The sequence below is a fragment of the Lissotriton vulgaris genome, chromosome 3_1, assembly GCF_964263255.1.
Source record: "Lissotriton vulgaris chromosome 3_1, aLisVul1.2, whole genome shotgun sequence".
In the NCBI taxonomy this organism is placed as follows: Eukaryota; Metazoa; Chordata; class Amphibia; order Caudata; family Salamandridae; genus Lissotriton; species Lissotriton vulgaris.
Window position 1 is genome coordinate 1,482,418,489 of NC_141689.1, and position 72,089 is coordinate 1,482,490,577.

Consider the following 72,089-nt stretch of genomic DNA (forward strand, 5'->3'; position numbering starts at 1 on the left):
ACGCACCCACTGCCACAAGAGGTGGGACGACATCTGCCGGCTGGCAAAGAACGTGGCAGAGATGACCTTGGGGCTCCTTCCATGCACTGGGCACTGAGCTGGATGCACGTCTGAAGGAGCATCGGCAGCAAGGCAGGGGTGAGTATTTGGGGAGGGTGACTTTGCCTGGGAGCGGATGCATGTATACAGGGCCTGTGGCAGCAGTAGCCTATGAGATGTTTGTGGGGTGGTGCAGTGCTGAGTCGTGTAAGTGGCTGCTGTGATGGGTGCTAGTGCCATGCATTAGCCCAAACTGGCCTTACAGAGGTGATCCTCCCTGCTGTGCATTCACATAGCAGTATGAGTTAAGATCTTCATGGTTATTCAGCATTGGGATAGTGTGGGCAATCTATTTGGGAGTGAACAGCAGTGTTCACAATCTGAGTGTGACTTCATCTATGTGTACATTGCATGCACCATGAATGTTGAGGCCTACACATCTGACAATAATGTGCCCCAGAGTACAACATGGTCCTTGGCATGGGCTATTTGCCATTGTGGACTGTCATGTTCTAATAGGTGTCTGTGTTCTCATATCCTGTTCGCCTCAAGGTCTGTCAGTTGCAATAAGTGGTGTGCCTACATCATGTCCCTAGGTATGGGCAGAGCAAGTTGTGTGCCTGGTAGACTTCATCCACGGGCAGGGTGTAGTGCAGTGTGGCCTTAACATGCCTCAGTTATGGCAGATAATCAGGGTTACAGGTAAGTATGGGCGAATTTTGCGAATTCGCGGTTCGCAAATTAGCACGAATTCGCAAATAAAATCAGCGAAATCGCAGATTTTGTTGCAATTGCACACTATACTCAACTGGAGTACTTTCTACTGGCTAATCAGTAAGTGCTACCTTGTTGGGTAAATGTATCGTGCTTTTCCTGCACTACAGCTGTGTAAAGGCCCTGAAGAGTTGTCTCCAGTGACCCTGTGTGTCTGTAACTGTGCCACCGCGCCCATAGGCGCCGAGGTCCCTCGAGTGAGCTGTCCATCACAGTGGAGGAAAGGGCGGGAAGAGGTTGCATAGCCTAGTGTGTGTGGTGCCGGGCTTCTGTGCGAGTTCACATGCCTCTTGTTTATAAAGGTCAGAGGCCGATCAGCGCAACAGATGAGGAGAAAGCAGTAAGTGCTACCTCGTAGGGTAAATGCATCATGCTTTTCCTGCACTACAGCTGTGTAAAGGCCCAGAAGAGTTGTCTCCAGTGACCCCGTGTAGCTGTAACTTTGCCACCGCGCCCATAGGCACCGAGGTCCCTCGAGTGAGCTGTCCATCACAGTGGGGGAAAGGGCGGGAAGAGGTTGCATAGCCTAGTGTGTGTGGTGCCGGGCTTCTGTGCGAGTTCACATGCCTCTTGTTTATAAAGGTCAGAGGCCGATCAGCGCAACAGATGAGGAGAAAGCAGTGAGTGCTACCTCGTTGGGTAAATGTATCGTGCTTTTCCTGCACTACAGCTGTGTAAAGGCCCAGAAGAGTTGTCTCCAGTGACCCCGTGTGTCTGTAACTTTGCCACTGCGCCCATAGGCGCCGAGGTCCCTCAAGTGAGCTGTCCATCACAGTGGGGGAAAGGGCGGGAAGAGGTTGCATAGCCTAGTGTGTGTGGTGCCAGGCTTCTGTGCGAGTTCACATGCCTCTTGTTTATAAAGGTCAGAGGCCGATCAGCGCAACAGATGAGGAGAAAGCAGTGAGTGAGTGAGCAGTGCTACCTCGTTGGGTAAATGTATCGTGCTTTTCCTGCACTACAGCTGTGTAAAGGCCCAGAAGAGTTGTCTCCAGTGACCCCGTGTGTCTGTAACTTTGCCACCGCGCCCATAGCACTTACAGGGTTACAGCAGGTGCCCAAGTTGAAGTTAATTTCTTTGTAATCCTTTTGTAAACGGTTACAAAGAAATTAGCTTCAACTTGGGCACCTGCTGTAACCCTGTAAGTGCTTCCTGAACAAAATTCGTCCCGCTCGCGGATTCGCTGATTTTGTCGTGATTTCGCGAGATTCACGGATCGCGAAATTGAGGAAAATCCCCAAATTCCGCGAGCGGAACGCATTTTCGGCCCATACTTAGTTACAGGCACTGTTGTGGTCTATGTAGTGAGTTGCTGCAATGTGATTGCAGAGTGTAATGGGCAACAGGTAGATTTGGCTATCTTTTTTTACTGCATCAATTGCATTGCTTTGTCCTGTTGATGACACTAACCGGACACTGCATCTCTCTGTCACGCAGATTCGCCAGTGGACACGGAGGGACAGGGCCCGGAGACCAGTGGTGGCTACACTAGCACTACAGCTGCACAGGAGCCCAGTGACACAGAGGTCACAAGCGCCTCAGAGTGGGACCAGAGTATGCAGGAGGAATCCCTGCCTGGGACCCAAAGTACATCATCTGATGCCAGCGGGGATGTATCCATATTGGAAGGCACAGGGAATGGGGACTCTGCGTCATCTTCTACCACACAGTGGCCAGTGCCCACCCTCCCATCCACTTCCTCTGGTGCTGCCCATGTCCGTGTCATTAAGAGGTGGCGAGTTACATTCACACCTTGCACCGCAGAGCCTGCACCTGTCCCCCCTGCTGCCCTCAGTGCTGAGTCTGTTGAGCTCCTGCGCCAGCTTTGTGTGGGCCAGTCAGCCCTGCTCAATGCCTTCAGTGACCATGACAAAAAATTAGGCCAGGTGGTCGCCTACATGGAGGGCATACACTCTGACGTGGGTGGGCTGCACCGTATTGTCCAGGCTTTATCATTCACAGTGACATCTGCCCTTCAACAGGCACATACTCCCATTCCTGCTCCAGTACCTTTGTCCACCCCCCAGTTAGTCGCCACATCTGATGATAGGGACCACAGTCCACATGCATCACAGTCACGATACAGCACGAGAAGCACCCAGCAGAAACAACCCCAGTGGGCCCACCCGCAGACACCATCCCCCAGAAGAGCAAAGCCAGCCCAGAATGCAAAGACAAGAGCCCCTCAGGGAAGAGCAAGGCTGAAAAAGCAAAGAAGCCGACATCAGGCTCACATGCCCCAGAGGCATCACCAGCGAAGGACTCTCCTGTCCCTAACATTTCACACAAAGCTAAGCGTGCAGTTTCTGTGCCCACTGAGGAGGTGTTGTATGGCAAGGGTACACCTAGGAAGTGCTCAGAGCCACATTCCCCCACTACATTGACTCCCATTCCAAGCCCAGTAAAGCAGGGGAAGGAGGGCACTGTAGGGGGGATACCTGGCAAACAGGGGAAGGAGGGCACTGTAGGGGGGCCAGCTGGCAAACAGGGTAAGGAGGGCCAGAGGCATAGCCAGACAAAACGTTCCGCAGGATCCAGCACATAACCATAGGGAGTGCCAGTGTCTGTGCCTGATGCAGCTCTGTTGGTGTGTGTGCCTGTTGTGTCATCACCAGTTCCCATTAACCCCAGTACAGGGAAGCCATTTCGAATTCCCTAGAAGTGGAAAGGCACCCCTTAAACCTCTCCCACCCACACTATGTCACAGGTCTGCATGACTCCACCTCCACGTTCCACTACACCACCTGGTCCAAACAGCCCTCCAGCTTGCAAAGCCACTGATAGCCTTCATCACCTGGGCCTCTCTCTCCCCAGTCAAGTGGTCCTGCTGTCCCCGACACACAGCCAGCTCCAGGTCCGCCTGACAGCCTATTGTGAATGTTAGTCCCCCTCACACATATAATACAAAAGGTTGGGGAAGGGTCCAAGGGGTGAGAATATTTAAAGACCACTCATAGCCTAAACCCCCAGTCTAGACAGTTTAACACGAAAGAAAGGCTAATGGGGTCTCTACAAAAGACTGATCTCAAAAAGTAGAAAAGAAGGATGCATAAGAGCTAGAAAAGAGTGTGCGGAACAATGGAAATGAATCCCATCAGCCCACCCATGTGGCGGAGCCTCATCATCTGGGATTGGTTGTGGGGTCCCGGTTCAGATAAGGAGACACACCTGATAAATAGTGTGTTTCAATCATCCAGGACCACCCAGGCGGATCCGACCTCCAATGTGCAGTGGGTAAGATGGTGTGAGGGCTCAAAGAAAAATAATTTGCAGTGTACCAAAAGATATGAGAAAAATAGTGAAGTAAAATTGACTACCATGTTCTAAGGAAACTTTATTGGGGAATGAACCATGGGGTCAAGATTAAAACTAAAGTGTAAGACAGTGCAATGTAATAAATGCCCTAAGAAGATGATAAAGTGGTCGACATGTTTCTGCTGTAATCAGGGGCAACTCCCCTGCTTAGCTTTCATCAGGACCAGATCTTAGTATTACACTACTGCAAAATGAAAAAGTGATTCAAACTTGAAACATCATCTATTAGGTACTAAGTGTTACCCGGTATTTAATCTGGCAAGAGTTCTGCAGGCAAAAATTACTTACAGTCCAATTGTGCCAAATATTCTCAAGGGATTCTTTCCCCAGTAATCTAGGGAGTAAGCCTCACCTCTCCTGGCACCGGCTCAGGGATGGGAGGCCCCGCTCTGTCCGTCGGTACCTCTGGCCTCGTCCTGAGGCTAGGGGGGAGGTCCCCCTCACACACCTGTCTCTGTCATTGGTGGGCTTGTTCTGCCCATTGCCACCACCCTGACTGTGTTGCTGCCCATTGAAGGGTAGAGTCATACACACTCCATGTGCAGATTCTCATGTACTCACTCTGCACTTTGCCATGCCCACTTGCCTTCCTGTTCTGCCCTTGCCTGTGCAGATTCTCATGTCCTGACTCTGCAGTTTGCCATGCCCAATGGCCTGGTCATTCACTGCTGTTCTGCCCTTGCCTGTGCAGATTCTCATGTACTCACTCTGCACTTTGCCATGCCCACTGGATTCCTGTTCTGCCCTTGCCTGTGCAGATTCTCATGTACTTGCTCTGCACTTTGCCATGCCCACTGGCCATGTCATGGACTGCTGTTCAGCCCTTGCCTATGCAGGTTCTCACGTCCTAACTTTGCACTTTGCCATGCCCACTGGCCTTGTCATTCACTGCTGTTCTCCCCTTGCCTGTGCAGATTCTCGTGTACTTGCTCTGCACCTTGCCATGCCCACTGGCCTTCCTGTTCTGCCCTATGCCTAGTCAGCCTCTCATGTACTTGCTGTGAACCCTGCCATGGACACTGGCCCTGTTGCTCTGCTGTGTTGGACTCTCCCATGTGCAGCCTCTCATATACATCTCTGTGCACCGTGCCATGGACACTTGCCCTGTTGCTCTGCTGTGTTGGACTCTACCCTGTGCAGTCTCTCATGTACTTGCTGTGTATTTCTCCCTGGACTCTGGCCCTGTTGCTCTGCTGTGTTGGACTCTCCCCTGTGCAGCTTCTCATGTACTTGGTGTGAATTTTGCCATGGACACTGGCCCTGTTGCTCTGCTGTGCTGGACTCTACCCCGTGCAGCCTCTCATGTACTTGCTGTGCACCCTGCCATGGACAAAGGCCCTGTTGCTCTGCTGTGTTGGACTCTCCCCTGTGCGGCCTCTCATGTACTTGCTGTGCACCCTGCCATGGACACTGGCCCTGTCGCTCTGCTGGGTTGGACTCTACCCTGTGCAGCCTCTCATGTACTTGCTGTGAATTTTGCCCTGGACATTGGCTTTGTTGCTCCTCTGTGTTGGACTCTCCCCTGTGCAGCCTCTCATGTACTTGCTGTGATTTTGCCACGGACACTGGCCCTGTTGCTCTGCTGTGATGGACTCTACCCTGTGCAGCCTCTCATGTACTTGCTGTGCACCCTGCCATGGCCACTGGCCCTGTTGCTCTGCTGTGTTGGACTCTACCCTGTGCAGCCTCTCATGTACTTGCTGTGAATTTCGCCCTTGACACAGGCCCTGTTGCTCTGCTGTGTTGGACTCTCCCCTGTGCAGCCTCTCATGTAATTGCTGTGAATTTTGCCATGGACACAGTCCCTGGTGCTCTACTGTGTTGGACTCTACCCTGTGCAGCCTCTCGTGTACTTGCTGTGCACCCTGCCATGCACACTGGCCCTGTTGCTCTGCTGTTTTGGACTCTACCCTATGCAGCCTCTCATGTATTTGCTGTGCACCCTGAACTGGCCACTGGCCTTCCTGTTTAGAGTTTGCATGTGCAGATTATCTTGCACATGCTTAGCATTTGGTGCCATGCTCTTCTCTACTGTTGTTCTACTGTCACATCTGTGCAATATGTGAATATGTTATGTTATGTTATTAGCACTTATAGAGCGCGCGATTACCCTTGGGTGTCCTGTGGCTAAGCATTGGCCTCCTGATACCAGCTGCGGTATCACTGTGAGAAAAGCCACGTCTTCAAGCTCTTCCAAAACATGAGGAGATTTAGAGCATTTTTAAGAACCAATGGAAGCTGAGTTACTCCTGTTGTCTGTTTTGTCAGTGTCCTTGCTGATTAAAGTTCTTTTGGTGTGTGCATTTGGTTGACTGTGCCCCATGCTTTATGTGTCACTTCAACATTGCCAAGCTCTTTACCCGCATCACATTTTTTAACAGGGGTGACAGGGACTTCAGTCCATTCAGACACTGATACTTATGTTATCTGTGGTGTCAATTTTACCTTTTATGCAGTTCTCTTTTTCGTGGTTTGCTATTGCTGGCTACATTTTTCACATGTCAGGTTGGGGGACACTGCCAGCACAGGCTGTGATACTGTGCACAGGTTGGCATGCAGGCTGGGCAATGACATCCTGTATGTGTGTTATTCCTTACTGTGGGCCTGATTCACAGAGTGAACTTAAGACTCAATCCTAAACTTACTACTGTTTTGGTATTCACATATTGCACTTACTACTTTTGGTATTCACAGAATGAACTTACTACTTTTGGCATTCACAGAAAGCACTTACTACATTTGGTATTCACAGAATGAACTTACTCATTTCGGTATTCACAGAAGTTAGGACTCCTAACTTTAGGACTCTTAAATGCCTTCTGTGAATACCGAAAGTCCTAAAATTACGATTTTTCTCAATTTAGTAGTAGTAAAGTTAGGACTACTAACTTTAGGACGCCTAAATGCCTTCTGTGAATACCGAAAGTCTTAAAATTACGATTTTTCTCAATTTAGTAGTAGTAAAGTTAGGACTACTAACTTTAGGACTCCTAAATGCCTTCTGTGAATACCGAAAGTCTTAAAATTAGGATTTTTCTCAATTTAGTAGTAGTAAAGTTAGGACTGCTAACTTTAGGACTCCTAAATGCCTTCTGTGAATACCGAAAGTCTTAAAATTAGGATTTTTCTCAATTTAGTAGTAGTAAAGTTAGGAGTCCTAACGTTACTACTACTAAATTGAGAAAGATCGTAATTTTAAGACTTTCGGTATTCACAGAAGGCATTTTGGAGTCCTAAAGTTAGTAGTCCTAACTTTACTACTACTAAATTGAGAAAAATCCTAATTTTAAGACTTTCGGTATTCACAGAAGGCATTTTGGAGTCCTAAAGTTAGTAGTCCTAAGTTTACTACTACTAAATTGAGAAAAATCATAATTTTAAGACTTTCGGTATTCACAGAAGGCATTTAGGAGTCCTAAAGTTAGTAGTCCTAACTTTACTACTGCTAAATTGAGAAAAATCCTAATTTTAAGACTTTCGGTATTCACAGAAGGCATTTAGGAGTCCTAAAGTTAGGAGTCCTAACTTCTGTGAATACCGAAATGAGTAAGTTCATTCTGTGAATACCAAAAGTAGTAAGTGCATTCTGTGAATGCCAAAAGTAGTAAGTTCATTCTGTGAATACCAAAAGTAGTAAGTGCAATCTGTGAATACCAAAACAGTAGTACGTTTAGGATTGAGTCTTAAGTTCATTCTGTGAATCGGGCCCACAGTGCCCAGCTGTGTATGTGTATGGTCATCTTGTTATGGCCCTTAATCCTGGTCCCATGGCCTACATGAGATGTGTGCTCCTGGGTAGTCAAGAGGTGTGCAGTGTGAATGGTGTGACTTTGTAGGGAGTGTGGATGTGTGTGTGCCCCTGGATTGTGAAAGACACACATGTGTCACCCAGGAGTTGTGTGCCTGTTGTTTGGATTGTTCAGCCCAGTGGATGTGGTTGTATGCACATGTGTGAGTTATCTGTTGTGCACTGTGCAGTGTGTTGGTGTGCCCGTGCTATTCTGTCTGACTCCTACTGTTGTTTTAGTCACTTGTGAGTGTGCAGAGTGTGTGACTTGCACATCAGTGTTGTGTTTGTTTGATCATCCATTTGTCTTGAGTCTGTTTGTGTAGACTGTGCAGCCCTGCTGTTTCAAACTGTTATTGTGGTTGTGTTTCTCATGCATTGCAGGCACATGGTGCCTTTTATCCTCCTGTATGGCATGGTGTGTGTGGTGTAATAACATCCCCCATGTGTGCCACTTATCCCTACCCATTGTGAGTCTGCACTCCCTCTATTTGTGTATGGTACACCCCTTACATGTCCACTACTGACATGCAAGACAGTTCACTTTGATGTCAGCTGTATCCTTGGTTTACATGTGTGTGTGCCTCCCCATCACTTCATTTGTGACACTGTGCTTTGTGGTGCAGTTCTTGGGCCAAGAGAAATGTCCCACTATGGACATTGCCCCAAAGGTTTATGTGTGATGTTCTTGTGCTATTTATCAGTCAGGATTGCTCATGTGCACTTCAGCTGTGTGTGCTGTCAAGTGCTCTGGTCAATATTATTTTGTCTTGTATCCCAGAGTGGTGCATCTGTTGTTGTTGTGTTGGATGTATGTGTGTTGGCTATGGTATTGCTTCACTTCCTAGGTGTGCTGTTGTGTTTGTGCTATGCTGATTTATGTTGTGTGTGTTGAGGTTGTGTCAGTCATGTCTGTGTGTGACTGTTATGCTTGGTGTGCACACACTGCTTGTTGTGCATAAAGTGCTGTGTGTATGTGGCCTTGGCATTGCCTGATGTGCATCCCCTGATGTTCTGCAGTGTTTGTTCAGTTTTTTTTCATGTGCATCTGTAGTTGGGTTGATGTGGCAGTGTTGTTCTGTGATGGTGCACTTCTTGTGTGATTTGTGGTATATTGTGTGTGTTTTGGTCCTGGGTGATGGGGTTGTAACTCCTGTTGTGTCTGTGCTCCCATTGCCTTTCCACAGTTTGGCCGACAGGGTATGTCTGTTTCTGATGGGGTTCTGTGTGCGTTTCTGTTGTGTTTTGTGTTTGTGTGTTGTTTTTAGGCAGACATCTGTTCTGGCATCCCTGTGTGTGTGTTATGTTTGTGGCTACACCCAGGGTGTGTGTTTGTTTGTGTGTGTATGTACTGGCAAGTATTGACAGCCTTCAGTGTGTGTGGCACTGGTGTTGTGTGCTGCTGTTGTGAGGCGGGGTATGTGTGTAAATTCCTCCGGGTGTTTGTTAGTAATGGAGTATATATATGGGAACTGTGTGTTGTGCTGCAAGTGTACTCCTGTGGGGTTGTTGTATACACGTGTGGCTGTTCCCAGTTACACTTCCCGGCCTTCCATCCTTCCTTGTGTCTTTGCTTGGCATGCCTTACTGTCACCCTGTGTTGTTGCACTGTGTTGGCTGTGGTTTGACTTCACTGACTTTAGCAGCCATGTGTGGTTTGATGGGCTGTGGGAGGTGTTCTGTGTTCCTGGTCTTGGATGAGATGTGCACATGCTTGTTGTGTGTCTCCATGGCCTTCCATTTGTGTACATCCCACTTTGGATTGCTGATTTGTTGTGCTCCGTTGCTGTGGACATTTTGGGTGTTTGTGTGTGAGTGTGTGGTATGTATGTGTGAGTATGCAGGCTGTGTGTCAATTTGTATGTTTGTTCCTTGTATGCGTTTCTTTGGTGCTTGTATTCATGTTTGTTTCCATGTGTGTGATGGTGGTATAGTGTGTGTGTTTCCTGGCACTATGCTGTGTGTTGTGTGTTCCTATGCAGCCACTCCTGCAGTGACTGTCTCCCTGGTTGTTTGTTGTGTGGTGCAGGATATGGATTGACCTGGCTTGTTGCTGTGCATGGGAGTGCACAGGATGGGCACCTGGCCTGTGCCTTCATGGGGTGTGTTGCTGTGTGGTGGGGGGAGGTGTGTCCCTGGGGTCTTTGTTCCCTGCCCATGCCTTGGACTGGCCATGCCTTCTGCATTATGTGCATTTATTCACTGCTGCGGTGACGTGACCGGGTCATTGCTGCAATTTCGCGGTGGATGTGTGTCCAGGATGCAGAGGGGTGACTTGGTGGCAAGTGGGTCATGTGTGGGAGCCCTTGTGGATGTGTTGTTGGCCCCAGCAGGCTGGACTCTGTGTCAGCCTGTGTGTTGTGTGCTGTATTTGTGTAGTTGCATACCTGCGGCGGCGTCCGCTGCGGCCCATGAGCTGGTAGTGATGTAGCAGGTACAGCACCGGGAACACTTGTAGAGCTGGGTCCATGTTGGTCCTGACCGGGTGGTGTGGACCGGGACTCTGGTATCGTGCTCTGCTGTCGAGTTTCCGCCGTCTCTGGTTGGACGTGTCTCCGCTGCGGTGCTTCTGCTTGTTTGAGGCATCGTAATTTGTGGAGCAGGGGGACGTCATTTCTCAGGGCGGTGAGTCTCCATTGGCTCCCACCACCGGGGTGGCGGGGCGCACTTTGATGGCGGAGCACTTCACACTGCGTCGGACTGGAATTGACCTATGTTTTGCAATACTAATATGGCGGACGTGTTTCCCGCTGCTCGTGGGTGGAAAAATGCGCTTTTCCTCCCTGCCAGCACCGCGGTGCTGCCACCGCCCGACATCCTAATGGGCCCCTTTGTTTGTAAATGTTTTGTGTTATATTGTACATATCTGGACTGCTGTTGTCATGTTATGGTATTTTATGTTATGTTAAGGTACGATAGGTTAGGTTATATTAGGTGGATTTGTAAGGCGCGCTTATCTCCAGGCACTGGAGTAAATGAGTACGTAATAGGGCTCCTAGCTAAGGAGTCAGATCTTTAGTTTCTTGTGGAACTTGAGTAGGGATAGGCACGAAGTGAATGGAATATTTCCTCTGCCTTAGAAATCGGTTAATGTTATTGCTATTATTGTAACAAACATCCTTCTGATTTGCTCAATCTATGATAGCACTAGTCATGGCCTTCTGATTTTGCAGTTTTTGCTTATTATCTATTCGTAACGTGTAAAAATGTGTGGTGTTTTTGTGGTGAGCCAGAGTCTTTCCTTTAGCCCTTCAAGATACTGTTGGTGTTTTTTGTGAATCTGAAAGTTAAAACTTAGAGACTTTTTGGTATCCTCACATGACTCTGTCATTAATAGAGAGATTTTCCCTGATTTTCTAGAGACACTGTCCATTTATTCAGTTGATTTCACTTTCCTGGATTGATCTCTGTTTGTTCCGTTTATGATCTTTGCAGTTTATTGGAACTTAGATTAATTCTGGTTTCTGACTATGTTGTCTGTATCAGAGCCTTCACAGCATTCCAACGTTTCTGTATTGTCTATTTCAATTTTGCCTCATAAACCCTTTAACTTTTCATTGATCTAGAGCTCCGTTATTGAGTAGTCCCCATTATTATTTTATCCTCTCAATCAATCAATCAATCAATGCATTTATATAGCGCGCTACTCACCCAGAGGGTCTCATGGCGCTTGGGGGGGGGGGGGTCTGCTACTGCTCGAACAGCCAGGTCTTGAGCTGCTTCCTGAAGGAGAGGTGGTCCTGGGTGAGGCGAAGGCGGGTGGGGAGGGAGTTCCATGTCTTGGCGGCCAGGTAGGAGAAGGACTTTCCTCCTGTGGTGGCTCTTCGGATGCGGGGGACGGCGGCGAGGGCGTGGCTGGTTGATCGAAGCTGGCGGGTCGGAGTGTAGAAGTTGAGTCGGTTGTTGAGGTATCCTGGGCCTTGGTTGTGCAGGGCTTTGTGTGCGTGGGTGAGAAGTCGGAACGTGATTCTCTTGTTGATCGGGAGCCAGTGCAGGTCTCTCAGGTGTTCGGAGATGTGGCTGTGTCGGGGGATGTCCAGGATGAGTCTTGCTGAGGCGTTCTGGATCCGCTGAAGTCTCTTCTGGAGTTTGCCAGTGGTTCCGGCGTAGAGGGAGTTGCCGTAGTCCAGTCGGCTGGTGACGAGGGCCTGGGTGACCGTCTTCCTAGTCTCAGTGGGGATCCACCAGTAGATCTTTCGTAGCATGCGCAGGGTGTTGAAGCATGACGAGGAGACGGCGTTGACTTGTCTGGTCATGGAGAGGGAGGAGTCCAGGATGAAGCCCAGGTTTCGTGCGTGGTCCGTTGGTTTGGGTGCGCTGCCCAGGGCAGGGGGCCACCAGGAATCGTCCCAGGCGGAGGGCGAAGATCCCAGGATGAGGACTTCCATATTGTCTGAGTTCAGTTTCAGGCGGCTGTTCATCATCCATTCGGCTACGTCTTTCATCCCTTAGTGTAGGTTGCCTCTGGCGGTGTCGGGGTCGTTGGTGAGGGAGAGGATCAGCTGGGTGTCGTCGGCGTAAGAGATGATGTTGAGGTTGTGCTGGCGTGCGATGGCCGCAAGGGGGCTCATGTAGATATTGAAGAGGGTGGGGCTGAGCGATGAACCCTGGGGGACTCCGCAGATGACTTTGGTGGCCTCTGATTTGAAAGGGGGAAGGCGGACTCTCTGTGTTCTTCCTGCGAGGAAGGAGGTGATCCATTCTAGTGCCTTCTCTTGGATTCCGACATTGCTGAGGCGCTGTACTAGGGTGCGGTGGCAGACAGTGTTGAATGCTGCTGAGAGGTCCAGGAGGATGAGGGCCGCTGTTTCCCCGTTGTCGAGCAGGGTTCGGATGTCGTCAGTGGCGGCAATGAGGGTGGTCTCGGTGCTGTGGTTGGCCCGGAAGCCAGACTGCGAGGGGTCGAGGGATCCATTTGTCTCGAGGAAGGCGGCCAGCTGCTTGTTGACGGTCTTCTCGATGACTTTGGCCGGAAACGGGAGAAGCGAGATGGGGCAGTCGTTTTTGAGTTCGGTGGGGTCCGCTGATGGTTTCTTCAGTAGAGCGCTGAGTTCGGCGTGCTTCCAGCTCTCCGGGAAGGTTGCGGTGGCGAAGGAGGTGTTGATGATGTCCCGTAGGTGGGGTGCGATGATGGAGTCGGCCTTGTTGAAGACGTGGTGAGGGCAGGGGTCGGTTGGAGATCCTCTGCTCTTTTGTTGGGCCTGATGTCAAGTCACCGAAGACCAGTTCACCTCTGCCCTCATCAGCAACCACGACTACGCCAGATGCAAACACTGCAGCACTCAATCTCCACCATTGGATGACGTACTGCGCCAACACACTTGCCACCCTCAAGAAAGCCTCTGGAAGACATATCAAGAAAGAAAGATGGTTTACCCCTGCACTCCAAGAATCCAGATGCTCCTGCAGACGACTTGAAAAGACATGGAGGAACAACAAAACCCAGGAAACGCACCTCCTACAAAGCAGCCACCACCGCACACCACTAACTCATCAAATCCACAAGGAAGAAATCCCTCCAAGACAGACTCCTCACGAACCCACACAACACAAAAGAGCTCTTCTCCACTGTTGGACTTGGCCCTTTTTCCCAGCATTTTTTTGCTTTTGTGGGAATAAACATGTCATGTTGATGTACTCGAAATTCAAATGTTAAATACTGCACAATGGTGTACGCAGGTTTATTTTGACCATTGTGTAAATGTTACTGTCAATATGGACGCTATTCCTGTCTGCCCATGTGCCGCCTGTCTGAGGTGAGTTGGCGGTCTAGCTGTCTGTTTCCCACCTCCAGCTTTCGGAGGGAAGCCTGGCAGACAGGGTGCGCTACACCTCCCCCTAAATCAGTTGGGACCGGTTTCCCAGGGAGCCTTCTGGAAGTTTCTAGCCCTTTCCGGTGGGTGGGGTGAGGGCTGTATAAATAACTGAGCTGGGATGCCATGTGCTCAGACTGAGTGTGGACCTGAATGAGAGGGTACACTCTGCCAGGAGGTACCGCCGCATGGGCCTGTGTGCTGGCCCCAGTGCCCAGCATTACCCTTCTGCTGTCCATAGGGCTAGTGAGAGCCCCCTTACTGGAGTGAAAACCGCTGACCCAGGAGGAGTGCCACTTTATGGGGGATGACTGTTCCTAAGAACTGCGGCCCTGTACTGATGAGTGCCCACTGACCGCTGATCTTGCTCAGTAGTACCTGATGCTCTCCTACCTAGCGCCTCGTGAGCGCTACAACTGTGCTCTGCCTACTGGCTAGCGCCTAGAGAAGAAGAGTGCTTTATCTTACTGCCCAGGAGGTGAGGAACTGACACCTGCAGCACTGTGCTGCGAGAGCGCTATCTTTCCATTGACTGTTCTTTACTGACTCCTCCCCAGAGCCTTGTGAGCTCTATATTCACATGACCAGTGGAGAAGGAGTATGGATCCTGCAGCACTGAGGCTGCGACGTGGGTGGGATCCCCGCTGGTCTTTCCTGCCTTACGCCTCGGGGGCGCTGAATTTAACGTGCTGCCACGTAGGACCGTTGTTCTACAAGTACGGCTGGAGCCTACCTCGCATTTGTGATCCTTCGCCGGAGCCCACCCAGTGTCATTGCGCTGTAGTGCCTAATTAGGAATAGCGGGAGCCTACCCCGCTTTCTACCAAGATGGGTGGGAGCCCACACAGCATGTCTGCTGCTTTTTGGCTGATTTAAACATAGCAGGTATCCACCCCGCATCTACACTTTATTTCTCACAGGGAGTGCCTATCCCGCGTGCCAGCCTAAGTAGAAACACAGCGGGTGCCCACCCCGCGGGTTTATTGCCAATGGAAGCGGGAGCCTACCCCGCGCTTTAAGACTGCCAGAAATCACAGTCGAGCCGTAACGAGAAAAACTGGCTATTTTAAACTACATAGGGAGCCCACCCAGCACTGCAGAGCTGCCAGAAATCACCGCGCAGGCCCGGGAGGATCAGGAGTCCCACACGGGCTTCCCCCAAGACGTCAGGGGAGAGGGGCTGGAATTGGCGCCGGCGGGAGCACCTAAAGGAAGTGCTGTGCAGCGACAGAGGAAACGGGAAGTGCGGAGCCTCGAGGGCTCCGCAACAAAGTCCTGGTTCCCAGGAGGGGGCCAGGGTGAAGCCCAGTGGAGTGAGACACGGCGGATGGCAAACGGGGTTCCCAAAGGTCAGTGAGAGCCCCGCGTGTGCCAATGAGGAGAGCCTTGGTCCGGCGGGAGCCCACCCCACCTGCGTGTTGCTGCGCCTGCAGCAAGAGATGTCTGAAGCCTGCTGACGGGAGGCCGCCAAGATGCCTGCAGCTCCGAGAGCCCGGTGAGTGGGTTATTGGGGGAGCCGGTGGCAGGGAGGGGGCAACGGGGCACATTATCGGTGCCCGCCCCCAGTGATCCTTCCAAAAGGACTGGAGTGGTTGCGTGGACTTCCCCATCTGCCCCGCTTAACAGTGGGCAGCTGCAACGATTTGGGAGCCTTACTTGAACCAGAGAGTCCCAGAGAGGGGCTCCATCTGGGCTCCCTATTGCACAGTAGTGCCAGTGTTCCTTTGGGCTACACAGCGGCGCCACCTTTCCGGGCCACTGCAACACTTGTGCCTTTGTGGTGACAACAGAGTCACGGAGGGGACTCCAACGATCCCAGAACTGAGTATTTTACACCACTGCCCCAACGGACACTGGGCAGTGGCAACGTGAGGTACATTTGTTTGCATAGCAAGGAGGGCACTACAAGGGGAAAGGTCTGCTGAGGGCCCTCCTGATGATGTCTTTATGCCCATAATGTTACCTAATGTTTTCCCCTCAGGGTTGCCATTCTGATGTCATGCCTAATGCTTCCTGCCAAGCTGTTTTATGCCGGATGTTATGCATAATGTAATGTTTATTCCCACAAGGATGTCTAATCTGATAATGCCTTCATGCAAACGTGGTTTATGCCTTCTGGGTTTATACCTAACGCTCACATGGATGGTTTTGTACATAATGTCCTTTTTATACTTATAAAGATGAGATTTATGCCTATACGTTGATCCCTGCTAAAAGGTGCTGAGGTTATGCATAAGATGGTTTATTCATCATGCTCATGCGTCTATTGAAATGCCTCGTGCGTTATGCCTAATGTCATAGGGTCATGCCTAATGTGTTCATGCCATGACGTTTTAGAGCTATGCTATTGCTGATGAGGCTTATCCCTAATGCATGTGTTTATAATGCTAATGGTTTCTTTTCCCCTAATGTGCACGTTTAATGTGATGTTCACAGGTCTAGGCCTACACGGTTGGTTTTATGCTTAGGCCTAATGGTTTCGTGCTAATGTGATTTCCGCTTGCATGTTTATGTTAATGCTAATGTGATTTATGCTAACTGCACGATCTTGCAAGAGGTTACTGGCTGATATACCCTTATTATTACCACTGGACTTTCATTTGTTCCTTACACTTACATTACTCCTGATTATATTGTGATGATGTTGGCAGCGGCCCGATTGGCCCGGCCTTGTAAATCACCCCATGTAAATGATTGCTTGGTGTCGGCTGGCACCGTGTTCATACCTGTGATAATATCCTAACTTGTTCTGCATAATACATATGCTGTTTTTTCATTAAACCTGGTGTGTAGTCACTTTTTGTATTGTGCCTGGTGTGTGGCCTGTGTGTGCTGCGCAGATGCTTTACACATTTACTCCAGAGTTTTGCCCTGCCACTCTGCACCACGCTACCCGGGTTCTAACATCCATCATCACGGAATGTGCCAAACCCTGCAGCGAAACAAACATTGGTCCCACCCTCCCAAGACCTCTGCAATAAACTCAACACCTATGTCCACAACAAGATTAAGATGATCTACAAAAACTTTGACAACCAATTTCACCTCACTCTTCCAGCTCCCCCCTCATGCAATGCCACCCAACAGACCTTGCTCAAATGTATCCCGCTCACGACAGGAAAAACCTTCAAGACCATGAAAATCATCCACTTTGGAGCACCCTCAGACCCCTGTCCCCACCACATCTTCCACAGAGCCATCTCTACCATTGCACACGAACTACGTCGAACTGCTCCTTCGAGACCGCCAGTTTACCCAATGACTGAAAACAAGCTGAAGTCAACCCACTTCTGAAGAAACCCTCTGCAGACCCGACAGACCTCAAGAACTTCAGGCCCATCTCCATTCTTCAATCCCAAGCCAAGGTCATCGAAAAGGTCATCAACATCCAGCAAGAAACTTCATCAAAGCTAACAATGTCCTGGACAGCTCCCAATCCGGATTCCAAAGCAACCACAGCACTGAGACCGCCCTATTCACCTCTGCCGATGATATCCTCTCCCTTCTCGACCAGGGCGAAATTGCAGCCATCATCCTCCTGGACCTATCAGCTCCATTCAACACCGTCTCCCACTCCACCCTAGTCACCAGACTCCACAACGCCAGCATCCACAGCATGGCCCTCGACAGTATATACTCCTTTCTCACCGGCAGAACTCAGCAGGTTAGACTTCCTCCCTACCTCTCGAAACTGACAGAGGCCAACTGTGTGGTGCTCCAGGGCCCCACCCTCAGCCCCATCCTCTTCAACATCTACATGGCCCCCCACGCAACCATCCCCAGGAACCACAGGCTCAACATTGTCTCTTACACCGACGACAGCCAGCTGATCCTCTCCATCACCAACAAACCCAACATCACCAAACACAACTTCCAAGAAGGGATGAAAGCCATCGCAACCTGGATGAAGAACAGCTGCCTGACACTCAACTCAGAAAAGACAGAATTCTTTATTCCTGGCTCCACCACCTCTGCATGGAACGACTCCCGGTGGCCCTCCACCATCGGAAATCCCTCTACACCGATGGACCATGCACAAAACCTCGGCATCATACTAGACTCATCACTCACAATGAATCATCAGATCAACTCCGTATCCTCGACCAGCTTCAACACTCTCTGCATGCTTCCAATGACTTTCAGCTGGATCCCGATTGAATCCAGAAAAACTGTCACTCATGCACTCATCAGCAGAAGACTGAACCACGGCAATGCTCTCTATGCCAGAATTAACAAGAAACTCCTTCACAAACTCCTAACTGTCCAGAAAGCCATAGCCAGACTGATCCTCGACATCACCCATCGCAGTCACATCACCCAAGACCTCTGCGATCTTCACTGGCTTCCAGTGGAAAGAAGAGTAACCTTCAATGTCCTTCCACGCTGCCAAAAGACACCTCCAATCAGCCCAGCTCTCTCTGGCCACCGCTTCACATAGCAACAAGACCAGAACGGGAGGAAAGTCGTTCTGTACCTTGCAGCCAAAGCCTGGAACACCCTCCTCCACTTCCTGCGAAAATCTCCCACATTGCCCCAGTTCAAGAAGGACCTCAAGACGTGACTCTTTGGATGACCCACACACTCAACGGAGCCGCAAAGCACTTTGAGGCCCTCATGGGTGAGTAGTTGCGCTTTACCAACCCTTATTGATTGATTGATTGATTGATTGATTAGAGGGTGGTGATGCTTCTTGCAAGATGAAGAGTGCCAGAGCTGAGCCAGTGGAGGTAGATTTTGGGGTTATTAAAATATTGGGGTTCAGTGAAATATTGGGGTTCAGCTCCCATACTAAAAAGCATCAAATTCATGGATTGTTTCATGGATGGGAGACGAATATAGTTGGCAGAAGCCCACAGCTATTAAGCAAGAAAAATAATTAATGGCAGTGGTAAGTCTGGTCAGCCAATATATTAAAGCCAACTAAAGCCAACTAGAAACAATATATATCAATATTAAATAGTCGCAGCTATAACGACATTGACTTACATACAACACAGTTAAAGAGAATAGATACTTGAGAGCAATGCATCATTAAAACAGACGATTATGAGTCATAGGAAGAGAAAGCTTGCAGTGGACAAATTATCTCAAAATAAGAGTGTGAGTATTCTAAGAGACAGAAAACAAATCTGTTGAACATAATCAATATTCTTTTGATCTATAATTTAGGATGGGTGATTACTGCAAACACATGGTTATAAAGCTAATATTTCATAACAAGCAACACATTCAGATCCTTCCAAAACAGCAGAAAGATGCCTGCAGGAGAATCTGTTGTGAACTGAAAACCAAAACAGGTCTTATTGTTTATGGCAGCTGGCTGTCTTGCTTTCTGGTTTCAATTCTGTTTATTTGGTAGACCTCTTATTTGAAGTGTTACCATCAGCATTAAATTACGTGGAAGAGAGGGGTTTGCTAGCTGAATTGTAGTCGATAATGTGTATGGCATATGGTATGTATCTATTGCTTTCAATTGGTAGATATTTTCCCAGATGAGGACCACAATAAATGCAATTCCACCAAGTTTCGGAAATTAGATTATTGGACACAACAGTATGGCCTGCTCCCCATGAGCTGTCTTGGCACCATACGCATAGATAGGCTTGTCTTTGCCATGCCAGTGGTGAACTGGCACAGTGCCTTCAACTAATGCAGTGACCACCTAACTCCTCATCATTAAGGACAAGTATCTCCAGTCCTAAACTTTTCACCTACAAATCAATGGTTTAAGGAGTGTTAGTCTAATTAGTTCAACGAAACAAGTGACTACAACACCAGAGTGACTTAGGCTATCATATAAAGGTCCAGGACTGTAATCAGTGTCCCTGATGACCTAGAGAGAGGGGATCACCATGGCAACAGCTGTGGTGATATAAGCTGGGAGCGGTTTTATGGCCTGAATGAGTTGCTGATGCTCTCTACAGGAGCATGTCTCTAGGTGTTATTAGAGTGAGGGAGTAGCAGCAAGCGGTGTTCAGTAAGATTAAAACACATTCAATAAGATAAACCTTTTATAATTAACAAATTAAACAGCAATGAACATCATGGAGATAAAAACTTGCTAATGAAGGTAAGTGTAACTAACATAAAGAACATTGAGACATATTAATGATTCAGTTTGCATCACTCTTGCACCATGCAATGTGGTGCGAGAGCGAATGCAACAAGTCAAATGTTTAAGGCCACTCAAAGCCACTTTGTGTTGCATTATTCTGCCCTTGGTAGGCCTTCCCATGGGCATTGCATGGGTGTTCCACACGCAACTCACATGTTTTTTTACGCATTCCCAGATTTACAAGAATTTGCTACGCTGCGCCACTCTTTCATAAATATGCCCCAGGGTATCTGTGACGCAAATCTTTTCAATACACTCTGCCCACAACAAAACGACCACCATTACAATTAATGCTCTGTTGACGCTACTGGCCTTTGGCAACAGGACCTGAGGAACCCAGACTGAGCATATATCCTCATTTGCCCCAAAAACCAAGGAAGCTACTAAAGTAGGAAAATAACTTAAATCGCTGGCAAGCATGTAAAAAAACCTTGATTGCCTTTCACTGTTTGGGCAGTAAGCAGATCAATTGATGTTGGGAGCATAATCAGGGCCAGTGGAATCATACAATTCCATGCCTGGAACATTTGCAGCATAGTTATGGATCTTTCCGTTTTTTATTTATTTAAATTTTCATTTTATATATAAAGTGCATAATTACCTTTATAGTTCTCCTGGTGCTAGAAAAATATGTGAACAGTCTAGCGGTGGGTTTACTGAGCGAATAATCAAGTTTTCAGTGATTTGTGGAATAAAAGATGACAAAACGGTATGAAGAAGTCACGGAAGAGTTACATTTCTTGGCAGGCAAGTATAAAACGATTGACTGTTTGACAAAATCTCTCGATTTTGGGAACTGCTAGGATTCTGGTAGAAGATCAGACAAGTCTATAGGACTGAAGGGAGCCTTGCACAAACTTTAATCCAAGATCCTGTATAGTTTTGTGACAAAACCATAGACTTTTCATAATCATCAGTTTAGCCTCAGTACGAGAGTGAAGCTTGACCAGATGATATGTTATCTTAGATGAGCTGAAGATAGATAAGGAGGTCAACAGGAAGACCAACACTTGTGTGTTACAGTAGTCCAGATGGGAACCTATCATAGCAAGAACTTCTGTGAAATGGCAAACATGAAGAGGAGGTAGGATGTTTACAACATTCTGAGGTAGATGAAACAAGTAGAAGTAATTGTACTCATTTGAAAGGCCAAAGTGAGAGAGTTTTCAGAAGAAAGCCATGTTGCATTCTACTGTCTCCCTCAGTGGAAAAAACTGTTTTAAGTCAAATACAAAGTGGGCAATTGCCCGCAATTGCCCGAGGTCCCCACCTTCAAGAGGACCATCGAGTAATGTGATAATTGTGTGCATTAACAGATATTTTATTTGACAGATGCAGTGAAGTAGTGTGGCTCACTGGTTAGAGGCGGCAGACCCGAGAGCAGAGGACGGCCCGGAGCCAGGGTTCGATTCCCGGCGCGGCAGGTTTCTGGACCAGGGTCAGCGGACTCGATAATTCTCTCGCCTCGGTGCCCACTCTGATCAGCGATCACACTCGGCAACTCTGGGCATTAGCTTGCCTCATCTTCACTAACGGCCCCACCAGACCGCCGGGGATGCCTGGTCTCACCCTGGAGATACCCATTAAGGGACCATCTCTCAGGGAAGCCAGGAAGGGTTTCGCAGCGGTTGAAGCGCCTTGGGACCCTCCGGGTAAGTAGTGCGCTATATAAATGCCTATACATTTACATACATTTACATTTACATTTACATTGCTGACATGCCCAGCCTTAACATTCCAATTCTCACCCATTATTGGCCATTAAATTCAATAATAATCGTTCAGTCTCCTTCTGTCCACCTTTCTTTCCTCCCACTCTCTGGACCTATCCCTCTCTCAATCTGTATATCAAAACATTTCTATGTACCTATCATTTTACTTTATTTTAGCTCTCCCTGTATATCACCTCTGTCTTCCTTATTGCTCCCTCAACATATCTTGGTCTTCCACAGCTCTCTGTTCCTCTCTTCCACGACCTCACCTTTTTGTTATCTCAATTCTCTTTCTACCCCATGCCTCACTCTGCACCTCACTTCCATATTCCCATGAGAAATCTCTGCTTTTCTCCTCCTTATACTTCGTATCTCTAGCAAACCATCTATTTACCTCACCTCTCTATCCCTCTCCATCTCTCTATACCCCACCTCGCTCTACCTCTCTGCCAGACCTCTCTCTATGCCACCTCTTCAACTCTATCTCACAAAAACACTTTACCACATTTCTCTCCCTACTGACCATCTCTCATTACCTTAACTCTCTCCTAAGCTCCTCCCTCTCCACCTAACCACGTAATTTACCTCAGCATTCATTCACAACCTCACCTATTCACATGTCTCCTCTTTCTTTCTACTTTTACCCCAGCTCAGCTCTCCCACTGCCCTTCCCTTTCATGCTTCCTCTCTTGCTCTTTCCTATCTATTTATGTCAATCTTTCATTACCCTTTCTCTCTCTCCTTCTGTCTCCTCTCTCTCTCTCTACACCCATTTCATTATCTCAGCTCAAGCTACCCACCTCACCTTTATTCATCTCTCTTCATACATCTCTCTACCCACCTCTCTGTCTATACCTTTTAACTCACTATCTACTTCTCATTCTCTATCTTCGTATCACCTATTTTTCTCACGCCTGTCTCTCAACTTCATCTCTTCAGCCCTTTGTTGCTATCTTCTTTTCTGCCTCACTACTTCTCCTTACCTGACCAGTCTTTCTATGCCTCCTCTTGTTTTACCGCACTCTGTACCACCACTTTCTCTACTAAGCATTTGGCAATACCTCTCTACGGGGCATCTTTTCAAGAACGCCATTAAAATTATCACCGGTTTAGCGGCAGAAACTGCTGCTAAAGCGGCGATAATAGGCTTGATAATATGCCCTGGAGAATTCCAATAGAAGCCCATGTTCACACCAGAACATAGACTTCTATTGGAATTCTCAAGGGCATATTATCAAGCCCATTATCGCCGCTTTAGCGGCAGTTTTCTGCCGCTAAACCGGTAATAATTTTTAACGCTGTTCTTGATAATATGCCCCAAAATTATCAGATTCCTTTTTGGCCAGAATTTGAGTTATAAATTGGATTTATATGTGTTCACAAATATCCGGCATTAAATCTGCAATTTAAAGTGCATTGTGTATATGTCTTCTTTTAATATCATGCACTAGTTCACAAAATATCCTCCAAGCCACTCCCACTGTGTTGTTCCTACAGAGGAAGGAAAATCTGTCTCGATACTGATTTCCACATAAAATGAATGCAAAAAAAATAGTTTTGTTCATAGTTGGTCCAAGTTTCATTTGGTATTGTTTAGCTGACATGTACTGGACAGCTTGTGCGTTCACCTGTTTCTAAAAGTTTAAAGGACAGTTCAATATTGTTTGTAATCACGAGGGCTTGAATTAAATAAACATGAGTAATACATACAAAGCAATATCGAACATGCTCCTCAAAAATATATCGTTTATGAGGTCCCACAAATCCTTAAAATGGGACTGATTGGGAATGGGACCAGGGTCGACCGGAGGGATGGTGAGCCTAGAGCCATGACAACCTCAGTCTAGACCAATTTCAGTTAAAAATAGAAATCATTCATGCAGAATGCAATGGTCTCTGCATGCGTCCAATTTTGATTTTTGGGGGATTTTCCACACCTGCCACATATTCCATCTGATGCATAATTTGCAGATTTAAACATAAACCTTTTCTAGCTCAATCAGACTGTTCTACTTAAAAATAGGCACAAGTCCAAAAAGATACCAGGTCTCCTTTCAGTTAAAGATTGATGTATTCAAGTGTGAAACTGGTACTAAGGAGGTAAAACCTTTGCCCATAAGGTAATAATAATTGTTAAAATAACAAAAAGGTGAATAATACTGCCACAGAGTTTGCCACATTATGCTGCATAATTTATATTTCACTATGCATAATATATTTTTCCTTGCCACATAATTTAGTTCTCCTTTGCTTTCAGAGGTACTGATTATAATATGTGTTCATCTAAGCAGGCAATATGCAATTCATTTTAGAATCTTATTAAGTAGGCTCAATATTGATTTAATATTTTTCTATACTGTTCTGTGAAGTTGCGAAAAGTTCTAAACCTTAAACCCACCTCCAGTCTAGGTAGTAAAAATCATACAAATGTTATTACTGCTTCAGGAGGGTTCCATAGCACTGAATCATTTGAAAGGGTGCTATCAATGCATGTGTCTTGTAGTGATCTGGTGGAGTCAAAGCACAACAATGCCTTGCAATGCTTTTCTCAGTATGTGCACTGCGGCACATGCACATAAATGTGTATTTGCCTGAGGAGGTTTTAGCACCCTTATATATTAAGAGATGCTAATTGGCAGTAGCGGCTGGTGTTGTGGTCGAGTGGGGGCAGGCGGTGGGGGGGATAAAGGGTAGGGGACACACAATACAAAAATAAATAAAAAAAGAACTTACCTGCAGCCGGCCGTGTCACACTCTTCTGCTCCTCTCCCTCAGGCACAATCTCCGAGACCCAACTACGGCCAATCCTGACGCTTCTCTCATGTCATGAGAGCAGCTTCAGGATTGGCCTGAGCGCTCTGAATTCGTACTCTCAGTTTGACCGAGAACCTGTGCCTGGTCTCTCTAACCCGGCAATGCAGCGCAATGTAGAGAGTGCTTCAGTGGAAATGACGGTTTTGCCGGCCTGAGGCGGCCGGCCATACCATTATGCGCACTGAAGTGCCCAACACTCCTCCTGCAGCCTGTAATCCCCCATGGCCTCGCCCCCAAAGATTTGGCAGGAAAGGAACGGTAAAACAATAATAAAACGTGTTTTATATCTTTTTATTTTTCCTTTCCTGATGATTTGAGGCAGCTGGCAGGGGGGATGATGGTGCTCCGCCATAGCGGAGGAGCCGAGGATGCAATCTACATATTGGGGCCTGATTAAAAAAGATAAACTCACACTTTTGTGTAAGTTTATGATTGTGCGCTATTAGCAAAGTTATTTTACTAGTAGTATCTTTACAACTGCGGAGTCTCCACACATAAAAATATAGAACAGTCCTTTTGGGTACGTTTACGACTGTTTGGTATTCACAAAGGTATTTTACTAGCAGTATGTTTATGACTGATGGAGTCCCTGAACATAAAAAGATAGGACTGACTATTCTATCTTTTTTAAGTGCGGAGACTCCACAGTCGTAAAGATGCTATCATTAAAATACATTTGCGAATAGCAAACAATCATACACCAACACAAAAGTGGAAATGTACCTTTGAGAATCAGGCCTTTAGTAGGCACAGGCACCTTTTGTTTGCACCAACGAGTTCCCTGCTCATAATGTATTCAATAGAGTCTATGACGTTTCAAAAACATGACAATCGTCATTCAATAGAGTTGGCTTCCAATAGTCCACCAAAAGGCAAAATTATATTGAAAATAAAACGAAATTTTTTGTAAACATTTTATTTGAACCTAAAACTGTACAATAAATCCAAAATAAATTGATGTTAATGTGACCTAAGCATAGAATAACTGCGTATTTCATTTTATTTAACCCTCCCCAGTCACATCATAAAAAGCAAAATGCATGAATTTACACAAATACACGACCGTTACTTATGAGGCCGCACTCAATCATAAGAGAAATTGAAATGGCCGCAGTTAGTGTTAAATGTATTTAGCCTATGGAACGTCTTTTCCATACAGACTTGGTTCACTCAGCCAGGTTTCAAATCAGGGGTTCTTTCTAGTTTTCAAAAGGCAAAGATCACCTTTTCTTTAACAATGATAAAGGCAGGAAAAACACATTTGTTTTCTAGGAAATGCTGAGGGAAAAAAATGTACACATAATTCTTAGACCAATATGCCGATACCTTTAGTAAATTATTCAGCTTCGGGAAAGGTATAACCTTCCACTGGCAGTGAAACCGGTATTTTGAAAAAGATGATGAATTTAATGGAAAAGCATGCTGGCCAATTTTTGGAAAGTCCACATGAGCCATTTCTGAAAAACAGTATGGAGTCTTAAGAACATCACCTCCTAACACTGATCAAATAAAAGACCTCGAATGACTACAGAGAGGCTTAGCCGGGCAGAAAACACTAGAAGCATTCTGTGCATGGTTTATTTAATAAGAAAGCTTTTCTTTCAGTCCAGAGGCGAGGCATTATAGAAGACCACCCAACGAAGGGGTCCGTTTCAACGCGTCGCCCATAAATTCTGATGTTTATTTAAAGAAATGTCAGGAGAGGAGTCTAAATTGGTGCATTTCAACACATAATTGCCTCGCTGTGCTGAGCAGTGCCGCTCAGGAGAGCAATCTGATGTTGGTGTGGAGGGGAGGGTGGGAATTGAAGGCTGCTGAGTATATGTTGTAATGAGAGTTTGGAAAGGCGCCGACATTACACGTTTGATATTAAAAAAAACATGTTACAAGGCTATATCAACACGTTGGTTTTCTATTGAAACATATTTCTGGATACCACACACTTACTGGAGACCTCTGCCAATGTTAGCATATCTCACACACGGGTGGCAGCCGGGATCTCAGCTGAACAGAGGACAAATCCGTACTTGTGTTCGATTTGGAGTAGATTTTTCCATTTGATCCAAGTCCCCTCACCATTAATTATTTCACGATTCCTTAGATTCAGTGGTGGCAGGAGAAGAGATAACTCAATTACTGCACATTTCTGCCATACACACGGGTATTTAGTGCTGTGGAAATCCTTCACACACACTCATTGAAACTCTGTAACTGTTTACAACCCACACATCTACCCATAAACACTAAACCCAGTGGTAATACCGGGGGAAACTTTATAATTACAAATATTACCCGCATATGTACATTCCGCAACTGTGTACAACCAGTATATTTTAAAAAAACATATGTGAACGTTGGTATCATAGGCTAATTATAATGTTTCCACCCCATAAAACTAAACCACGGGGTAGTACCAGAGGGAAACGTTATATTTGCAAAAATGTATTACCTCATATGAACATTAAAATGTAAAGGAGGGTCATCGAGATAAAAGCTTATGTCAAATTCAGCAAGAGCTATAGCTTCCAAATTTAGCTTCAGAATCACCTTCCCATCCTCAGATGGACACAACAGCATAATTTTGCACCTTCAGAATGGAAGATCGTAACTTTGAAACCACCACATTATGCCCCACTGAGTTAAGGTTACTTTGTAAATGTAGTGGTGTATGATCATAGTACTTCTATTTAGCCTAGATTATGTTGCATAGACTACGATAGCAGTGTCATCTTCTTTGGCCTCCCTAAAACAACTCATTGTCAGACTCCAAAGACTGCAAAACCATGCAGGCATCTTTAACTTACCCAAGAGAGTACACATAAAACCCACCCCTAAAGCAAACCAATAGCTCCCTTTCAATGTCAAGATCAAATGTAACATATTTTGTAACTCCCAAAAAGAACACCGAGGCAAAGGCCTGGACACCAAAGAAGCCGGCACCACACTGGGTCCCAACAAAAGCTCTTCTCTCAAAGTCCTCAATTTGGATCAGTCCACAATCTTGCAAGATGATGAAGCATGGAGGACTATCACTGGGTTAGAAGGACCCGTACTTTTGAAAGGATGTATGACACTATATTTAGGTTGATAAATCAATGTATACTTATTATTCTTTCCTCCTTGTCTACTTACTTGGGTTTACCTGAGAAAAGTAGTGAGGTTAGGTCAATGTATTCACAATATTGTCCTGTTATATACTGCATACACACACACACACACACCACTAGTGTGTTATCACACCCAAGTCCCCACAAGGATAGTAACACAAACCCACACACACACACACACACACACACACACACAAACACACATGTATATATATATATCACATTTTCAATTTTTAAAACAATGTGGTTGACTGGATTAGTGCTGAGAAAACGCTTTTATTGGCCATGTCAAAACTTAATAGTTCATTCTGCATTTCACATTGCAAAAAAACCCATTGCAAAGCCATGTGACAGCCAACCCCACAGCCAGCCGACTCTAGGCAATTAGGCATGGGTACCCAGATATATGGACATGGTACACATGAAAAAAGGTTGGCTTTCAGTGGGTGGCTCGCGAGTCGGAGGCAAGTTGGCCAGCAACCATTTTAGGTTCTGGATTTGACTTCTGGGGCAGCATTAAAAAACACAAGGAATTCCAAATACTAAAACCAGTAACTGGCTTAGCTTGGAAGGCATGAGGTAGGCTGTGGCTAGTCCCTGTCCCCATACTCTAGTGAGTAGTAGTAGCCCCCGCAGCAGGTTGGGCAGAAGAACAGCCCATGCTGCCAACGGCTACCATAGGTTAGCCAGCTACTGCGGAATTGGACTCAGAGCCTGGCACTGCAGAGGTTTAATTATTAGTAAATCATAGAAAAAACAATGAAGTTCACTGAAAACAAATGATTATGTTTAAGGCTCGTCTTCTAAACCAGTGTTTTGGAACACTTCAAAAATATTAAAAACAACAACAAGGATTATGCCATTGCCTGAAACTTTGCAACTGTACATGCAAGTAATCCTGATTTGGCAGAATGTTTTGGTATGGACAGAGGGCCATAGTTATAATTATTTCACACGCTACGAAGCACAGCAAGACACCTTATCTATTAAAGTATGGCACATTCCTACTCTCTGCCTATGCTGGCGCACAAGCTCCTACCTAGTGCTAATGTAGGAACCCTTGCACCATAGTGCAAGGGGGCCTGCAGTACAGGCAGGATTGTTTTTGTGCAGGAAGGGACACTTTTCAATAGAAAAACTAAAATGTAAGGTTTTTTCCTCTTTCTATGTGTGCCGCATACACGGCACATGTAGTAAAATGAAAAAACAAGGAGAAACAAATATATTTCTCCGCATTACTCCTGCCCTGGGCAGACATAGCAATCTGATGCATTCCCAGGTATACCAGTACAGGTAAATCTGGTAAAGCTTCAGAATCTACGGGTGGATGCTTGGGAACACACCGTTCCACCCATGGAATGCCTCCGTGGGGCAGAGTAACGCAAGTTAGAGACTTGAGCTACCTTGCATTGCTCCAGATTTACCAAGCCTCGCACTGTAAATCTGGAGTGACTTGGTCAGTCTCATTGTAGGTTTTGGGTTGCTCTGTGCCCTCATGCGTGGCGCAAGGGTGACAAAAAGGGCTTGATAAACATGCTCCAGTGTTCCGAGACACCCGTGGTTAGATGGCATAACACTACAATTGAGCATATTTGAATCCAAATACATAACTGAATTTCAAACTAAGTTTTCAGGGGGCTTGAATCTGGATATAGAATTCTTCTGGATTAAGAATGGAGTATACATTTATAGAAAGTTCACTGCTTTGATTGTTTCTGAGTTCAAAGTTTTTTTTCATCCTTTATTCTATTTATATTGCAGAGTAATATGCTGAAATATTGAAATATTATCTCAGAATGAATCATGATCTACAACTCACTCACAATCTATATTATCCTTTGGGACAGTGTGTACCCATTAAACGAAATATTCCTCATAATAACTAGAATTGGAAACAATATTTCTGATTCATTTTGATGAATTAACCCACTGGAGATTGATTATGATCTATTATTCCCATTCGAAAGGATAAGCTACTATTACATAGACTGAAACTAAGATATTCTGTGTTCATTGTTCTTATATCTCAATGATATTTTTTAATTCATACTCATTTATGAATAGCACAAGCGAGTTTTTTCCTGCATCACTTTAAAATATGGAAACAAGAGAATATGTTTAAATAATTTAACTAAATTGTGATTGATAATGCACAGATTGGGTTTTTCTATGTCCATGAAACATTAATAGTATGTTTGTAAAATTATAATTATGCTTTACAGATATGACTGTTATGTGTTATATCTAAAAATGTAATGCATTTAGTGTAAAGAATCATGACAATCTTTCACATTACGATCTTCTGTGAACTAAGGCCCTGATTTAGGGGTTTGCAGACAGATTATCAGCAAGCACAGTGGCAGGGCTTTCTTTCCACAACTCTGACTTTATTCCACCTTTTAAATTGAGAGATGTATGCCGGTCCTGCAGACATCTCTATACATTGACAGGAACAGCTGTCATGGCAATTCCTGCCATTGTTGTAATGGTTTAACCGATGGCACTATCAAACATGACAGATGCCCGCAACACTTTTTCAAAGTTCTTCTTTTTCAAAAAGAGTCTTACGTAGAGGGAGTTTGTTTTTGAAAAATAAAAATGTGTTGATCGCCACACCAATGAATATTTCTCCCATGATGTGTGGGGGGAGGCAGGTGGCGTTATTGTATTGCGTATATTATATACGTAGTGGCACAGGGGGCTTGCTCACGGAGCGGTTCCTAGAGTTTAAATGGTCAAAAAAATTGGAACCTTTTCTTGACCTTATATCAAAGCCCCTGGATAGAGCACTTTATTTAAAACTCAGGTATGGGACCCTCCCGGTGCATGACTTCACCTTGTGGTGGACCAACGCTAGTGGCCCACCGAACCCCTGCCCCGGATGCGCAGCCCCGATGGAGTCTGTGGCGCACTTCCTCTTTGCTTGCCCCGCATATAAAGTTGCCAGGAAGGTTTGGTTAAAACCATTATGTAAGGGCTGGGTCTCAGATGCCACAAAATGGCCCTACGAGTTCTTTGCACTGATACATCCTCCACTGCCATGATATGCGGGGTAGCTAACTTTTTGGGTAGTGCATGGTTGACACGTATGAGGAGGATGAAGCCCCGCCCCACCCCGCCTAATACCTAGCTGGTTCTCTGATAGGATGTTTTGATGGTCTCTTGTATTGGTTTTAAATAGAATTTTACCATTATGTAACAGTGCAGTTATGTGAAGTTACTGCATATATGGCTGCTGGGCCTTAGTATACTTATGTGAACTGTATAAATTGCACACTTTTTGATGAAATTTTATTGAACTATGGTACTTACTAATGAATTTCCAATTTTAAAACGTACTGTATAAAATGTATATGGTGACATTTTATACCGAATAAAGTTAATAATAATAATAATAATAGTATTGCTGTCCTCACTGGCAGCCTTTACCCAGTGGTGGCAAGCACGATAATAAACACATAACACAATCACCTTGAAATAGGGCAGATGGTGTTATGTGCTTCCTCTGACAGCCCCCACTCCATTGATTGTGCTGCTGGAGGAAGGTTTAAACCGATGGAATACATTTTATTTGTCTGTTGGCATAAACCTGGCGGTCTGCCTTACTCGAACTCAGGTGAACAGACCATGAGTTTAATGGAGAGGGAACTTCCCACGGTACCTGGGCTTTCAGATTGGCTGGCCTCTACATTATAAGAAATGTTGCAGCCAACGTTACAGGACATGAAAACTCAGGCCCATTTCCTGAACTTAAAAATAATTAAGGGGGCAAGTAGGGTTACCCTGACCCCCTGGCCATTGTGCAGGGGTCCCTGAGGGACACCTCCTGGGGACAACATATTGTAAAAAAGGTTCATATCCCAAGCCCAGTGCTTCTCCCACAAGACCAAGCAAGGCCTCCCCAAATGATACAGTGGGACTCTCGCCAGACCCGCCTTGGTCCTCCTCTGTGGTCCCACAGGAGTAACGCGGGACTGTAGGAGTGTTAAAAAGTGAAGCTTGCACTATCCTACAATACTATACTTTGGAGTTGAGCTGTTGCAGTGGTACTAATGGAGTACAGCGACACTGCAAGAAAAATATTTAAAAAATTGAAAATGACTGGGTTTTCATGGGCATTTGACTCTGTATGGTGAGGTGGCCAGCAATATGTAATGGCTGCACACCGCGATTTGGTGCAGGACCTGTTTACAGGCTATTATCTGTGCCTACCCACACTGCACACAGTTACTTATCGTGCGTCCAATTCCACTACTGTGCATGGTAATAGAGCTGGGTAAATATTGTCAAAAATCCTCAGAAATTCACTGAAAAAACACAAAGGCTAAAGTGATGTTATTGTTTGGTATGATAATAATACGTTACTTTAATTAAAAGTAAACCCTAGAAATTCACTGAAAAAGCAAAGGTTAAAGTGGCATATAGTTATGGATGGTATTAAAATATTACTTACATTAAAAAAAACTAGAGAGTCACTGACTAAAACAATGTTTTTTTTTAATTTAAACTCTTTATTCGCGACTGCATGTCATATCATATTATACAAATAGGTATCGCCAACATTGTACAGTCTTTTCCTCTTTACTCCCACAACAAAGAACTTCAGACTTAAAGACCAATGGCATATCATGATACATCTAAGACATGTTGCATATCTCACTATCATAAGCTGTAGAACAGGGAAACAATAATCACCAATGATATAACCTTCCATACACCTCCGTGTATTATGTCTTAGATACACAATATTAGTCCTGGAAATCTTTAGTCTTAACATTGTTCCCCGTCTCACCCCGCTCCCCCCACCCCATCCCGTACGTCTCTTGGTCTCTTCGTGTACCTGGCAACCTGTCCTGGCATTAAACCAGCTACATCTCAGCTGGCATACTCATACTCAGCTGACTGACCTGCGCGCTCTCTGGGTCCATTCGCCGCACAACAGCTCCGCACCCATTCGCCACACATTCACAGCTAAGAGCTGTCCTCCTGTGATGACGCCCTCTCCATTTCCTCCACCTCCAGTAGCATCCGCTCCCAGTCCTGCGCAATGGGGTATTTTCGTTGGCCCTTCTCTTCCTCCCTACGCAAGACAGTTCCCTCAGCCCTACCCCATTTCAGCAAATCTGATCGCCATACCTCTAAATCTGGAGGCCTGTCGGACTTCCACCTCATGGTCAAAACTCTGATTTCCAGCAGCAAGAATAAATCAAGGAGCTTCAGCTGGGCCTTATGGTGTTTGGGGCGTTTCCGGTGACCTATCAGGCAATACAGCGCCTCCTCCGGTACCGGCAATGCTGTGACTATATATAGGACATGGCAAACCTCCCCCCAGTATCTTCGTAGACGTGAGCATGCCCATAACACGTGAAGAAGACCGGCTTCGTCAGCCCTGCAACGGGGACAGCAGTGGGGAGAATCCGGGAACATCCTATGGAGCCTTTGGGGGATGAGGTATGCCCTGTGAAGTACCATAACTTGTATAAATTTGAACTTGACATTCCGGGACACCTTTCTAGGATGTTCAAGGACAATCTTCCAAGCACCATCCATCAGTGCCACACCCGTGTCCAGTGCCCAGGAGTCTCGGAGTGGATTAAGAGATATGGCAGCGTGTTCCTTGACCACAGTGCCATCGTACCAAGTATCCCCTGGTTCCCATGTAATATAGTAGGTGCACTAGTTCGTGCCTTGCAGGTTTTACTCGTTGTGGGGCCCATGTAGTTCGTACATAGTGTGATACTGTGGCGTGTAGTATGTATAGCCTCGGGGTGCTCCAGTAAGTTGTAAAAAGGAGTCATGGTCCAGCAGTGCGTCGTCCCCAAATAGGCCTCCCACCGTGTCCACCCCCGCACCTGCCCAGGGTTGAAATCTACATCGCGTCAGTCGCCCTTGTGGCGTCGGGACACCCAGCAGAGGGATATTGTCTGCATAAGGCGTGATCCCTGACGTGTTCGCTAGTACTTTCTGCCAGCACATCAGGGCGGTGCATAGAAGAGAGTGGCAGTCCCGATGGATCCTGGATGGATCCTGGTCCTTGGCAAAAAGAGGGAATGCAGTTCACTGCGTGCCAGTCGCTCTGTTGTGAGGTCAATCTCGTGGAGATCCCGCCCTGCTAACCATCGCGCTAGCCACTGGAGCTGGCTCGCATAGTAGTACCCCTTTAAGTCCAGTACCCCCAAACTACCCCCTCTGGTACTCAGTTGTAGTTTCCGGAGACTGATTCTCCTCCTTCCAGTGCCCCATATTAGAGTGATCAGAAGCGTATTCAGTGTGTTAAAGATTTTCTGTGGGAGGAGAACCGGTAGGTTTACAAAATAATACAACAGACGGGGCAGCATGACCATCTTAGAGACGGCAATCCTGCCCATGACGGACAGGGGCAGGGACGTCCAGAATCCCACAATACCCTGTAAACCGTTGATGGCCCTACATACATTCCCCTCGATCTGGTCCTCAGGCAATCTATAAAAGTTAATGCCCAGATACTTGAACGTGGTCTGCGCTATTGGAATCTGGTGTCCGCCAAATTGGATATGGGGAGGGTGCTGCTGTGCCCCAAAGTAGAAGCCCATAGACTTTGCAGGGATAACGGCTAGTCCCGACACTGCATCAAATCGGTCAAATATATTCGCTATGGGAGAGTGGTCGCCCTCCAGGTCCCTGAAGTACAGCAAAATATCGTCGGCATATATCGATATTAAGTTATGTGTCCCCCTAATGGAGATGCCCATTCTATCCGCGTGAGTTCAGAGAGCGATCGCTAAGGGTTCTATCGTCAAGACAAATAAGAGGGGCGACAGTGGGCAGCCCTGTCGGGTGCCTCTGAGGATGGAATAACTATCCGAGATGTATCTGCTAGTACGTGCCGTTGCTGAGGGATCTGTATATAGTAGTCGCATCCATTTAATTAGTGATTCCGGGAAGCCGGGAAGCAAAAGCGTCTCAGCACTTCAAACATGAAGGACCACGACAAGGAGTCGAACACCTGTCAGAGGTCTAATGCGATACAGCCTGCCCGGGAAAGATCATGCGGCGTTGCCGACATGAGGTAATGGAGTCTCCGCGTGTTCTGTGAAGTACTCCTACCTGGGAGGAATCCGCACTGGTCTGGGTGGATCAAGGCAGAGAGCCGGGCCTGTAGTCTCAGAGCTATGCCTTACTGAGTATCTTATACTCTGTGGATAGCATCGAGAGGGGTCTATAATTAGTCAGCATCCCTGCCAGGTTTGGGTATAGAAGTAACAAGGGCTTGCATCGTCGAGAGGGGCAGATGACCAGCCTCAAACGACGTCTTGTAGACCTTCTCTAAAATAGACACCAGGGTTGCGGAGTAAGTCTGGTAAAACTCCACAGGAAGTCCATCCATGCCCAGCGTCTTACCGCAGTTAAGGGATCAGAGTGCTCTCCGAATTTCTTGCTGCATGATGGGTCCGTCCATCTCAGCTTGCTCATCCCGAGTCAGAACTGGGAAAGGCAAGTCACGTAGGAAATCTGTTATCCCGTCTGTGGCATCCGTGGGAAAGGGGGCGTATATTGCCTGCAGGTGAACCCGGAGTGCATTGTTAATTTCGAACTGTGTATGTACGATCCTCCAGGACCCGTCTTGGACTTGTGTAATGGTTGGGGTTTCGGGACAGTCCCGCACCAGTCGGGCCAGTAGGGCTCCCGATCTGTCTGATTCGGCCTGCTGACGGCGTAAATACTCTTTATGGTCTATGACCCGTAGTGTTTCCAGCAAATCCGCGTCTTTGATATTGTTGATCTGCAGCTCCCCCTTACGGTTGAGGTCTACGCTTGCCTCCCTTTCCAGGGTTTGCAGCCGGTCCTCAACTTCGCAAACTTCCTATGTATTTCCTGCCGGGCCCCCACTAATTGTCCTGTGGCCACCCCTTGAATTACAACCTTCAGGGCGTCCCTCACCACCAGATTGGACGTTGCCATGTCCCAGTTCCCCCAAAAATAGTTTTCCAGGGCCTCCGACAGCGTCGCTCGGAAGGGGCCGTCCTCTAACAACTGAGGGTTGAGCCTCCAGGTGGGCACTGGGTACGGCACCCTACCCCACTGCAGGTCTAATGTAAGTGGCCTATGGTCAGAGAAGGTTTTAGCCATATATTCCGATGAAGAACACTTGGACAGCAGAGAGTTAGTGCAAAGAAATCTATCTAGTCGTGTATGAAGGTTGTGTACCGGGGAATAGTAAGAGTATTCTTTGTGGGTCGGGTGTAATAAACGCCATGCATCCACCAGTCCCCAACCCTCAAGCCAAGTCAGGAATGTAGCCGCCATTCTATGTATCCCTGTCAGTTGCAGGGGAGGATGCGACCTATCTAGTCCCAAATCCAACACCATATTCCAGCCCCCTCCCAGGATCCAGGGAATTTCTGTCCAATCAGCCAAAGCCCTCCCTACCTTGGCAAGAAATGTATCTTGGTCAAAGTTCGGGGCATAAATACTACCAAGGACCAGCAGGGTACCGTCTAGTGTGCCTTTTACCTAAAACATATCTCCCCTGGTTGTCCACCCTCCGTTCAAGTTCTACAAAGGGAGTACCGTGACGTACCCAAATAGTAGCCCCTCTGGAAAAGGCAGAATAGGAAGTCGAAATTATGGTGCCTCTCCATCTCTTACGTAACGTGTGTGCTTCGGTCACTGTTAGGTGTGATTCCTGCATGAATGTGATTTGGACGTGGTTGCATAGTAAGAATGCGTGGATCCTATGCCTCTTCTGAATGGCCCCAAGCCCTCGAACATTCCAGGTAGTCAGTTTATACTTCCCTATAGGTTTAGCCTTGGTCGGACCCAGGTGAAATAACTGTAGGGTGCCATGCACCTCATAGCGCAAGTTGCAAATATCAGCCAGGAGATGTACTTTTCCCCATCCAAGAACCAAACGAAGTTGGCGCAGCCTGAAAACATTGCTGGGCCGAACAAGAAAACCTGCAACATAACAAACTAAGCACTAGTGCATACGCCAATGAGGGGGTGGCCAAGCACTGTTCTAATCCAGTTAACCATTCGTTTCTGTGCTGCCGGCTCGACGGCGCCGCCAGGGATGTGGTTATCAGGAGATTAGTGTGATATATCTCCTGGGGAGTCCCACACTAAGGATGCAAGGTTACCCCGGGATCTTATATGCAAAGTAAGTGATTATCCCCTTCCTTTAGTTACTAGTTCGAGAAGGCTGTGTGGTCCGACCCATGCCCACCGTGTGAAGACAGCCTCCCAGCCACCCTATCACTTTCCCAGTCCATCTAGGTGTAAGTGTCAAGCAAGTAACAAAGAAAAGGATATCAGTGGTCTTCAGGATATGCAGTTCACACTTCCCCAGGAGGAAACTCTTGTCCATTGTCCAACATTTCATCCTCGGCTCTGGGCGTTACAGTCGGGAATAAGACCATGCTGTGTTCCGAGTCCGAATGGATCGTGCTGTCATCCGTATCCGTATTGACGGTTGTCCGATCTTCTCTGAAGCTGCCTACCAAGGCAACTGCACCCAGCTGGTCATCCTTCGGTTGCTCTCGAGAGGGTCTCCTCCGTCCAGGCCCTGTCGTCGAGGCGAGAGATGATTCAACAGCCTGTTCCGAGCCCTGCCGGTGTTCATCGGCCGACTCCTCTGGAGTCGTGACCTGTCTACCTTCAATGCCCATCACCTCCAGCCACTCCTCCACATCAGTGGGGCTTTCAAAGAAGTGCGTCTTTTTGTCGTACACTATCTTGAGGCGGGCCGGGAATAACAAAGCGTAACAAAGCTTGGCCTTCTGGAGTCTCTTCTTAACTGCAAAGTAAGATGATCGTTGTTTCTGTACCACATTGGTATAGTCCGGATACAGGGAGATGCGCAGTTTTTCAAATTCTATGAGGGATTTTTCTCGGGCCTTTTGCAGTAGAAGGTCTCTATCCCAGTAGTTGAGTATCCGGACAATTAGTGGACGCGGCGGCTGGCCTGGTCTAGGCCGCCTAGTAGGAATGCGGTGTGCTCTGTCCACACAGAAAAGTGGTGATAATCCGTCGGATGCCACATGGTCTCGGAACCACTGTTCCATGAAGTCCGTCGCGTGGGCCCCCTCACTGCATTCCGGAAGGCCAATGACGTGGATGTTATTACGTCGATTGCGGCCTTCCGCATCCTCCACGCGCTCCATCAGGCATGCCACCTGCTGTTGCAGTTGTTGAACGGAGGCGGTATTGTCCGCCACCTTCGGGGTCAGGTCTGCTATTGCCATGCCCTGATCCTTGACCTTGTCAGCTAATTTAGTATGGTCCGCTTTAAGCAAGGAGAGGTTGGTAGTGAGGGTTCCCATCTGCGATTCAATCGCCATTCTAGAGTCCCTAATCTCCTTCAAGATCAGGTCCAGTTTGTCCCTCTGCTGGTCCCCCGGAGGATTCAGGCCGAGTGATCCTGGCAGGGCCTCTCCAGCCGTGTGTCCCTGAGTGGCCATCGTTATAGCGGGCCGTCCCACCTGTCCAGCGTTTTTGCGCCTTTCCGCACCATAGCTGTCGCGGACCAGGCGTGTCCAACCCTCCCTGGGCCAGTGCCGTCTGAGATGTGATCAGTATCTCAGGGCGGCCACGCTGGTGGAAAGGCGGGATTATTTCTCTAGAATCAGAATAGCATTCTCCAGAATCCCGTCACAGGTCGACTAGACCTTTTTACCTGTCAAAGAGTGAAGTAGGCAATCCATCTAAACAATTTGTAAATAAAGTTCAGCAATTCCCAGTCCTTTCCCCAAAGAACCACCGACTAAGGACCAAATTCAAAGATTTATTATAAAGCCAAAAACAATTGGATGTATAAACATCTCAGTAAAAGGTTCAGAAGATAAACAGGCACTAATACAAACATAATCCTACGGAAAAGTCTCAGTCGGCTAAGAAACAATACAAGAATTAGTTCCAGAATCATCAGGATAACAAGAATTGCTATGACCTGAGTTTTACTATGCATTTGAAACGGCATAAATCCAGATTAATCTGTCCCTACACTATACTAAGTGACATCCCTACTCAACAAGGTTCCCTCCTAACAAAGGTGTCAGCCGTGGTGACTTCCAAAGAAGTGCACTCACTTTCTTCGGACTTAGTCTAAGAACTGCTCCCTCATAGCAAAGCTCTCTGCCTGATCAACCGCTTCCTTTCGCCCTCATGCGCATCTGCTCTGTCTTACCCTCGGGGTGCTGTCCCTAATACAAAACCCCACAATACGGATGACACACCCTCAGGTACGCCCCTCTCGAAGGTGTTGGTTTTCAGAATTTTCCACCATGGCATCTCTCCATCTTTGTCCGTTAAAACGTCCTTGGGTCCCAGACTCCTCTTCTCTTCAAGATGCTTCCCTAAATTCCTCAGTCACTCCTCCACGTCTGAGTCTACCATCCTAACACTCATACACAATGGGCCCTTCTTCTGCAATCTCTACTTAGTCCTGCACCTGCAAAGGAACGCATGTGAATCGGCTCACAATTTCATAATGTTGCAATTGACTTTAACTAAAAGCAGCTTTCTCAAAAAAAATTCTATGGTTTATTGTCAAGCAAAGCATTTTCAATCAGGCCTACACGATTTTCATGAACTAGGCCTCTGCACGTTTATGTGTATCACATCCTAACACGAGCAATACATTTCGTTCTTTAGGCCTTCATCCTTAAAGCAAAAATACATTTTCTAACTTAATCAATTCTATCACGTTAAGGGAATACAATAGTGAATTTTAATAAAGCCACTGATACAATGATGATCTATTGAGCATCTCTAAATTAGTTTAATTCTTCACTGCAAACGACATTCCTAGGTTAATATGGCATTAATGCATTTCAAAACACTTTACGTTGCTCTACACGTATTTCCTAACACATTAATTCTTAGCCCTACGTTACATTTAAACATGATTAATAAGTACTCTATATATGTGGGTGCTGACTACTGGTGAATATGATGCACCCCTACAACTTTTTTCTTTGACTTAGCGCTCTCTCACTGGGCGCCACCTCCTTGTTTCTGCGTCCTCCGCATGGCTCTCCGAGTAGTGGCGGGGGCCGACCGGGCTCTCCCCCACGTGGATGTGCGGCGTCTGGGCCCACCTCTCCCCACTCACTGTCCGCCTCCTCCTTGTGTCAGCGTCCTCCTCACGGCACAAGGCCCTTCCGGGTTGTGGCGGGGGCGACCATGCTCTCCCCCACGTGGATGTGCGGCTTCTGGGCCCGCCTCTCCCCACTCACAGTCTATGTGGGTCAGCATCTGTGGACCGGGGGCACCACCCGTCAGGGTGCCAGGTCAGTTCAGCAGGGTCCAATGAGCGGCGGTATCCGGGGGCACCAGCTCGCCCCGGGTGTCTCCAGTGGCTGTGTAGTATCCCTGCGCCAGCTATGCAGTCAGCCCGGTTCAGAGATAGTAGTTGAACCAGTGTCTCCCAACAACAGCAGCCTTCTCTGCAGCAGCGAGGGGGCGGGAGAGAAGAGGGAGGGAGGGAGGGAAGGAAGGGAGGGCAAGGCGAAGGGTATAGCCCACTATTGTCGCCCTAAGTATTACCAGCCTCGCCCCCCTACCTTCAGGGTTGTTTCTTTGGTTTGTGCTCCTGCGCACCGGAGCACACACTGCTCCCTCCCTCAGGGCCCACTGGCCTCGCGTCGCGCAGGGTGCAGGCCTCGTTCTCTCCGAGCGTCCCTTGTGACTGGGACGATCAGGTCGTGGGGTAGTCCCGTCGATGCAGAGCCCAAAGGTAGTTAATTAGGGTTCAAGCTTCCCGACCTCGCTCCGTGGGTCGGCCTCGGCACTTCCGGTTCCCAGCGTCCAAAGCCTTCCGGGGTCGCTCCCAACTTTAGCCCCCGGCTGCTTCCAAAGGAGAAGGCCGCAATCGCCTCAGGCGCAGTCTCTGGCTGCCGTCGCTCGCCGAGCCACCAAAATCATCCCGGAGCTACCGGATGTCCTAGCGGCATAGAACCGCTCATTTCAGTCGCTTTTAAACTCCCCAGGAGCACTGATCAGGGCGTCAAATCCCCGACGGCACCGGAGCACTAGCAGACTCCGTCCGCCATCATGGCTCGATAGTCACGCACCCTCCCAATAAAACAATGGTTACAGTGAAGTTGTAGTTAGACATGTAATAATATCTTACTTTCCATTTTTAAAAACCCCTAGAAATAAATTGCAAAAAAGAAGTTTAAGGTGATGTTATGGCCAGGCTTTCTAATATTATAACAACAAAAAACACCCCTGAAATTCACCAGTTATAGTTTACTGAGCTAACTATAACTTGCGCACCCACAATTCACTGCTCATGACCTCACATAAAATATCACTCATAGCATTGCATGGACAATATGAGGAAAAGCATTGGTGGATATTCAGACTACCCACATCAATTGCATGGATGATGATATATCATGAATATATTTGAACAGACCTTGTAGAAAGCTACCCATAAGTACATTAGAGTAGTGAACTGAATAAGTTTGTTACTTGTACTCTGATGACCATGCATCAGATTATACTATTAGGCTACCTTATTTTCTGGCTTTGGGAGTAAGCTGAACAAAATTTCTCTCTCATTTAGTTTACAGCATCACATGGGCATAAAAAAGGCCCCGGCAGCCTCAGGCTTTCATATACTGGAGGGGGCACCTCAGCCCCATATAATATGAGTGTGAGGGGCCCTTCAGCATATCTTGCAGGGGGGGCAACTCGTTTTGTTATGCCACAGCAGCATCATGAAGATAGCTATTCTTAAGTAGAATAATACATTGTAAAGACATTCCACCTATACTCCTCCGTTTATAGTGTGTCTCTGATAACTACTATTATGACTCCCTTACAGAAGACCTTGATTGTCTACACTTGTTATGTTATGTTATGTTAAAAAAAATGTATTGAGCGCGACTAACACCATTAGGTTTCTTGGCGCTTGTGCTGAGGGAGCAGTGAAGAGAGCGTGAGAGCGGAAACTAATTATAGGACTCGGTAAAGAGGAAGGTTTTGAGAAGGGATCTGAACCTGGAATATGGAGAAGGCAACCTAAGAGGAAGGGGAAGGGAGTTCCAAAAAGACGGAGCTAAAAATGAAAACCTAAGGCCACCGTGTTTCTTCCTCTTAAATCTGGGAACTGATAGCAGGGCCATATGGGATGACCGAAGATTGCGAGGAGGAGCATACGGGTGGAGAAGGGAAGAAATAAAAAGGGGACCGTGGCCTGCAAGAGATTTTGAAATGATGCAGCCTAACTTGAACTTACAGCGAGCAGATACCGGGAGCCAGTGGAGACTTTTTAGGAGAGGACGAACGTGTTGATCTCTAGGTTGGTGGAAAATCAGGCGAGCAGCCTGATTTTGGATCAAATGAAGTCTCTTGAGTTGGTAGTCAGGAATGCCTACATATAGTGCGTTTGCGTAGTCAAGCCTAGAAATGACTAACGCAAGCAAGGCCAGAGTAAGGGCCTCGGTAGTGAGTAGACGAGAGATCTTGCGAATTTTCCTGAGTTGGAAGTGGCTGGAGGACACTACTGCGCTGATCTGGGGCGTCATAGAGAGATCGTTACTAATGACGACTCCCAGGCTTTTGGCTGAATTAACTGGGCAAGGAGGGCTGCCCAGACTTGCCGGCCAAAAGGAAGGTTGCCAAGGATTGGAGGGTCTCCCGACAAGAACCAGCTCGGTCTTGTCGGGGTTGAGCTTCAGGTGGTTTGAGCTCATCCAATTGCTAATGAAGCAGAGCGTGTTTTGAAAAGTAGTGATTGATTCGTCAGAAGAATCAATGGTAAAGACCAGTTGAATGTCATCCGCATAATTAAACGCGGTGACACTCAACCCACGAAGAGAACGGATTAAAGGGACCAGGTACAAATTAAAAAGGAGGGGAGACAAAGAGGAGCCCTGCGGGACGCCGCATGTCAGCTCGACCTGAGTAGCGGAGAACTGGGACAGCCTGACGGCTTGTTGGCGTTTAGTCAAGAAAGACTGAACACTTATAATCTAGGAATAATCTGAAATTGACCCCCCGCAAAAAAAGAGCACCAGATCTGATATTCCATAAAGGATCACAGGTTGTAATATAGGGACATAGGTTTCATAAAAAATAATGCTTCAGAAACAATTGGTATCACCACAATGATTCTAAACAAGATCTTAAGGTCTCTTGCCCACAACACTAATGCAAGACTACAAAATAAAGAGACTGTGTCCCTGAGGGCACAATGTCATCACGTTGGCACAGGGAGGTCACAAAATGCAGAACTGAATCAGAAACCAGCAAATATTGATCCATTTGGACTCAAACATATATTCAGGATCTGGAGTCAATGAATAGGTGTAACAAGGACATCAACCTTTGACAAATTAAGTAAGGAGGCTTAGCTGATCACTCCAGAACCAACTGCTTCATTTCAGAACATTATATCACCAGGATGTTCTTGTTCCCTTTTACCCATCTAGTGTGTGACTACAAGGACCACTCGTCTTTAGCACCGTATGGACTCTATAGGGCACATGACATATAATACTCATGTATGTTGAAGTGTAATGGCACTAAATTATTTGCTTGAGAAAAGCTTTATAAAATATGTAGGGACGCTGAATCACTCACTCTGTTTGCATACCAGTTTTGGGAGCGGGTGTAGTCATGTGGCACAAATTCAAGTCCCTGATATTTTTACATTGTAACTTAAATGCAGTGATCACTGTGTAAAATTGCAGCAAAAAAACTTAAACGAGCTGTACAATTTCTAATCTAATTCTCTTTCACCCCCAGGGTAGGAGAAAATTCCTCCAACTGGTCTTTGTGTACAGAATGAGTATTAACATGTGATTTTCATTAATAACCATACAGTGAACCAGAGGTCGCTGGTTAAAAGATAGAGACATTAAGGGGCAGATTTACTAACATTTCATGCAACACAGCACAACAAGAAAACTTGCTGCTCTGCATTTCGTGAAAGGGAGTCATCAGAAATGGGCCATATTTGCAAAGATATGGTGCATTTCTGCCGCCTCCTTGTGCTGGAGCACTCTGTGCTTCATAGCATCAGTGCAAGCACCCTTGCAAAATGGTGCCTGCATTTTGAAAAGGATTAATTTTCTGCAGGAAGGGACGCCTCAATGCTTCACACATAGAAAAATAATGGGTTTGGGAGGTGAACCATTTTTATGCATTTCCAGGTTTATATCTCTGTAAATCTAGGAATGTGAACAGATTTAGAGGTCATTGAATCACCTAAATAAAGCTAACAGCCACTGCAGGTAGGAGTGGGGAGGGTTATGGGGCCGGCTGAAGGGGGATTTCGAGAGACGACCAAGAGGGAAAATTAAATAAATAAATAGTTATCCCTCGTGGTCGTCTCTCGAAATCCGCCCCTCCAGCTGGCCCACCACTCTTACCTGCAGCGGCCGCGGCTGAGCTAATTGGGTTTCCATGACCTATTGCCTGCCTGGCGTTACAGTTTCAACCAAAATGCTTCTTCTACAGAGATGGGAACATTCTTGCCAAAAAGATCTCTATCAAGACTCGAGTTATCTCTTAAAAAGCGGACAGGCCTCCATCAGAGATGCAGAGGTCGGAAGCCGCACCCACAGGCTGATGGACTGACTGCTCAATGCCAAATCAGCCCCTCAGATACTTCGCTAAGAACTAAAGAACATAATAGCCCTGGCTAATTAATATTGTCGAAAAATGCAGTACAAAGTGAAAATCACCAAGACTGATATAAATTAGAAGGGAGGGAAAAGGGAAGCGTGAAAAACAATTAACAAGGATTGTGACTGCAATGTGAGGCCAGTCAATCTGTTGTTTTTTTAATGTGGTAATGTATAGAAATGCAGGCATTCATAAATGCTGTTTGCAAGCTAAAACCAGACCCTTTGATTTTCGTAATGATTGTTGCATCAGGAGGTTACTGGTAAAGGCAGCTGATGCCTGCGGTTGGTGCAGGCGACATACATGGCCGTGAGAAGCTGCCTGGCAGCAGCTGCCTTGTGGACTCCCTGCTGCCTTTTACGTCTGATTTTATCTACACAATGCTGCGATATTATGTTGTGCCATGGATGATAAGCAACACGTGCACTTTTTCCTGATTTGGCCTTAGTTTTTGGACTGTTGGTAAAATTAGACACCACGCTGGGTGGGGCTGAAACAAGTGCTTTACAAGTAGTAGTTTACTATTGATTTTTTTTACAGCCATATTTCAAGGTGCACTGCCCATTTGCCTCAAACCTTGGGCCTCATTTATGAGAAATGACGCATCGCTGCGTGAAAGCAGTGGTGCGTCACTTCTCAGTGCGCACTCCTTGCGACATTCCTGATGCGTCATATTTACAGTATGACGCATCATGTCGCAATGTCGCAAGGAGTTACAGATACGTCAGTATTTCTGACGTATCTGTAAGCGTAAAAGTGACGCATTGCTGGAGTGTGTCACAAAAGTGACGCAACTCCAGCAATGCGTCCTTTCACATGGGGCAAGCCCCATGTGAAAGGGCCTGCGTCAGTCTTACGCCTGCTGTGAGGCAGGCGCAAGATTTTGACGCAACGGCGTCCTAAAAGTGATGCAGTGAAATCTTATAGATTTCACTGCGTCACTTCTACGACCCTTCCTTGCATCAATACACCCCCCTTGCATACAATATACCTGGCGCAGGTATAATGTGGGGCAGGGGTTTACAAAGTGACGCATCTACCTAGATGCGTCACTTTGTAAATATGGCGCAACAAGGCACATTTTTTACGCCACTGGTGCGTCACAAAAAAGTGACACACCGGCGGAGTAAAAGTGATGCACAGCCTCATAAATGAGGCCCCTTGCCTCTACCAGATCTCTGCTATATGGAAGGCCAGTACACATGGGGGGGAGGTGTAGATACAAGGTTTGTATTATGTCTTTTTTTTTTTATAAGAATCCACTGTTTAAAAAGCCATTCTTCTGAGACCATCACACCTATTCTTATAGTTAATTGTCAAACTGAATCTTTTGGTAGGATACAAGCAGAATTTTTAACAAGATTCATCTGACATAATATCCATTAACTAGATTAATACCACTGGTTTTGGGGCAGGGTCGAGGAATGGGCATTCACTGGGCTATCTAACTATATTATTCAACTTGAAAGAACAACAGATTTCGAGATAGGTATGTTCATGTAACTTAATTTTTACTAATGACTGATTTTATAGCACGGGTGAGGTGGATAGTTTCTAGGCACGTGGACAATATTGGTAGGCTTTACTGTTTTAGGTATAAACCCGTAATAAGTTATAAAAAACCACTGTAATAGAATTCCAACACAATGTGACTCAGTTAGACTGAGTAGCAGAAAGAAAAACTGGTCTAAGATTTGTCTGCATGCACTTGCTTGTTTAGACATGTCATTAAATATGTTTTTCTTTGTTTTCTTTTTGTTTCGCACAGTTTTATGTGCTTGATTTCAAAAGGTGTAGAGTTTAGCAAAATGTTTTCAGATCTGAGCTACTTATTTTATACACTGTAGAGAATCTGAAAGTATTGAGATCATATTTGATCTTTTGGCTGTGTTTTTCTGTCACTGGTTGATAAAATGTCTGATTCATAAGAATGTCCAAGGAATTAGTTTATTTAAAAACAATTGACTGTAACATGTCTGCACTTTATTACTCTATTAATAGTTCTGTTAATCAGACAGAGTCTAGAGAGAGTGAAGTCCAGGGGACATCCGGCTATCCTGCACACTTTGTCTTTAAAAGAAGTATGTGCATTATAACAATCACTGTAAAAAGCAACATATTTGTATTTCTTTCTATTTTGAAGATTATGCAGCTGGTTAGGCAGCTGAATAAACACCGCTTAGTTTTGATTTCAAAACGTCTGGAAAACACAGAGAAAACCTCACTGAAACCCACAAAATAAATACTATGAACTCCTATTTCCTTCTCTGCTCTTAAAGTCCATGCTCTGGAAAATGCACAATTTTGCCCTGATGGAAAATGAACTACTGAAACTCAGGGATTGCGACATACACCATAGCTCAGTAATCCATAGAAGAGCTGCAATGTAGACAACCATGACACCTTCCTCACTGTATGTCCATATAATCATGGCTGATTGCCCACTCTGGCCTCCTTCCTATGGGGCTCTTGTTTGGGGTTCATCAGCAACACAGAATATAGCATTATTATTGTGCTCCTAGACAAGGAGGAGTCCTCGTACACTTCACTGTCTCCCACCTTGAACTTGGTACGATTGTGAGTCACTATCATTCACAGTTAAAGCCTGAAGTTACCACCAACTTGAAGTTGGTGGTAATTTGCGATTTCTTAAGGAGAAATCGCACAACTTGGGTGCTTTTTACATCGCATTTAAGGAATCGCAATTTGCGATTCCTTAGAAGCTTTAGCAAACTTTTTGGGATGATACATCCCAAAAGGCTTTTTCCCGCTCGCAAACGGGACGATTCTGAGAATCCGCCCGTTTGCGAACGGGAAATGGGCTTCATACATATGCCTCTATGACAATACTTAACATTTAGGTTTGGTAACTAGAAGTCAGATGTACTAAGAGTTAGGTGACAAAAAGCCATCCAAATTGCACACCAACTTTTTACGATTTCACTTTCATTTTGCAATGCAACACTTGTTGCATCTCAAAATCTCCAGTCTCAGGGAGTCGCTGAACGACCTGCTTATAGAATGTTCATATTAATTGCGACTTCTGATTGGGGTGGGGGGTTGGTAGCCTGTATAAGACAGCAGACCACCACCCTGTGTTTACTTTCCAAACATGAAAACTTTCTTTTAAAAGCATTCCATGTTACTTAATGTAACTGTGGCTGTTTTAATGAAAAGCCTGTCTGGGAACATTTCAGAAGGAGCAGAAAGTGGTACGATGAACTGCTGCCTGCAGCCCCCAAGATCTACTGGCACCATTTACAAAGGGGAGGATTCCCAAGGGAACACCTTCCCATTTACAAATCACTTACCACCTCCTTTAAAGTGTCGTAAACTGATCTCTGGTCGGCAACTGCAATTGTGGCCGAAACTCATTGTTACACAGTATATCAAATTCCACTTAGTAGAAACACCCCTTGTATGCCCTACATATGTTGCTAAACCCATTTTTGTGTCGTAAAGGTTTTCCTGACTCGCAAAAAATGGGTGTAATAATATCTAAAAGACATTTTGCAGTTGCAGACCCTTTGATTTTGTGACACTGCACACTCTGTAAAATAGCTTTCAACATCTGGCCCTAATATATGTGTTCTTGCCCTGCTCTACGACAAGTGAACACAGGCAATAACTATCCTTTTCCACAAAATAACATCTGCCTTACTTCTATTGCAAAAAATAAAATTTGATTAATGATTGTTAACTAGGAGAATGAGCTATGTGCCATGTCTGTTAAACCACAAGTGGATATTTTTGAGGAAATGGCTGGCCAGATAATTCATTTTTCGTGTGACTCAGAGCCTCTGTTATTAGTGGATATGCAATCATATCATCACTTGGACAGTTTGTTAATACAAATAGTATCATGGTTTTGAGAAAACTCATGATTTGTTGGTTTGGTAAATTTAGTCCAGATGCAACACCAATTAAGTCTCGTTTTGCATATTGAAAAACTGCTGGTTAAAATACTTCTTAAGATGTAAAACTCCCCTGCCTTTTCAATGGCAAGCATCTACTCCAAGGATGCAATTTGAAGCTGTAATCACACTATAAGTAACTTTTAAATATCTATTGAACCTTTGCCCTTTCTTTCCTCTAGGATAATTGCAGGATATGACAATAACCAAATAGAAAGCTTATTTATGGTCATTAATATAATTAGGGAAAGCTACTGTTACCTAAGCATATTGTCCACTAATGCTATTATAAATGAACATGAAAATGAATAATCAAATTAAATTAAATATACTATAAACAGTCAGGTCTGACCCAGGGTGTGTTACTCCAAGGGAAAAAAAATTCTGAGGACTAACAAGCTGTAAAAACCCTCTAATTCAATATTTTTCCTAATGGAATATTGACAGGTCCAGTTGCAACTAGATAGGTTACCTTACAGCATATGTTTTTCACAGGTCCCAACTCAAATTAGCATTGTGTATCCTGAAGGCAACATTCATGGGGCATTATAGACAAATGTATTTTTTTACTTCCAGGGTGAAGGAACTGTTTCCAGGGCATACAAGGAAATTGCTATTTGTTGTTGGCATTGTGACTCACAATGCACATGCTACAAACAATTTGAGTCCCAAAAGAAGAGCGTGGGTCCTGTCAAACTGGCCTGTCCTCACTCTTTACAACTTGCACAGGTGCTTTGTGACCACTCCAGCGTATTGAAGGTGACAACCATTTACAAGGTGCGAGCTATCCATATATCAGGGTGTTAGAAATGGGTCTCTAATTGGGTCTCTAATTGGCAGAGGTATGCACCCTGATCAAGTAGGAACCACCGTACCACAAAAAGGACTACACACCAGTTAAAAAATATGGAATATTTATCTGAATAAAATGCAATAAAAGCACCAAAAGTCAAATAAACTGATCTAGAGATATTTAAAAGTTAAGTTTTATTATGAAGTAGGCAAGATCATAATAAGAGTCACACCTATACTTTTGAAGTGATGCAGGTTTGAAATTGCTCTGTTAGGGGAACGCGTGCGCTTCTATTCTTAGGTCTACAGTCGCGCTGGGGCTCAATAGGGAATTGGCAATTCTGAAGTGCTTCTACAGCCCGCGGCGAACTAACTTACAGCCCAGCCCTCAAGACCGGTGATGTAAAACAAATCGAGAAACACAGCGGTGTCTTCTCAAGTATAAAGAGTAGTTTATTCACGAGCATATGTTAAAGCATACAACCTCCCAGCTGACCAGACTCGTAACTGCCAAGTCTGGAATCCCACTCTCTAAAGCAACACGCTAAGAACATAAATAAACTCTAGAACGTTACAGGTGAAGGACACAAAGGAAGGGCTAAAGCATACATGGTGAAAAGCATTGACAACAACCGGTAAGCCGAAAGCTTTGGTAGAATATGTAGAGCGGTTCTCACAGCCTTTCGGGCATTAGCGATGCACAGTACCTCCCAGGTAGAAGAGAAGGGCTGGCCTTGCGGTCTCTCCTTGTTGGGACTGTTAGTTCTCCTCCTTTTGGCATCGCGGGCAGTGTTGAGCTGCCTGTGGTAAATATTTGATTTACCGTCTTAATTTCTATGCAGGTAAGTACTTAATCAATAATAACTCAATCGGAAAGAAAGAGGCAGAGTCCGTGGTGTTAGAGTTCTTAGGGGTTTTATTCCTTAAAAAGGAATGGTCAAGACCTGGATATCATGTTCCTGCAACCACAGGGGTTCAGGAAGGGATAGAGCAATATTTTATTGACAATACATAGCTTATATACTTAAGTTGCATTATAGAAACCAATACAGTAGGCGTAACAGCTGAGAGAAACAAGATAACAGCATACACGTGGTAGTGATACGTAATTAGAAGGCGTGAACTAGGCGTGAACATAGAGGTGTGTTCTAGAAACGTCACAGATAGGTGTCACGAGTGGGTGGCACAAAGCAGAATCTTGTAATGTCAGCAGAAATCTGAGGCTTGGATGCGCGCGCAGCTGCATGACGTGTGATTGACGTGAAACTGGAGGGTGCAGGGGACTTGACATTTACACTGGCGGAAAGAGACAGAAGTCTGGCATGTCAGATCAACTCGTACTTCTATCATATCTGATATCTGATGTTTGGGAACCATATTATCTAGACAGAAAGGTCTCTGGGGCAGAAGCTATTCTATACTGACTGTGAGTGCGTGTATAAGCGCCTAAGTGTCTACATGAGAATGCGAGGGGCATGGGCCTTCCATGGTAACAGAGCTATGAATTACTTGCACGGAGACAGTGAGGCCGGGCCCTTTGCTCTGCAGCTGGGGGAATGTTTACTTAAACTAGTAGGCAGGAATGCATTTTCGAGGAGCGGAACAGATAATTCGAAGGTTGAATACAGTCTTGGCAGGCAGCAGGCTGAGCTAAGCGCCATGAGCCGCACAGGGAGTAAGACAGAGGTCACGGGTACAGAGACAGCCTGGGCTGAAGTTTTCGGAGTCAGAAAGCAGGAAAAAAAGCTCGATGGCAGAATTCAGGGCCTACTTTGCCAGAGCTGAAAAACGTGTAAAGTACACCACAAAAAGACGTTGGCATAGCATACTTAGGAACGGAGCATTCAACCCATTCAGGGTGGGTCTGAAAGAGGACATGTTAACGTTGGACGCAAATGTATTTGCGTCTTCATAGCTGACACAGGAGGGAAGTTACATGCACTTTAAGCTGGTACATGGAGTCGGTGGGGTACACGCTAGGGAACATTACTTGACCATAAAATTTATATTTCCTCATTCCCTCCTTGTTCCCTACGGACCCTTCATGATATATCGATCCTCATGAATCGATCAGTCTGTTCTTGTAACATCATTTGCTCATCTTTCTTTCTTTCACGTTTTGAGAAAAAACTGGAATGTTCAATGCACGATGTGGCACACAGTCCACAAATCGCTGGCCCACACTGTAGGCACAGGCAGCAACTGAATACTATGACAAGGGCAGTGCCTAGGAAGGATAGGATCTTCCATCCCCAAGCGGTTAACGTTGTCCAGAACCAACCGGACCAAGTCCAGGTGCCTGGATTCTGATGTATCTGACTTGCAATTTTATGAAGACGTGTAATAGCTTGATATACCGTTGGCGCGTTTTCTGGGATGAAAACACAGCAACTTGACCCGATGACCTTACAAGCTCCGCCTCTATCTGCCAAGATGACGTCAATAACAAGACGATTCTGAAGAACAACAACCCGCATGGCGGACTGCTCCTCTGTTAAGTTACCTAGGGCGGAGGCAGTTTCATTCACTACTGCTTCAAGTGTTCTGGTTAATCTGCGTATTAGTTTACTATTTTGGACGGGGCCTGTGAAGAAAAAGAATCCTTTATTGAAATCTGTGTATTGCTCCCATGCCGTTTCAGTGTAGTCGACAATCGGGAGATCTGTTTGGAGCCTATTCTTTACTAGATTTGTATTTCTGTGATAGTCAGGAGGAGCTAGAAAAACAGGTGGCAGAAGGAATGCAATGTAACAGGTACCATCCCAATCTGGAGGTAAGCGTACGTATGCGGTATGACCACAAACAAAGTAGGAATGACGAGTAGCTCTAAAGGAAGATTTACCTTGATCACTGAATTCGACCACAGTAGTACATTTACTATGACCTAAGTGTACTGAACCCTTCTTACTGACACATAATTCACCAGTGACTGGTAACACTGACATAGCAGGGAGAACTGGTGCAGCTTCGGATTCAACAGTAAGAATCATAAGGTTAATTGTATAATTACCTAATCCATATACCTCATTTTCTAGATCAGTTCCTATTCTAATGGGGAGTCCCTTCTTGTCAGGGTAACAGGCGTTAAGCAGAACTAAGTTCAAGTTTCCCCAAACCCAGCTCCCTTTAAAAACAGCGACATCAGGATCTACGGAATTAATTATTCTAAACCATGCACCACAGGAGCCATTGTGAGTGAACGGGTACGGGAAGAGGGGCAGAACTCCCTTGTATTTCTGGTAGGGAGGGAGCCAGCCACATATCCAGCAGTTTGTAGCATTGTTAGTCTGATGGGAGTGATGTAACATACTAATGAATGTGTTGTTGCGCAGCGCAAGTCTGTAAGAAAGTTCGTGTGGAGGTAATTCACTAAAAGAATGTTCAGCAGTGACATTGTAAGCAGATTGTTCACGTTTGAAAATAGGGTAGTATATAGAAAGCAATATACTAGCAACAATAATCAGAAGACTTAGAAAAAACATAATCAATAATGTCACTATACAGTGACTGCGGAGTGATTTGCAATATGTACGTTTCTTGAGTTGTCTCTCTCTCTCTCTATCTCGATCTAGGGGATACATGTCAGAAACTATTTAACCGATTCACCTAGGGGAGGACTTAAACAATTAAACTGTCTGACTTGCTAGATCGGAGTTTCAATTTATACTCCTCTTGGGGAGTTTTCTCTTGTTTCGGAACTTTAAAGTCACTAGGTTCGATACAGTCTTTGGAAAGGGTGGACGAGTCTTTTTCTGGCATCAGTTCGTTGCACTTTTTTATATGGCTGGTATGGATCCACCCCTTTCTGCCTTCAACTTTGATAGCGGTCCTCGTTGTAAGAAGGACGGTCTTCGGCTCTTTCCAGCGGGGCTCCAGCGGACTTTTCCTGTCGAAGTTCCTAATTAGGACCAGATCGCCGGGACGGACATCATGCGGCTTTACATCAGTGTTGTCAGGGAAGGCTGCGGCAACCTGTGAACGACATGATTGGAGTGCAGACATCAAGGAGGCAAGGTAATCTGTCAGCATATTACAATCAACATCGGTAATTTTCTTAGGTAAGGGCGTCCCCCACATATTCGGTGGTCTGCCAAAGACCACTTCATACGGGGATAGTCCTGATCGCGAGTGGGCGACCATTCTCATGTAGAACAATGCAACGGGCAGGGCGACTATCCAGTCGACCCCTTTCTCCTTACAAACTTTAGCAAGACGGGTCTTTAATGTCTGGTTATGCCTCTCTACAAGGCCAGCGGCTTCGGGATGTCGGACACAATGGAATCTCCACTGATATCCTAGCAGCAGGGAAACTTGTCTCATAAGTTCGGAAGAGAACGGCTGTCCGTTATCTGAGTACACGACACGAGGCAAGCCGTATCGTGGGAAAAATTCTCGAACCAGCTGCCTGGCAGTGGTCGGAGCAGTGTAATCTGGGACTGGATATGCTTCGGTCCAACGGGAAAGTGCACAAACAATTACGAGGACATATTTGAATCCTCGACAACGGTCCATCTGGATATAATCCATCTGGAGGACTTCAAAAGGGTGATCAGGAGGATGAAATCCACCTTGCTCTACAGGGACGCTTTTTCCTGGATTGAACTGACAACAGATCATGCAAGTACGCACTTTCTGTTTTGCTGCTGCTCGTAAGTGTTTGTTATACCAAAGATTCTGTAAACTGTCTAACATCGCTTTCTCTCCTAGATGTGCAGGACTATGTGCTGTATTTATTATGACTTGAACCATAGAGTCGGGGAGAAACCATGTAGATTTTCCCTTCGTCATCCATCCTTGATCTGTCTGGATCCCTCCTAGTTCGGTCCATTTCTTTATTTCATCTGCAGTAGCATGTGTCTGAATATCGATTACATCTAGGGCGGGATCCCTGACTGTCATACAATGTGTCGGTACTATTGTCTTTGTCACGTCAGTTGTCTGGATGTGAGTCAGTGCTGTATGTTTTGCTGTCTGGTCTGCCAGGTCGTTACCCTGGGAAACGGAATCTGTAACTTTAGTATGTGCTTTACACTTCATGACGGATACGCCTGAAGGCAGATGTATTGCTTCTAGCAGTGCTTGAATGAGGGGACCGTGTTGGATCTTGGCACCGTGAGAGGTCAAAAAACCTCGTTCTTGCCATAACATTCCGAAGTCGTGTACAACTCCGAACGCATAACGGGAATCAGTGTATATGTTAACATTTCTGTTCTTGGCTAGTATACAGGCTCGGGTCAGAGCGATGAGCTCTGCCGCTTGAGCAGACAGTGTATCAATGCGATATGTTTCTTTGACTTCAGTTTCAGTGGTCACTGCATATGCGGCCACTAACTCTCCTGTACTTGTTCTCATACATGAACCATCCACATAAAGTGTCAGGTCTGGATTTGTCAATGGAACATCTGTTAAGTCTCGTCGGGGCTTTGTTACTGTATTAATGATCTCTATACAATCATGCGGGGCTGGATCTGTCATAGTCGAGGGTAACAATGTTGCGGGGTTCAGAATGCTGCAGCGTCTGATTTCTATGTGTGGCTGGAATAGCGTTAATTCATAACCTGTCAGTCGTGCTATAGTCAAGTGTTGAGTCTGAGTTCTGTTTAAAAGAACCTCTACAGAATGTGGAACTTGTACTGTTAATTGATGTCCTAAAACAATTGAGTCGCTCTGTCTGATTGCTAATGCTGTTGCTGCTACTGACTTTAAGCACGCAGGGAGTGCCTGGGCTACTGAATCCAATGTACTTGAAAAATAAGCGCAAGGCTTATGTGAACCTGCTTGATCTTGAGTGAGGACAGACAACGCTGTACCATCACGTTCGGTAACAAAAAGTGTAAAAGGTTTGCTGTAACATGGTGTCGCTAAAACTGGTGCTTGGCATAAAGCTTTCTTTAATTTTTCAAAGGCTTGTGTGTGTTCCTGAGTCCAAGGAAGGACAGTCGAAGTCGCTGCCTCCTGTGTTGTTAACTGAATGAGTGGTTTAGCTAGAAATGCATACTGAGGAATCCATTGTCTGCAGTACGAGGTGAGGCCTATAAAGGCCCGCACTTCCTTTTGTGTCTGGGGTTGCGGCATATTTACAATTAACTGAATGCGATCAGGAGTGAGCTGTCTCCCCACTTTGGACAGAAAGTGACCCAAGTACACAACTTGCTGAACACAGAACTGTAGCTTTGAAGGAGACACCTTGTGTCCCTTGTCGGCCAGAAAATGTAAAACTGTCAGTGATGCTTGTTCACATTCGGGCTCACTTCGTGCGGTGATCAACAGATCATCGACGTATTGTAGTAAAGCGGTGTTAACTGGCATTTGAATACAATCTAGTTGTCTTTTCAGTGCTTGACTATAGATGCTGGGGCTTTCTGTGAATCCTTGAGGTGCGCGTGAAAATTTGAAACTTCGTCCATTTAAACTGAATCCGAAGAGATATTGGCTCTCTGGATCAATAGGCACACTGAAGAAGGCGTTCTTGAGGTCAATTACAGTAAAGAACGTTGCTTCTGAATCAATAGCAGTCAATAGGGAAGAGATGTCGGGAACCACAGGGTACTGTGGAACGATGCATTTATTCAGTTCTCGTAAATCAATCACCAGCCGATATACTGGCGGTGCATTGGGATCAGTACGTTTAAGAATCGGAATGATAGGGGAATTACAGATATTGGAGTCGGTCTCTACGACCACTCCTTGGGCAATGAGCTCTTCAATGATTTCCAGTAAAGCCACTACAGCATCGGGCGGTAACTTGTATTGTCTGATTCTCGGTAAAACAGCACCTGATTTCAGTGTAACACGGTATGGTGTAATGTGCATGCAGCCTACATCGGTTGGGCCTTGTGCCCACAGGTGATCCGGTACATTTTTCAATCTGACATCAAACTCTCGTAATACATAGTGACCCTTAAAGTCACGTAAAAAAAGTCTAACTCCTTCCGGAGAACAACATATCACAGCTCCTAGTGCTTTCAATGTTTTGATACCTAACAGATTTTCTGGACATGATTTCGTAAGTAACAAGTCTGTAACACGTGATAATGGACCCACAGCCAGGGGGACAGGTTCTGATACCCCATTTACAATAGGCTGTCCTGAAAAACCAAGGGAAACATTCTGTGAGCCTGAGAGGGGTGCCCCTGGGACTTCGTCATGGCTGATTGTTGTGCGGCTTGCCCCTGTGTCAATTAAAAACTTTCTGTCTTTTCCCAATACTTGACTGTGTACATAAGGACCCTCTTGATCTACAGGAATCTCAATAAGAGGCAAGCCAACCTCCCTCTCTAGGCTGTTTCATGTGTATCGTGGATAATCGGGGTAAGCAGACTGGGCATACTGGTACATCTGTTGTGAAACTTGCTGAGTCGCGGCAATGGGCTGTGGCGGTGGTACTGCTACCGTCTGTGCTGTATGAGATGAAGCATGCATAGGCTGTGTATTCTGCATGGGCTGTACATTCTGTGAAGTCTGTTGCTGGGTCTGGTCTTGTCTAGGCGGATGCGGTCTTTCTTTAGTTTTACCTGTTGCTATGTTATGTTTCAGAACTGGGCATTCATGTACATAGTGACCTGGCTGCTTGCAATAGTTGCATGTCCCTTTAACGGGAGCTGCGGCGTGACCTGTCTGGGTCGTACCCTTTCTCTGGCTGTCGGCTGGAACCGACTGGGCCACTAACATTTTCATTTTCTTGTCTTTCATACGTTTCTGTTTATGATCCTGTTCTTCTCTAATTCGGTTCTGATGGTATTGTAACATTTGTAACATCTGTGATGGCGTATTTGCTTGCCATGTACTCTCAACCTTGTATACGCGGTTTTTAACTGCTAACAGGGAATTCTCGACTAACTTGGATACAAAAAGATGCGGGTACGACTCGCTACTTGGTTTAAGACCACTATTAATAATGAAACATTTCTCGAATCTTGAATAGAAGTCACTAGTATCTTCGTCTTGCTTCTGTTTACAGGCCGAAATTGCGTCCCAATCTTCCTTTCTAGTTGTCAGTAATCTTGGCAGAACCTGTACTATTAAACCTGGTAATGCTTTAGTTTTCTCCCCAAGGCCTAGCCCTGGGGTACGAAGTTTCTCCTCGTCTTCTATTTCTGCCCATACTATCTTTTTGTCTCCCACCTCCCATTCTTTTTCCTTGAGTTTCTCGTAAATGCCCGTGGGCAGCAGTACCTTTAACATTTTCATGATATCTTCATATGTGTAATCTCCCATCAGTAACATGTCTTTTAGTTCTCTGTGAAAACCTGCAGGGTCTTTATCATGGCAGGGTACTAGTTTCTTCATTTCCAATAGTTCTAACTTGGTCAGAGGTGTGTGTACATACACACGTTTCAGGTTATTATCGGTACCCATAACTGGGTGCACTTCTCGTAAGGGGTTCTGACTTTCAATACCATGCAGACGCTCCATATGATACATTTTTCTTTCTGGGGGCGGAGCGGGAACATATTGTGAACTTAAAAAGGTGTTATATCTGTGCCGTTGTTCTAGAATTATTTGTATTAACTTGGTACTCAGGCCTCTCCATCTGTCCATGAGTAGTGCTTCTAATGTATCGTGTAAGGGACCTGGATCAGAATGTTGATTTCTATATAACGTGAGGAGGTGCTGAATCATGTATACACCTGCTAACTTCTTCTCGTCTGGTGAAAGGTTCAGAAATGTCTGAGCTACTGTGTCATCATTGTATATGTTCGGATTGTCAGCCCATAATACCGCTGACCGGGCTAGTTCTTGTTCATCCATAGAATTGAGTACATGGTACCCCATTCGTTCTCGAAGCCTTTTATCAGTCTCCTGGAACTGGTGTTCAGGAGAATTCGGTTTTGATATGCCAGAGAGAAAAACTCTCTTGCTTTCTGGACGAATGCCTTTCCTAAGGTAAGTTCCCTTACCTACATACGCTATCGTGTCTGTAGTCTTTTCTTGTTCTTCAGGTTCTTCCTCCTCCTCGGAGGAGGCCTTTTCTTTCTCTTTTTCGTGTATTTCTATCACTGCTTTTCTTATTCTCTTGTACATACTGGCTATGCAACCCCCTTTATCATGTTTTCCTTCGGATATATTTTGGCCCCACTTGTTGAGTGCCTCTAGTTCATCCTGTTCTGTCTCAGGCCTGTCTCGTTCTCTTATTAGACAATTTATGAAAAAACGTAGTATATATGCTTGAGTGTCAACTTTCTGATGCGCCATGGCCTCCTTAATACTGTCAGGGTCTTCCCCAGTCTGGACAAAGTGATATATTCTATCTAGGTGCTCTTTCATTCCTGAGAATAATATTAGGTAATCTGTAGCTTGTCGCAATCGTAGTGATGCTATCAACATCCTATCGTCTTTGCCGGGTACTGGATCGTATCTGCAAACTGAAAGCCGTTCTTTGAGTACGTCGAGACGGGGTGATTGGAGTGTAAAAGGGTTCTGCATATCCCTAAGGTGTAATCTGTGTGTTGGTGGCGGGGTCCGGTAACCCCCGGTCGCACCTCCTGAGGCGGAAGCTTGGACATTATCTCTCTGTGGAGACTGTATGTGTACTTGAACTTGTCTTTTAGTAGGATCGGGTAGAAGCGGTTTCGGTATATCAACTTTAGGTGCGGGAAGTGGTGGAGGTGGAGGAGCGATGGGCTGTCGAACGGGGAAACCTGGTTGCGGTAATGGCGGGATAGGGTCTGGAGACGGATTGCCATCTCCGTCACCGTCAGTAGGCGGGACGTGGGCACGTGGATTGGTGTAAGCGGGTGCTACATCCTCTAGATAGGAATTCAGGAATATGTCTTTAGTAGTCCTGTGATTTACTTTAATTGGAACCAATGGTGGCGGCAGATTTTTCGGTATTTCTGAAGTGGCCTCAGGCGAACCCTCGGCCACGAGATACATGACATTTACAAGATTGTTCCGTGCGCGGTCTATTTGCTCTGATTTTACTCGGATCCCTTCAGTAACTAATTCGTTTTCTTGGGCTTTATCTGATTCTTTAAGTCTGTCTTCTCTACGGAGTGCTTTTTCAGCACGCTTATGTGATTCCTTACGCCAAAATTCTATGGCGTCCTTCTGAGATTGTCTGGCTTTCTTTTTCCACAGTGCTTCTTCTACCTTCATGATGCACTCAGCATCCCATGTTCCGGTGACAGGCCATCTATGTCTTTCGTCTAGATGCTTAGTATAATCGGCCCATAAATCTAGATACAATATGGCATCTAAGCCATGCTTGTGGTACATAAAATTTCCAGGAGTGTCTCTAGGGGGGATAGGAATTTCTTCCTCTAGTATCCCTTTCCTAGTTCCTATCTGCTTTAACTTATTGAAAAACGGCATCTTGTTTACTTAATACTGAATGCTCAATCCTTGTTACTTAATTCTGAATACAGCTAGTTACACAAGAACACAATAATGCACATTAAAAACAGTCACACTCATACCACGACATTAATCACATGAAAGACATTTGGAACATAAATCTCTACTCTAGATACTGGATGTACTGCTAAACAGCACAGATACACTGTCGATGACAGTGCAAAAACTTGAATAACGGATGTACTGCTAAACAGTACAGATACACTGTCTAAAACAGTGCAGACCGAATTTGTGTACCCAAACCCGTCTTGATACGTCCCAGCAATGGTACTCACCGGGAAGCACGGACACTGAAGGCCTCGGAAAACTCGACTGGACCGGACTGGACTCGACTCGACTCGACACGGGGATACTTCGGAAAACTGGTGGGCCTCTTGACACCTCGGACCTTGCTTCTTTCGGCTAGGCTCTGGTCGGGATCCTCCGCACTCCTCACCGCCTCGTCTGGGTGCTGATCGCAGTCTTCGTCACCTCCGTGGGCCAGAGGGAGATACAGGAAATCCTGCCAGTACGCGTAGTTTCCGTCTAACTGATGGCAGGGGACAGAGCTTGCAACGCACCAACCGGCGCGTGGGGTGGGGGAGGGGTCCCTGTTCGGGCGCCAGAATAATGTGGTAAATATTTGATTTACCGTCTTAATTTCTATGCAGGTAAGTACTTAATCAATAATAACTCAATCGGAAAGAAAGAGGCAGAGTCCGTGGTGTTAGAGTTCTTAGGGGTTTTATTCCTTAAAAAGGAATGGTCAAGACCTGGATATCATGTTCCTGCAACCACAGGGGTTCAGGAAGGGATAGAGCAATATTTTATTGACAATACATAGCTTATATACTTAAGTTGCATTATAGAAACCAATACAGTAGGCGTAACAGCTGAGAGAAACAAGATAACAGCATACACGTGGTAGTGATACGTAATTAGAAGGCGTGAACTAGGCGTGAACATAGAGGTGTGTTCTAGAAACGTCACAGATAGGTGTCACGAGTGGGTGGCACAAAGCAGAATCTTGTAATGTCAGCAGAAATCTGAGGCTTGGATGCGCGCGCAGCTGCATGACGTGTGATTGACGTGAAACTGGAGGGTGCAGGGGACTTGACATTTACACTGGCGGAAAGAGACAGAAGTCTGGCATGTCAGATCAACTCGTACTTCTATCATATCTGATATCTGATGTTTGGGAACCATATTATCTAGACAGAAAGGTCTCTGGGGCAGAAGCTATTCTATACTGACTGTGAGTGCGTGTATAAGCGCCTAAGTGTCTACATGAGAATGCGAGGGGCATGGGCCTTCCATGGTAACAGAGCTATGAATTACTTGCACGGAGACAGTGAGGCCGGGCCCTTTGCTCTGCAGCTGGGGGAATGTTTACTTAAACTAGTAGGCAGGAATGCATTTTCGAGGAGCGGAACAGATAATTCGAAGGTTGAATACAGTCTTGGCAGGCAGCAGGCTGAGCTAAGCGCCATGAGCCGCACAGGGAGTAAGACAGAGGTCACGGGTACAGAGACAGCCTGGGCTGAAGTTTTCGGAGTCAGAAAGCAGGAAAAAAAGCTCGATGGCAGAATTCAGGGCCTACTTTGCCAGAGCTGAAAAACGTGTAAAGTACACCACAAAAAGACGTTGGCATAGCATACTTAGGAACGGAGCATTCAACCCATTCAGGGTGGGTCTGAAAGAGGACATGTTAACGTTGGACGCAAATGTATTTGCGTCTTCATAGCTGACACAGGAGGGAAGTTACATGCACTTTAAGCTGGTACATGGAGTCGGTGGGGTACACGCTAGGGAACATTACTTGACCATAAAATTTATATTTCCTCATGCCCAATGACAATAATAAAGACGATGAGCCTGGTGAATGAAAAGCAGCACTGTGCAAGGGGATCACACTGCAAGGGGAGATATGACTGCCCCCGCGGCACACCACGAAGGTGGATGCGCCTGAAGAAACCAAAGCAGCTGTGCACATGCTGCTTTCACAGAGAAGGCTGGCAAGATAGCCTGCTCCTGCAAAAGGAGTAATTTATGGCCCTGAGACTTCAGGGAATAGGGGGCATGCCAGCAATCTGTGGGCACATCTTAGTCAAAGAATGTAGAGGATAGGTTTAATCCTTCTCACTCCAGGCAAGAAGCATCAGGTCAACACAGTAAAACTAGTAGCAAAGGGGCAGTCCCTCCTAGAGCACAGCACACAGCAACCAGTAGGCCAAAACAGCTATGCAGTTTAAATGTGGCAGTCCTGCCTGGCAGCACTGCGTTCTTTCTCACTGGCAGTATGGATGACCTCTAATTCACTGAAGGTAAACCCGGACAAGACAGAGGTGCTGGCCCTCACTACAGAGGCCTCACTCTGGTCAAACCTCTTCTGTCCACAAGAGCTTAGCACCACCCCGACACCAGCGCCAACAGTGAAGAGCCCGGGCATCAAACTGGACACCAAACTAACCTTAAATAATCAGGTGTCAGCTGTAGTGGGGAGCTGCACAGGCCTGATGCGGCAACTCCGCAAGCTCCGGACCATGTTGTCATTTTTTACTCTGCGTACCATCGTGACGGCCCTAATTCTGTCACGACTGGACTACGGTAAAACAACTACACTGGCTCCCTATCAGGCAGAGGGTCAGGTTCAAGGGTCTGTGCATTGCACATAAAGCACAGTAAGGAGCTGCGCCTAAATATATCAAAGATCGCCCTATGTATCTGGACGCTAACTCCAGTCATCTGAGGCCAGCCTGCTGGCCAGCCCGTGCTTTCACAGAGCTACATTGGGGCGGGGGGGGCACTTTCTCATTTGAGATTCCTCAGATTTGGAACAAGCTCTGAGACAATATGCGCAGGGAAACCACACTACATCTGTTTCGGAGGAAACTCAAAACCATCCTGTTTACTAAGGCATTTGGCTACATCCACCTACTCTATGCTGAGTATCCTCAGGACTATAGGGATTTCTGGCCCATAGTACACGCTGCAAGCGCCTAGAGACCTTTGGTGATTAGTGCTCTATAAATATCATCTGACATTAACATTAACAGTATGTCCTTCAACCTGCATGCCCGGATATCTTATTAAAATATTTATAAGTAGCTCCATTTTAAACCTACTAAGTGAACCTCCAATTTCCACGCCTCTTCGGGTCGATGAATCTTTGCCACCATATTAATTAACATAGTGCACCCCCCAAACATATTTTTAAAAGAAACATTGTCTTCGGTATTTGATGTTCAGTCAGTAATGAAAGGTTTGATGATGTTTTATAAGTTTATTTTCTCTTTAAGAGATTAGTGTGTATTTTAGTATTTTTTTTTTGTCTTTTTATTTAGATTAGTCAAAGAAATCAATTTACAGAAATATTGTTATTTTATTATTAAAACAAGCATGCAAAATAACAGCGTGTTTCATAAAAGATTTAGGAACACAAATCCTGTGAACGAATATGAAAGGGTCCTTTGTCCGGATTCAGCTGTCATATTTATTTCAACAGCTGAGCAAAGAGTTATAAATAGAAATGCTAAGAATTCTACAGTACAACCTCTGTACATCCATACTATGGTCTCATTGGACTCTATTGCCATTTTTGTCCCTTGTTTTCTGCCAGTTCCTAATATCCCTTGGAATCCTTTTAGGCAAATTAATAATTATTGCATAACATCGAGTTGTCTGCTGAGTCAATTGGTATTAATAGTTTTGTAGCTCACAAACGGATTTTAATTTACTCCTCAAAGGATTTTTATAGGAAAAGAAGCAAGCACCATTTCATCTGTATAGCTACTTTTCACAAATGTGTGAATTAGTGGTTGGAATACAGCTGTCCCTTGCCTATGACGCTATCTAGATGGGTAGCCACCCATCTTTCCATCACTTTCCTTAGTCAGGGTGGGTCAGAAACCTGTTCATAGCTTTATAATTGTCCTTGTTCCTGTTTGAGTTTTTTGAGGAATGGGGTGGACTGGCTGGTTTTTAAAAAAGTTGGTTAATTTGCATTTCAACTGGATAAGTCCGGTAAACGTGAACTGGTAAAATGTTCGGGGAGAGGAGAAACAATTGGAAATCAGTGCACAAAGTACAAATTCCTCATGCCTCATTCTTAGGGGATTATCACACCCAGGAAACATCTCCTTTTTGAAATGTGAGCTGAGCCTGCCTAACATATTCCGAGCATTAGTACACATTTGCATCCTGCACCCACTTAATTAGATGTGCCCATTTGTACCATCAACACATTAAGTGACCTACACCCAGTGAGTGAACTGCAGAGTCAGTCCATATACCCTTTAAGCGAATATCACTCCTTACCCAGTGGCGTAATGCATAATGATAGAGTCCACCTGCAGAATGTGAAGAGGGGCCGTTAGGCTTCCTTAGCTCACAGATATTTATTTTGCTTAAGGATCAATGGGATTGGAGGTCCCTGAAAGGTTAGGGCCAAATGCACCACAGGGGATGAAGGGTATGCATTACGTCACTGTCCTTACCCACAATGAACCTATCAACTGTCACATAGGGACCAACTCACGCCATCTTCTAATTGTAGAGTCACTCCCATAAACCGGAGTATTGCTAATTACTGCCCTTATTCATACCCTCTGTGCTTCACTTCTCAAGTCTCCAGTCTCTAAGGCTACTAACAATCTACTCCCACATTCATTTTAACCCAAAATGCACTCCTACCCCATTGCCTTTCTCCACTGCACACTAAGTGCATCACTACCACAGCAAACTACTCCTGCAGAGCCACAGCTAACCAGAACTACTAGACACCGAGGGCCAGATTTTCTACAAAGACACGCAATGCAGTGCAGCACCCAAAGAGGCTGCCATGTGTTGCGTGACAGAGAGGGAGGAGATGAGCACCATATTTACAGAGATATGGCTCTCTCCTCACCTCTCCCTAGCTCCAGCACTGATTTCAGCTGAAGTGCACAAGGCACACACCTTAGCGCCATAGCACTAGGGCGCATGCCTGACTCTAGCATGGGTTTTATATAGGAGTGGTAGCCTTCCTGGACAAAATACTATTCTTAGACAAGGTTAAACACTTTTCCCACTTTGTATGTGTGCTGGCCAGTGCAGCACGCATGCAAAGTTCGAAAAGAAAGGACAAATAAAAGCATTTCTCCTTTTAATGCCTCCTTTCAAGTGGCGTTAACTTTTGACACTAAACCCATTCTACTATTGTCTGCATTTAGGGTTTGCATCCAAAGGCATTGGTGGTTGTATGGGAGCGCCCATGTACCTCCCATGTAACGTCCCCTTGGCACTAAGGGACGCAAAGTTACTTTTACTTTTAGGGTACTTACCAGCACAAAACCAGTTTTGAGTTGGAAAGTAAATTAGAAAAAAAATATTTTGTACTGGTTAGCACCACTTTTGTCATGCTAACTCAGCACAAAATGTTAAAAAATCTGCCCATCAGTAAGCTCTTGGGTACCAAACAAAATAATCAGCCACCTTTTCAATCTCATTCTTTCTGTGAATCTATCTATGGGCCACTGTTTGATTTCCCTGTCCAGTATAGCCCTACCATGCAGTATCAGGGAGGAAAATCAGATATGGTTGCCCCATCGTATAGTTGGGGCTAAAACCCCTTTGTCATTGATGCCCAGTGGAGGATGGTTAACCAGTTCAAGGGTTTCCACAAGCGGAGCCAGCTAAGGTGTTTTCTGTAGAAACCAGGCAATCCCGACATCTGTAAGGGAGACCTGCAAAGTTTGGTGATTGGGGCATCGCCTTTTTGTTGTGGGTGCCCTGCATCCACCAACTCCAAATGCCACCTCCCCCAAGCCTCCTCCATCATACATATTATATTTTATAAGCTAACTATAACATGATAAAATTACAAACAAATCACTTCTCTTCTCCCTAGGCAAACAGACATGAAAGTCTCTTTAATGGTAGTCTTTTGTATGTTATACTATCTCACTCTGCTCCCAGCCTAAGACGGATGACTACACATGTTCTCTCTCACAGCACTCCCACTATCAAGTCTTGCAAGAATTCAAGTAAACACACTTGAACTTGCACCCTCCATTTGCACCATTACCTTTCCATAAGTGCATTTCCTTTGACGTGGATCTTCTTTCCCGTGTCTCAGATTCGAATGCCTTGAAGAGAGGGAGAGGTGTGGCTCCGCGGCCTGGGTGACTGACTCTGGAATCTGGGGATCACGGTTCAATCCCCGGGACCGGCGGCTGATTAGCCCATTACCATGTGAATTCAGCCCATTACCATGTGACTCTGGGCAATAGCTTGCTTAATCTTCCCAACAGCCCCCAGTGCCTAGAGACCCTAATGGTTGATGGTTCGCGCTTAACAAATGTGGATTATTATTATTGAAGCAGAGCCTTTTTTAAATGTGCTGGTGAATTGAATTTGAATTTAAAATATTTATATAGCGCAACATTCACCGTGCGGTTTCTTGGCGCTGTGGTGGCTAATTTAGCAGTAGGAACGAAGAACTGGTGGAGAAGAGAAAATTAAGATCAGTTCACATTAAGAAAAGCCTGGGTGAAGAGAAAGGTCTTAAGATCTTTTCGAAAAAGGGAGTAGTGTCTAGCCAGACGCAAGTGATCGGGGAGGGAGTTCCAAAAGGATGGTGCCAGGAATGAAAAGTTGGCTCCGCCCCATTTTTTGCGTCTGTACCGAGGTACCTGAAGGAGTGATTGGGTAGATGAACGAAGCTCACGGACAGGGATGTACTCTTTTAGCAGAGAAGAGATGAAGGCAGGGGCAGTCCCCTGGCGCGCCTGAAAAACCATGCAACCGGTTTTAAAAAGGGATCGCTCCCTAACAGGTAGCCAATGTAGTGCCTTCAGTAGAGGAGTAGAATGATGGGAGCGGGGGAGGCCATACACCAATCTGGCCGCCTGGTTTTGAACCAGCTGGAGCTTCCGCAGACTGTACGCTGGGATGCCGTTGTAAAGGGCATTGGCGTAGTCCAGCCGGGAGATAACCAGTGCGGACATGATTAAGTTAAGTGCAAGGGGAGAAAAGAAACGAGAAACAGAGCGGATAGTTCGAAAAACAAGAAAACAGGAAGAAACAACAGAACTGATTTGTGAGTGAAGGTTGAGATGATTATTAAGTTTAATGCCCAGAGTCTTAACTGAGGAAGAGGGTGTAGGGGGGGATCCTAAAGAAGAAGGCCAGAAAGAAGAATTCCAGGGACTGGAGGAACCACCCGTAAGGACCAATTCTGTTTTGTCAGGGTTCAACTTCAGATGGTTGTGGTTCATCCAGTCCCTGATGAAAATCATAGTAGACTGAAAATTAGAAATAGAATGGGGAGAAGAAGACAGGTTAAAGATAAGCTGGAGGTCATCTGCATAATTTTAAACAGTGACCTCCAGTTGCTGAAGTGCAAAGATCAGAGGATAGATATATAGATTAAACAGAAGGGGGGAAAGAGAAGAACCCTGAGGAACACCACAAGTGACTTTGAGATGGGTGGCCGAAAAATCCCCCAGCCGGACCGCCTGGGTGCGGTCCCTCAGGAAGGACGATAGCCAGACCAGGGCTGAGCCCTCGACCCCCGCCGCTCCAACACGGGAAAGTAAGATGGAATGATCCACCGTGTCGAAGGCGGCCGAGAGATCGAGGAGCACCAGAGCCTGGTGGTTGTTTTGGTCCATGCCCTCCCTGAGATTATTCAGGACCGACACCACGACGGACTCGGTGGAGTGCCTAGGCCGGAAACCTGCCTGGCGGGACACTAGGCCCCCATTGGCTTCTACATGGGCACTGAGGACCGATGTTACATGTCGCTCCAGCACCTTGCCCAAGTAGGGCAGGAGAGAGATGGGACGATAATTGGCTGGAGCAGAGGCATCCGCGCCAGGCTTCTTAAGGATGGGGACTATGGTGGCAGATTTAAGAGCTGGAATTACCACCCCCTGAGCCAGCGAGCTGTTGAGAAGGGAGATTGGCGGTTTTGGACAAACGGAGTAAATCTGTTGCAAAATATGGGCTGGACAGATGTCCGCCGGGGAACCAGACTTTACTTTGGAAAGTATTGCAAGAAACACTTCTTCGGTAAGCGGAGGGATAGAAGAAAGACAGCCGTGAACAGTCGGGGGAGAAGGCTCAGAAAAAGTAGGGGAAGGAAGTGAGATGTTGGCTTTGATGTTTTGATGTTGGCAATTTTTTCTAAAAAATAGGAGTTCAAAGAGTCACAGAGGGACTGAGAAGGGGGGGGCTTGAGAGTGGCCCTGTCAGAATAGGCCAGGTCCTGAACAATGGAGAAAATCTCCCTGGATTTATTCTCCGCTGCCAGAATTTTTGCTGAGAAGTGTGCAGTTTTAGCGCTCCACATGGCCCTTTTATAGTCACTCAGCAAAGTCAAATAATGAGTTTTTAGTAGAGGGCAGTAGTCCTTTCTCCATTGCCTCTCGGCCCGCCGGAGGGTCAGCTTTTTTATCTTCAGGTCATCGCCAAACCACCGATTTGACTCCTTGGATCTTCGGGTAGATATCCGTCGTAATAGGGCTACCGTGTCGCAGCCTCCAGCAAGCCAGGTGTCGATGGCAGCGGTTTGAGAGATAGAAGATAAGCCCTCTAAGTTAGGTGTGGAGTTCAAAAGAGAGGATGACAAAGCAGGAAGGTCTACCCTATTCCAGTTCCGCGCCCAGGTGTTTTTGGCAGGCGGGATCTTTGTTGCCGACTTAAGGCGGAGGGAAAAGGAAATCAGGGCATGGTCTGACCAGGGGCATGGGGACACGGTCATGGAAGAGACCGAGGTATTAAGAGACCAAACCTAGTCTAGTACATGACCGTGAATATGCGTAGGAGTTTGCAGATGGGAGATAAAATTCAGGGATGCAAGTGAATCAGAAAATTGTTTAGAGGCAGTGCATTCATGGGGGTCTAAGGGCCAATAATTAAAATCCCCTAATACCAAAACTGAAGCGTGATTAATCGCTAGAGTGGCCAATAGGTCCTGAAATGCGGCAAAAACAGGTGGGAGGGCTGGGGAGGGCGATACATTAATAAACAGGTGAGCGGGGAGAAAAGGCAAGAGAGCGAGCCACAAGGTGCTCGGTAGGGTTGATAGTAGAGGAGGGAAGAAGTTGGAAATTGTGCTCAGATCGAGCAATGAGAGACACACCACCCCCTGCCTTACCCGCTGGTCGATCAGCGCGGAGGGCCACATAAGAAGGGGGAAGGGCAGCCAACAGAGAGGGCAGGGAGGAGTCACAAAACCATGTTTCTGTTAAAAGTAACATGTCAGGCTGGTGAGTATCAAGCAGCACAAATAGCTCCTGGTGGTGCTTTACTGCCGACCTGGTATTGAGTAAAATAATGGACAGGGGAGGGGAAAGGGGTGAGGGACCAGGATCAGGGAAGGAGGACAAAGGAGGGATCGTATTAGTAGGTGTAGGATAATGGGAGGTAGGATCAAGGCCAAGAGCAGAGATTCGCCTAATAATGGGTACAGACAGGGGCCAGGGGCCCTGAAGAGCAATTAGGTCCATAGATGAATAAGGAGGGACATGAGGACGCGCCCCTAGCCCCGTCTGGCTGCGGACAGGCGCAGACGGGCTTGACTTAGGCTCCATTCGGCGCGGGGGAAGGGACAACTTCCTGCACATAAACAATCATTAATGCCTTTTGTTCTTTCTATGTGTGTTGCAGAATGCAGCACATATAAAGAAGCAAATACGAGGACGAATAATAGTATTTCCAGTCATGCGCCATTCTAACGCCTGCTCTTGCATGGCATACGTTTTTGGCACTGCCATAGATTTACACCATGTGCAGACGTGGTTTCCATCCTCGCTGTGCCACTGGATTAAAGCTAGCCTGGCTGATTAAGGGTGATCCCCCAAAACCGGTCCTAGGATGCTTGTTTACCGTCCAGGGAAGACCTGGTTTGGCAGTTTGGGCTGGACTGTCCCCATGGGTAGCAAGTTCAAGACTGATTTGCATATGGCTGGGTCCAAACTGGGGTGACATGGCGAGAAAAATAACAATGGATTAAACCTTGATCTGTGACTGGGGGTAAGTGTTTGAAAAGTTTCAACACTCCGTTCAGCATTTTTTAATTGTTTTATTTTGGGATGTTGCGATGTGTGCCATAAGTGGCTAAGGATATGCCCACACATGTGTCATCCTTTGCTTGCTGTACCACTGGATTCAAGCTAGGCTGGCTGATGAGAGGTGATTCCCCGAAACCAGTCCGAGGATGCGTGTGTCCGCTCCAGGGAGGGCCTAACTTTGCAGTTCGGGCTGGACTGTTCCCATAGGGACCAGGTTCAAGAATGTTTTGCATATGGCTGGTTCCAAACTGGGGTGACGTGGCAAGAAAAACAATGATGGATTAAACCCAGGTCTGTGACTGGGTTTGAGGGTTTGAAAAGTTTCAAGACTCCATTCAGCATTTTATTTTGTGATGTTGATATCTGCGCCCTAAGTGGCTATGGGTATGGCCAGACATGGTTCCCTTGCTCACTGTACCACTGGATTCAAGTTAGCCTGGCTGATGAGGGGTGGTATCATGAAACTGGTCCCAGGATGCTTGTTTCCGGTGCAGGGAGGACCTGGTTTAGCAATCCGGGCTGGACTGTTCCCATGGGAAGTGGGGTCCAAACTGAGGTGGCATGGTGAGCAAAATACCAATGGATTCAACCCAGATCTTTGAATGGCGGTGAGTGTTTCAAAAGTTTCAACACTCCATCTATCATTTTATTTTGTGATGTTGCTGCTGTTACAAATGGGTCTCTATTTGGCAGTGGCTTGCATCTTGTCAAAGTAGGGACCACCATGTTAGTCAGGGTAAGTCAGACAGTGCTTAGAAGTCACTAGAGGTCAAAAGGTTACTTGAGGTCGCAAGTGACTGGTGGAAATTCAAAGTTCAGGCCAATCAGGATGGAGGGCAGGCCGGCTACAGGACCTAAACAGGTCCATCTGAAGAAATAGCTTGGAGGGAGCTTTTGTCAATGTCAAAGGACTAGTGCATCCTCGTTGAGCTGCGCAAAGGGGCACCTGCACATCGTCAAGCTCTGTTAAAGTGAATGCAATGCGTCGTCGTGGAGCCCTGCAGAGTGTCATTGTCGAGCTATGCAGGCTGTGGATCTGATTTCGTTGAGCACCCTCGCGCCAGCATTGAAGGGCGATGTGAAGGAAATTCTCACGCAGTCAAGGCAATGCCTTGGTTTGTTCAGACATCAGCTGTAGAACCCACTTCTGAGCAACAGGACTGAAGGGGGCACCTAATGCAAGGGTAGAACTCACTGGCATCAGAGTCCAGCAGTACCAGCCAAATTTCAGGAAGTCTTTTGTGCCCCTGAGAATTCAGAAAACAGGAGGCAAGCCAGCAAGCCCTTAGAGTCACCCTGGGCTCAAGTGAGATGGGTTGTTCCTTGTCCTCAGCAGGGCAAAGATCAGCAAGCAGCAGGGCAGCTCAGCAAAACAGAGAAGTAGTTTCTCAGAACAAGCAGTCACTGCAGAGTGGCAATCCTTATAGCATACCAGTCTTTACTCCAGCAGATTTCTTCCCAGTTTCAGTAGTGTACTGATTTGGTAGAGTCAAAGCCCTGGTACTTACACCCACACGTGCCTTTGATGGAAGGGGTGATTTCAAAGGAACTCTATAAAGTGTGCAAGTATCAACCCAGTCCTGCATGTCAGGCCATCCTTAGGGGGTAATCAGTCCTTTATGTGAGAACAGGACACAGTTTATTTAGATGTTAGTGTAAGCCACCTCTCCCCCTTCCTGACCAGGAAGGCTATCAGAATGCAGATGAATGCTGATGAGTCCTCTGTCATACCCAGCCCTTCCTGTGTTTGTGGCTGTCTGGAGGGAATGCACATATGTAGCTGTTGCCCAGCCCAGATGTGTATTGAAGAAAGGCTGCAGGCACACAAAAAAGTGAAGAGAAGAGAAATGTCCACATTTCTAAAATGGTAATGTCAAATCCAACTTAATCACTAAAGAGGATTCATCACTACAATTCCAAAGATGTGAAACATGATGTAGCTATTCCTCTCTGATCAGGAATGACAGCTTACATTTTTTTAAGGAATTCCAAATGCTAGCCTATGAGAGGAGTAGGCCTCACAGTAGTGAAACAATAATTTAGCTGTTTGTCACTACCAGATGTAAAACCTAAGAGCATGTCCTACCTTTTAGTTACACAGCACCCTGACCATAATGTCACTAAGGGCCTACCTTAGGGGTGAATTATGTGTAATAAAAAAAAGGGAAGTTTGAAGCTTGGCAAGTGGTATTAAATGACAAATTGAAGTGACAGTAAACTGCACACACAGACTGTAATGGCAGGCCTGAAACATGTTTGAAAGGCTATTTGTGTGCGTGGCACAACCACTCCTGCAGGCCCACTAGTAGCATTTAGATTCCAGGCCTTGTCTATATGGTATATCACTTTATAAGGGACTTACAGGTAAACTAAGGAAGATCACCCTGAGGATCAAAGGTCTAACATCTATCTCCTGGAGACCAATGGCCACAGCCCCCCTTCTTCAGGTGTCCTGGCTACCCAAGAGAGCAAGAGAAGTTTAGCAGTCCCCACATGAACTGCGGTGGTGGATAGCTTGCATGGCTCAAGAGGAGCATACAGAGAGGCCACTGTCCCATCCAGCTGCTTCTGAGCCAGAGCACCAGAACACAGACTTTAAATGTCATTACACACTACTCTACTCTAGACTTTTTTACACAAAAACATCTGATATGCAACTATACCTCATTGCAACCATGTCCCGGGAATCTGCTATCAGCAACATTCTGGCCTCTTAAAAAATGTCCTTGTTTGCATCTAGTGTATGGTGCTTTATTTGGCTGGAACCCTTTCACTTCTGCGCTTCCGCTGTTCAAGTTCACATAAAAACCCCATCTCCTCATGTCAAACGGCACATTTAATTATTTCTAGTACCTCCCTAATGCTTCTTACCTGCCTCCGCTAAATGAATAATATATTTATT